The sequence below is a fragment of the Castanea sativa genome, chromosome 2, assembly GCF_040712315.1.
Source record: "Castanea sativa cultivar Marrone di Chiusa Pesio chromosome 2, ASM4071231v1".
Taxonomy (NCBI): Eukaryota; Viridiplantae; Streptophyta; class Magnoliopsida; order Fagales; family Fagaceae; genus Castanea; species Castanea sativa.
This window is the reverse complement of record NC_134014.1, coordinates 9632967-9684654: the sequence shown is the minus strand read 5'-3', so window position 1 is coordinate 9684654 and position 51688 is coordinate 9632967. Positions and strand designations below refer to the sequence as shown.

The following is a 51688-nucleotide window of genomic DNA, read 5'->3' as shown; positions in this document are numbered from 1 at the left end:
TAATGTCATGACAATGATCTTCTCTTTCTTATGTTAACCTTTTCTTAGATAAGTGGCTGAGAGAGAGAGAGAGAGAGAGAGAGAGAGACGAAAAGGGTTGCAAACCACATACATAAGACACTACAAAAATATCATTGTTATTAAGTTAGAGTTTGGCTTACCTCTAATACTTTTTTAATTGGAAGTCTCATTTTGTTTTAGATACATAATAACAAGTGGTAGTAAGTTTTAATTTTCATCTAATATTTAGTTAGTGGGTAATGTAGCAGTTTCTCATTAAAATAAAAAAAGATTCAAGTTAAAAAGTACTGGAGATAAGCTAAACCCATTAAATTATTATTTGAAAATGGTAAAGTTCTAACTTGTTAAAGAAAGATACCTTTAAATTATACCAAGATCAATTAATACCTCAATAAAACGAGTTTAAGCAACTTTTCACATTCGACTCTGATTTTATGTCACAAATGATTGGAAGACTACATTTTCATAAATTCTCCAAAGTTTTTTTTGTTAATCATGATACATTATAAAAGTGCACCTGCTGATTGGTTTGCAAGCCTCTCAGCAAAAAAAGAAAAGAAAAGAAGATTGGTTTGCTAGCTGAAATAATTTTTTATTAATTATTTTAATTCCCCCTAGCCAAACGGTTTGAATTTGATACCCGAAAAACCTTGTTTGCTTTGTTGTTCCGATGTCAACTTGATCATGTTGACAGAGGGCTTTTGCTACGATATTGATGAAAAGTTTCAGTTGGTACAGCGGTGAATCTAGACTCTTTATACGTCTCGATAGCACTTATGCGAAAGTTAATAAATTAATAATAGGGTCCCACACCGAAGAATGACAGCAGTGAGGAGTGAAGACTTAGATATAAGATAAGAACCGAACCACTGTACAAAGCATACCTTTCTCGGCCTTTCGGCTAAGATCAAGTGTAGTATCTGTTCTTAACAGTTTAATATCTGATACATGGCCCAATGGGTTGTGTATCATGCGACCCAACCCATTGGGTCACATGATATTAAATAAATTTTTTATGGGGGAAGGCCCGTAATTGTAGCTTGCCATTGGGGCCTTTAAGAGTCGCCCATGTATTGCACTGCTGCTTGGGCCTGGCGCACCCCACTCAAATCCACTACAAAACTTATGGTTCAATTAAAAAATGGCGAATCTGCTCACTTAGGATCTGTTTGCATGGGCCTGGCGCAACCCAACCAACGCAAGTTTTAAATTATTTGTATGGAACCAAAGGAATAAATGCGCAAATATATAAATTTTCAGTCGAAATCAATGGAAATATATAAAATTTTGAATTGATTTCGGTCTAAACCAAAGTCCTGAAAGTTTAAAAGCTCAAGCTTCTTCACTCAACTTGAACAACCAGATTGGGGGAGAGAGATTGAGAGATGATTGAAAAAAATACTAAAAAAAAAAAAGCTGGAAGCTTCTTCACCCAACTTGAACAACCAGATTGGCGGAGAGAGATTGAGAGATGATTGAGGAAAATACTAAAATAAAAGGTCAAAGCTTCTTCACCCAACTCAAACAACCAGACTGAATATTGAGCTATGGTTGAGGAAAATACTAAAAAATTGAATATTGAATATCGATTATTGATAATAGCTCTATTATTATCAGATCAAGAGGGATTGAATCTCAAATCTCTTATTCAATTATCAGATATTTTATTAGTGGAAAATTATTAGGTACTCCCGGAATACCATAAATGCGTACTCCCTCCTCTCACATGAATGGTGGACTCCACCATGAATTTAATTAGTGTGACCCACCATTTATGTGAGAGGAGGGAGTGCGCATTTATGGTACTCCGGGAGTACACAATAATTTTCTTTTATTAGTTGAGCTAACTGAAACCCACAATTAATAGAGATTTTAAATACTAAAAAAAAAAAAACATTTTTGTAGATTTTTTAGTAGGGCTATTCAAGGATGGCAATTTTTTCCCGCCCCGCTTGACCCGCCCCTCCCAGTGCGGGTTTTTCGCGCCCCACATAGGTGATGGGGTGGGGATGGGGCGAGATTTTAGACCCGCACCACAGGGCAGGGCGGGGCGGGGCGAGGTGGGGTGGGTTTACACTTTTTAGACCCACCCCGCCCCACCCCGCATTAATAAGGATTAAGTTGTAATTTTTTCATACTCTAAAATCCTACTATTTAAACAAAAATATCATCAGCTTATTTTATTCTACCTAACGTAGTTCTACCTCTCTTTTCTCTCAAGCAAAGTTGGAAATAAGGTACCAATTTTAACTCTTTTTTTTTGTCTTTTTATTCATGATTCATATGTCTTTCTCAACTTACTTTTCATCATTAACATAATATGAGATTTTTGTGTCATACTATGAGATTTTTGTTGTGACATTGTCTTATTAAATATTTAGATAATATTATTTAGTTTTTGCTAAAAATTAGTTTGATTTGATAGGATAAATTTATTTATATTTATAATTTTAAGTATATTTTTAACATTGAAACATGTCATTTTATTTGAAAAAATGATAATAATTATAGGGAAAATTAACAAGAAATAAAGTTTTACGATGTAGGGCGGGGCTTCGCAGGTCTTCGCGAGGCCTTAAGGGGCGGAGACGAGGTAAGAAATTTTCCCCGTCATGCGGGGCGTGGCGGGGATCGGGTAAGAAAAATCTATACGGGGCGGGGGCGAAGATCTCATCCTTTGGCCCCGCCCCGCCCCATTGCCATCCCTAGGGCTATTTACTATTTATTTGATTTTCATAAACAATTTTTTGATAAATATCACGAACAATTTTGTTAAATTTTGTTAAGTAGCCGAGTGTCTGAGATTATTTTTGTTTACAATAGGATTTTTGCACCAATTTCTATTCTTATTAAATGATTTATTCAAGATAATCCATTAAATGATTTCCCAAAATAATCAATTCTGTATATAGCTATGTTTGGTTTATGTTGAGGTTATTTCGTCAAATAATTAGCCACCTAATTTCAACCTGCTCTTATTTAAAATAAAAATTCAACGTGCTCCATCTTGTTAGTTGGGTTCATGAGCAAAGATCAAAATAAAGTCACCAACCTGCTCTTATCTAAAATAAAAATTCAACATGTTCCATCTTGTTTGTTGGGTTCACGAATAGAGATTATAATAAAGTCATTGTGACAGGTACTCATTTCATGCATTATATCTAATATCTATACGTATGTACTTCTCACTAATTGTGTGTGCGCTATACAATTGTGTGAAACTTACATGTTATGAGAAGGAGGATAGATATTCATAAGATACATCCTCTTTTGCCGCGCACTACTACTCCAAATATTTCGAACCCAAATTCCAGGACATGGAACCCAATGATCATGCTTAGTGAAGACTGAAGAGACTCTAGCTCTCCTTTTGACTGTGTTTATGTTTAATATATATGTACAATCAAGAAAAGGTCGGCATTTTTTTATTCACTAGAGAGGAACGTTGCAAATCCGGGTATGATTTTCAAAATCTCAGCCGTGAATCCGCTCGTTTTTACAGCGGGTAGTTCCAATGGTACGGATCCTTGCACGCCAAAGGAAAAGGAAGCCATTACCCGTGATGATCAGACACTAGAGGAAGGTGATGAAGTTATGTGCACCGAGGGGAGTGCTAAGGACTCGGTGGCCATAGCTTCCTTGAAGATCTCCAATGTTGTCCTCAAAAAAATTGATCCTAAGCTCAGAGCATCTAAGGCCATAGCTCAGGGTAAGTACGAAGCAAGCAGTGACCAAGTTGTGGCTTTAGTGAATCACAAGGCTGTCTCTGACGTCTCCCCAAACTCATGTCAGCATGAGGAATCTTTTGGTTTGCAGGTTGATGGCAGAGGTGAGTTCCCTACCTCTATCTGATTTCTTTCTATCCCCTCCCTCTATTTTAGTTATGAATATTGTTATATGGAATTGTCGGGGTGCTTTAAGCCCCTCGTTTCAAAGTTTTGTCCATAATTTAGTTCAGATGCACTCCCCTGCTATTATGATCATCACAGAAACCAAGATTAGTGGCCAGAGAGCTAAAGATATCACTGATCGGCTTCATTTTGATGGGGCTATTCATGCTAATAACATTGGATTCGCTAGTGGTTTGTGGGTTCAATGGGACTCAACTCAAGTGGAAATCTCTGAGCTATCTTCATCCGAGCAAGAGATTCATACTTTGGTGCGAGACATTTCTTCCAAATGCTCTTGGTTAATGTCTGCTATTTATGTTAGTCCCAGATACGTAGAAAGATGATTGTTGTAGGAAAATATGGCTCAAGTTGCTGAGCTCCATGCCTTGCCTTGGATTATTGCTGGGGACTTCAATGAGGTGCTTACCAGAGAGGATAAATTTGGGGGTCGGCCAATTAACATCTCCAGAGCAATCAAGTTTCAAGAATGCCTTAATAATTGCTAGATGCTTGATATGGGTTTCTCTGGTCCTCGTTTCACTTGGTCAAATCGGCAACCCTTAACTTATCTCATCCAATAAAGAATTGATAGGGTTTTTGTAAACATTGACTGGAATGTGCTTTATCCAGAAGCCAGTGTTCAACATTTGGAACGTTCTCACTCCGATCATTGCCCCATTGTCCTATCAGTACATCGCAATCAGTGAAATTCCTTCCCTAGGCCTTTCAGGTTCCAACTAATGTGGTTAGCGCGTCCCCCCTTCTCGGACCTGGTTAGGGAGACTTGGACAAGGCCCTCCAACCTTCCCGGTGCAGTCACTTCTTTTATTGCTCGTGCCAAAATTTGGAATAGGGATCACTTTGGTAACATCTTCCATAGGAAGCGTTGTATTTGTGCTAGACTTAAGGGAGTGCAATCGGCATTAGGAATTAATCCTAATAATTTTCTCATTGATCTAGAAAAGGCCCTGTTAGATGAATTATCTGCTGTTGCTTCTTTGGAAGCTGATTTTTGGAGTATGAAGTCACAAATCTCATGGGTAGTCGACGGAGATAGAAATACTGCCTTCTTTCACAATTCCACTCTGATCCGCCGCATGAGAAATCGTATTACTAGCTTGAAAGACCGCATGGGTAATTGGCTGAATGGGGATTATGAGATTGCAAACTTTATTAGGCAAGGTTTTCTTGAGCTATTTACTACCTCTCAATGTTTCACTTATCGACAGGTTTGGCAGCCACCCTTTTGGAGGTGTACTTTACAAGCTAATGACATTTTGAAATTGGAGCTTCCAGTCACAGATGCGGAAATTCTTGCTGCTCTTTAGTATTTTAAACCATACAAGGCTCCCGGTCCTGATGGGCTACATGCAGGTTTTTTCCAGCATTTTTGGATGGTAGTGGGTAATTCAGTTAAGGAGGAAATCCAGAATGTTTTCACCACGGGAAAAATTCCTGAGTACCTTAATAGAACTTTGATTACTCATATCCCCAAATGTAATTGCCCAGAATCTCTGAATAATTATCGTCCCATCGGGTTGTGTAATACGGTGTATAAGGTCATAACCAAGCTTATTGTGGGTCGCATCCGACTATTGTTGGACAATCTAGTCTCTTCGCTCCAAATGGCTTTTGTTCCAAAGAGGAAGGGGGTTGATAATGCTATTATAGTGCAGGAGTTGGTCCATACCATGTCTAAAAAGAAAGGTAGAGAAGGATTAATGGCAATAAAATTTGATCTGGAGAAAGCCTACGATCGCCTCGAATGGAGCTTTATTCGAGACACACTGGCTCTTTTCAAGTTTCCCAGTCATCTTATATCTATCATTATGAGCTGCGTCTCTTCCTCATCCATTTCAATCCTCTTCAATGGTGGGGCGTTAGACCCATTCCATCCTTCAAGGGGGATAAGACAAGGTGACCCTCTCTCTCCATACCTCTTCATATTGTGTATGGAGGTTTTAAGAGCCCTTATTTCAGAAAAATGCGAGGCTAAGCTTTGGGATCTAGTTCAGGCTTCTAGAGGTGGTTTGGCCTTTTCTTACTTATTTTTTGCAAACGACCTAGTTCTATTTGCTAAGGCTGATGTTAAAAACTGTCGAGCTGTGAGGGACGTTTTAGACACCTTTTGTGAGCTCTCTGGCCAAAAGGTAAATGCAGATAAATCCCGTGTGTATTTCTTCCCAAATATGTCTCAGTATCATAGGGAGGAGTTGTGTCACATTTTGGATTTTCGATCCACCCCATCCTTAGGGAAATACCTTGGCTTTCCCATAAAACACACGATGATTCCTCAAGATTTTGGTTTCGTAATTGAGCGTGTTCAAAGTCGCCTAGCAGGGTGGAAGACTTATCTTCTTTCCTTTGCCGGGAGACTTGTGTTAACCCAAGCTACATTATCCACCATCCCAAATTATGTCATGCAAATGTGCTGCCCTCCCTGCAAAAGTAACCCAGACAGTGGATAGACTATGTCGTAATTTTATTTGGGGCACTACGGAAACTAAGAAGAAACTCCACCTGATCAGCCGGAAAAAGATAACCAAACCCAAAGCCAATGATGGTCTCGGCCTTCAATCAGCCAAGGAAAGGAATTATACTCTTCTTGCCAAGCTAAATTGGCGTTTTCACCAAGAAAAGGACGCCCCTTGGGCTAGAGTGCTATCTCACAAATACATCACTCGTAGGAGGCGGCCTCCAAATAAGTTCAGATCTTGTTCTCCCACTTGGACAGTAATCAAGAGAGGTGAGCCTATTTTTAACAAGGGTATAAAATGGACAGCGGGGAAAGATAGCAGTTTATCCTTTTGGCATGATAAGTGGTTGAGTGATGGTACCGTTAGAAGCCTCATTGAAGGTCCTTTGCATAGAAATGGGGAGACCTTGCTTATTAGGGATGTTATGCGGCATAACTCTTGGAACTTGGGTAATATTTCTTTTTCCTTTCCATGTTCCCTAAGGTAGAGAATCAAAGCAACTCCTATCCCAATTGCAGCAGCAAGTGTTGATCATATTTTACAGTGTTCTTCGCCTGATGGGGAGTTTGATTTGAAGGAGGCTTATAAGCTAGCTTGTGTAGTTCAGGATTCCCAGTTGTATGAGTCTTTTATGGGTAATTGGGTGTGGAAAACTATTACTCTACCCAAGATCAAGTGCTTCCTTTGGCAGTGCATTCATAAAAGTATTCCTGCTAGAGAAGTGCTCGGCGTAAGGGGACTTGCTGTTCCCATCTCTTGTCCTCTATGCAACGCGAAGGTTGAATCAATTATTCACATTTTACGTGACTGCCTTCTTGCCAAATAATTTTTGGAATTACTTTCCTATACCGATCCACTCTAGCACATTCTATGGGACTAATCTATTGGATTGGCTTTGAATAAATTGTACCAATTATCAGGTGGCTTTATCTGGTATATCTTCCCTTTTGGTGTGTGGTGCCTCTGGCTTAGACGCAACAGAGTGATTTTTAGAGATGGAACACTCCAAAAATCTTTAAAGGAGGAAACTCTAGCCAAAGCTTTTGAATTTGCATTCCTCGGCTTGAATGAGAAGCTCCAACGCACGCTAGTGGTCATTCAGCTTTTGTAGTTTTTACTATAAAATGGACTATTTATATTATCAATAAATTAAATTAAAAAAAATTATCAATAAATTGTGAATAGAATTTGATACCTTATATTCTTATCTATCAACTTGCACAATTCAATATCAAGTCTATATGAACATATTTTTATACATGTATATATATAAATAAAACATATAATATTATATATATGCTAAAATTGAGTTTCATATTTATAACTTGTTTACAAACACATTATTATATTTGAGTTTGGTTCGTTTAATAGTCAAACTTAAACTTGAACTTAAACTTAATTTGTTTGCTAACTAACAAATATAAATAAACTTTTTATTGAGTTAAAGCTTACCCCGAACATTTTATAAACAACTCGATTAATTTAGAACTTTATAGCATTGATGTGACAAGTATAATACTAATTAACACGTCAATTTGAAAGATTTTTTTAATAATAAAATCGATAATAACTTGAATCCTTCGCATTGGAATAACTTAAACATTTTTCATATTATTTTTTTGAAGATAAAACAAAAACATGAAATATAATACGTGTAATCCTACAATATTGCCAAGCCATATGAATTTCCAACCAAGAAAGTTTCAGCCTTATCAGTTATCTGTCCCACGCAAGGCCATATAGTCCACTCCGGTCATGTGTGGCTAAACTCTCCACACCAAATCCAACCCCAACCGAACAGTCCAACTCAAGTTCTCAACCCCACTTCCAAGTTATAGTCTAGCACCCAAAAAAAAAAAAAAACCCTAAAAGACAAAAAAGTTATACACAACATTGTTTGAACTTCTATTGCTTTGGCTTCTGTGTGTGTGCGTGTTCCTTTTTGGGTTATGGAAAACAGAACCGCTGGGAACTGAAAAACTCAAAAGCTATGGACTCAAAGGTTTATGTCCCTCTCTCTACAAAACAAGCGGTCCCAGTACCACGTAATCGTGCCTTTTCCAGCTCGTCTTCACTTTCAACAGGTTCTCAATCTCTCCCTATCCGAGCACCCCCTACCCTTGATTCTGATTCTGATTCTGAATCCATTGGTCCCAACAAAACTTTAAGTCTCAGTAGTAGTACTAGTAGTGCTGGTTACAATGGGTATGAATCTGAGGAACAATTTTTAACTGGGGAGGAGTTTGAGTCTGCTTCAGAGAGGCCATCGGTGGCAGACCCAGATGAGGAAACTCTAGAAAAGAGTGAAAGTTTTGATTTTTCTGGACCTTTTGTGAGAGACTCAAATGGGAAAAGCTTAGAAAGTAGTATAGAATATGAGGGAGAGAGTGATGAAATTGTTGAGCCAGTTTTGGTTGATAACCGGGTTATGCCTAAAGCCAGGTTGTCTATGGATGATGATGATGATGATGATATTGATGTTGAGGAGGAGGAGGAGATGTTGAGCGCAGTCGATGAAGATGGTGGGGTTTCAGGTCCAGTGAGGGTTCCAAGTATTGAGGAATTAGAGAAGTTTGATAGTGCACTTAGAATTAAGGCTTTGGGTGTTGAAGAGGATGAGTTGGTGGAGTGGAGGGATTCTTTTACTTCTAAACAATCTGAGCCTTTAATAGAAATGAAGGTCGTGGAAGGTGCGGTTTTGGATGGATTTGTTGGGGTGCAAAATGGGGTTCTTGGTGTTGGAGAAGAGAAGGCATTGGTTGTGGAGGAGCCTGGTGAGGCTTCTGTATTGGCTGAAGTGATTGAAGATAAGGGTCCTAATGTCACTGAGGCGGCTTATGTTGAAACTTTGATGCCGAATGGGGAAGATGTAATGGAGAAAAATCTGAGGCTGGATGTGGATTTTAAGTTTTATGGTGAAAAAATGGCGAATGGGGAAGATGTTATGGAGAAAAATCTGAGGCTGGATGAGGATGTTAAGTTTTATGGTGAAGAAATGGAGAATGGGGAAGATGTTATGGTGAAAAATCTGAGGCTGGATGAGGATGTTAAATTTTATGGTGAAAAAATGGAGAATGGGGAAGATGTTATAGAGAAAAATCGGAGGTTGGATGAGGATGTTAAGTATTATGGTGAAGAAAAAGGAGTTGAAAATGAAGGTCTTGAATTAAATGGCGCAAATGAAGGGGAGCAAGAAATTGTGGGACTAAGTGAGAATGGTGCTGAAGAATCCAGTGGAATGGTGGAAGAAACTTCTATTACGGTTAATGAAACTGACATAGTAAGCTCAGATACTGAAGATTGTATTGATTCCACACAGTTAGAGAAACAGATAGCTGTAGCAAACGATTTTGCTGAGACCAAGGAATGTAATCTCCTAGAGTCAAATTTTTCTAAAAGGGAAGTTGATGCTAGTGGAAGTTTTACTTTGTATGAAGGAAGTGACAATGAGAATGGAATGGACTTGGATGAAGAAGTGGACTCAGATAGGGAGGGTGAAAGAAATCAACTGTTTAATTCTGCTGCATTGGAGGCTCTTCTGAAAGCAGTATCTGGTGCTGGCTCAGAGGAGAGTCCTGCTGGTTTAGGTTCCTCGTTCCATTCTCTACGACCTGCTCCAAATCCAAATCGCCTCGATGTTTTTTCTTCAGACCTTCGAGTTGAGGATGAATCTGAGGACAGCCTAAGTGAAGAGGAAAAGAGACAAATTGGGAAGATACAATTCGTAAGAGTGAAATTCTTGAGGCTTGTACGAAGGCTAGGCATTTCTCCTGAAGATACCGGAGTTTCAAAAGTTTTATATAGGTTGGCCCCTGTTGCAGGCAGGCACTTTAGTCAGACTTGCGGCCTTGAATTAGCAGCAAAGAGGTTGGCTATGCAACTTGAAGCCAAGGGGAAAGATGATCTAGACTTCTCATTAAATATTTTGGTTCTTGGCAAAACTGGTGTGGGGAAAAGTGCAACTATTAATTCCATTTTTGGTATGGAAAAGGCCATGATTGGTGCGTTTGAACCTGTCACAACAACTGTGAAAGAGATTGTTGGAACAATAGGTGGTGTCAAGATAAGATTCCTTGACACACCGGGGCTTAGGTCTTCTGTGATGGAACAATCTATCAACCGGAAAATATTAGCATCTGTAAAGAAGTTTTTGAAGAAGTTCCCTCCAGATATTGTCCTCTACGTTGATCGTTTAGACACTCGAACTGAAAATCTCAATGATTTGCCATTGTTAAGGTTGGTAACTAGTTCTCTCAGTGCGTCAATATGGGTAAATGCTGTTATCGCTTTGACCCATGCTGCTTCTGCTCCCCCAGATGGACCGTTGGGATCACCTCTAAGCTATGACAATTTTGTCTCTCGCCGATCCTATGTTATTCAGCAGTCTATCAGTGAAGCAGTTGGTGATATGCGCCTGATGCAACCAAGTCTCATGCATCCAGTGTCCCTAGTTGAGAACCATCCATTGTGTCAGACAAACAGCTATGGAGAAAGAGTGCTTCCCGGTGGACTTGTTTGGAGACCCCACTTATTACTTATGCTTTACTCAATAAAGATCTTATCTCAAGCAATTCCTTTATTAACACCTCAGAAATATGTTGATAACAGAAAGCTTTTTGGGTTTGGGGTACGGTCCCCACCTCTAACCTACTTCTTGGCTTCTCTCCTGCAGTCACACGCCCATCCAAAACTCTCTGGTGATCAAGGAGGTGATAGTGATACTGTTGCCTCAGATATTGGGATTTTATCAGATTCTGAGGAAGAAGAAGAGGATGAGTATGACCAACTTCCACCATTTAGACCTCTGAAGAAATCTCAGATTGCCAAACTCAGCAAGGAGCAAAGAAAAGCTTATTTTGAGGAGTATGATTATCGTGTGAAGCTCCTTCAAAAGAAACAGTTGAAAAGGATGAGAGAGATGAAGAAGAAAGGCAAAGATGGTGGCAATGATTATGCTCGAATGGAGAAAGAAGTGGACCAGGAGGATACGAGTCCAGCGGATGTGCCAGTTCCTTTACCTGACATGGCCCTCCCACATTCCTTTGACGGGGATAATCCTACATTCAGATATCGTCATTTGGAGCCCACATCTCAGTTTCTTGTGAGGGCAATTCCAGGCACGCATGGCTGGGACCATGATTTTGGGTATGATGCTTTAATGCTTGAAAGGAGTCTTGCTATTTCTGGTAGATTTCCTGCTGATTTTGAAGTTCAAATAATGAAGGATAAAAAACAGTTTAGCATGTACTTAAATTCCTTAGTTGCCATGAAGCATGGGGAGAATGGATCAACCATGGCAGGGTTCAATATTCAAACTGTTGGAGGGCAGCTTGCTTACATCCTAAGAGGAGAAACCAAAGTAAAAAATTCCAATATAAATAAAGCAACTGCTGGAGTAACTCTTACTTTCTTAGATGGAAATGTGGCCACTGGACTCAAGATTGAGGATCAGATTGCTATTGGAAAGCGCTTGGTTTTGGCAGGAAGTACTGGAGTTGTCAGATCTCAAGGTGAAACAGCTTATGGAGCAAACTTGGAAGTGCGCCTCAAGGAGGTGGATTTCCCTATAGGGCAGGACCAATCCACCTTAGGTCTTTCTCTAGTGAGACAGAGAGGCGACATGTCTCTCATGGCCAATCTACAGTCCCAGTTCTCCATTGGACGGGGTTCTCAAATGGCAATACTCGTTGGATTGAATGACAAGCAAAGTGGGCAGATCACTGTCAGGATAAGCAGCTCGGAGCAACTCCAAATTGCACTCTTTGGCATCCTTCCAATTGCAGTCTCCATCTTTAGGAGCATTTGTCCTGGGTTTGGTGCAAAAAACTCAACATAGTACTTGGTGCTGTTTTCCTTTTAATGGGATCTGTATTTGGAAAAAAAAGTTCTATGAATTGGGCAGCCACCTTGATTCTGTTCTTATCTTTACCATGCTACATACAACATATTAGCTTTGATGCTGTAATCTTGCAAATTTTGAGGTACCCTTTAATCTCACTAGTAAGGTTCCACTAGTGTCAATAATTGCTTTTCTCCCCAACTAATTCCTTAAGGTTGTTTTAAATGTTGTAACAAATTTCAAAGTAGATACAATTAAAGAAAAAGAAATTTAATAAATTTGTAAACAGGCTTCTACCTTGCCAGGTTGGTTCGGTTTGGTTGAAGATATAACTGAAAGTAGCTAGCCAAAGTCAATGATTTGATAACTGAAAAGCCATCCTTTAGCTTTTAGTGAGGTGATTTGAGTATAAATTGCAACATATCAAACACTGTTGGCCCGATTGAACTTTCTTGAGATTGACCAAGTAAAGAATAGTTGGATCGCTTGGAGCCGAAGAGTTCAAAAATGTGATTCTAGAGTCCTTTTGCGATCCTGTTAACACCTCATACACATTTGCCTGAGTTTTAATTCCTCCAATCTGGCTGTTAGAGTAGCCAAAAAATATAGTCATGTAACAGATCTAATCGTCTAATGCTATCTTTAAATAACATACAACCCACAGAAGAATGTCCTTTTACCATCATCATCAATATCCTTGTGATGCACCAGTTGCTTGATGAAATGCAACAGAGAGACTCTGGCAAAGCAAGGAGATGGCAAATCCTTTCACATGGTTGATCTGCCAATGACAACATTTGGATGAGAGGGAACTCATTGGTCAAGGAGCCTGAAATTCAGAAAATATGGGATGACAATGACAATGAGGTCTTTCAAGAGGTTGTTGAAAGAAATAATGGGTGAGGTTATATAATTCTGAGAATGTATTAGCTGACTATAGTTATTTTGTCTGGGAAATTTTATTCTTCATGATGGCTCACCAAATGCCAATGGGGCATGCTCTAATTAAGACTTTGAAGGATATAATCAATCGTTATAAGGTACTTTTTTCTCTATATTGAACATCCGATATGTTCCCTTATATTTATTTTATATTCACTTTGAAAACATTAATTCTAGACATGCACAAACACATTGAAAGCCTCTACTTATATATGATAATGCACTTGCATTATCACAACTCACAACAACAACAACAACAACAAAAGGAACTAAATCTTACAACAACTTGAACTGTACAGATTATGCAGGCCAAAATATGCTGGGGTTTGGGTTTTGACAAAGCTCCCTTGCTAAGAAAATTTGGGGGCTAGTTGCTTAGCCTAGTCGTCACATGAGTACAGTTCTTAAACAGAAGTATTTTAAACATTGCACTACTTTGAGTGTAGAGTACCGATAGGTCTTCTTAGGCTTGGGGGGTATCCTCTGGTGTATAGAGAATCAAGGTAACGGTTAACACAGGCTAAGTGGAGACTTGGGGATGGTACTAACATTCCAATTGACCACTTTGTTTGGCCTAGTTTCAGAGCTCAGAACAGGGGTATAGAGGCTAAGCAGCTCACCCTTGTGGCTGGTCTGATGGACAAAACCTCTGGTAGATGGAATCAGCGGCTAGTCTTATCCTTATATGACAACTCGTGGCAAACTCTATTCTGCCGCAGCCTTTCTCAATGTTTGGACAGTAGAATTGAATTATCTGGTCTTACACTTAAGTCAGGTTCTTATGAGGTTAGGACGGGCTTTAGGCAGCTTACTAACAATCAGCTCATGAGTTAGATTCCATTGTTTGGGATAGATTGTGGAAACTCAAAATCCGGTACAAGATTATAGTTTTGCTTTGGATAATCTTGGTCAATGCATTGCCTGTGAGAAATGAGCTCACCAGGAGGGGCACTACTCACTGCTGTCCTCAGTGCATGACTGGTGAGGATACTCTCTTATCATGTTTTCATCACATATCCTTTGGCTCAGGCTGTAGCTTGGTCCTGAATTAACAACCCAAATAAATAATTTCAATTTGGTTAATAACTCATTCTAGCAATCTGCTGAAAGGTAATGCGTTGATGATTTTGTTTTTAAATCTTTATAGCAACCATCTGGAAGCCATGGAAGGTGATATGGTTTTAGCAACTAATGTTCTAATGTAAAGTCATTATATGTCATCTTTTTGTAGGCAGGGGATTGTTGCAGCAACTGAGGCTCAAGCTCAAAATCCAAATAAGCTTGTTTACAATAGGTTCTCACTTTAAAGACTGTTGGGTGGCAGATGCTTATACAAGCGGATGCATGTAAAATTGTGGAGTGGTACTCAAAGATGGTGCAGGCAGAAATATCCTAGCTGGTTGCTGACTCTAAGATTGGCATTATTCTTGATTTTTAGGGAAGCATTAATTTAGGCTGGGAAGGCTCTGACTCTGTGCTCCTGTTGACTAATTGTACTAAGGGATGCAACTGCTATGTGGGATTAGAAGGTGTAGCTGGATGTTAGAACCTGTGTTGGCTGACATTAGTAGAGTCCTGCAAACGCAGTCCTGTTAACAATGCTGGTTTAGATCCATCAATAATACATTGAAAGCGAGGGGTACCCCCTAACAATGAACAGGAGACTGAGAGTTTTTGTTTCAAATATCCACATGATATTTCACCCTCTTCAAAGTTATATATTGTTGGTAATAGGAAGAGTAAAACGTTAAAATTGTTTGAAATATTCACTACATGTATTATGGCCATTAAATCCAACATCTTGCTTATGTATGGCAATATTTTTTTATTAATCTTTTTTCACATATTCAAAACAATCTAACGTTATTGAAGTGAGAAAATCTAGTACTACAACTTATCTCTTAACTTTTTTGCCACAATTGTTATGTAGTAGAGTGTGAGTGGTGAGAGGAAAAATGATGGGTCTATGTGTAAATAATAGACAACCACGCACAGTCTGACACATTAGAGTTGTGAAAAAAAATTGTGGAATAATGTGTGGTCTTATTGAAGTAGTCATGACAGAAATTATTATTTGATAATACTATGCTTCCTTGACAATGTTTGACCAAATAAATATTTGAAATAGCTGATAAAACAGATATGCATTTTAAGAATCACTTATCATTTATTTATTAATGATGATGAGCTTTTAGATAGGTAAACAAGATTTATCGGAATGAATTTATACTGTCCATGAGCAAAGTGGCATGCATTACCTTATATTTGCACAAATGGGTTTGGTTCAAAAACTCCATCTTGAGTTCTCTTGGTCCCTTTCCCCAAAGGAAAAAAAAAAAAAAAAATCTCTTGGTCCGTATTGGTTATTATTTTCCATCTCAATTGATGCACTTCAGCAGAACGTATATCTACAGACAATAATTCTATCCCTATATCTTTGCAATTTATGTTTATTGTTTTCAATTTCTTATATGCGCTTAATGTTATTTTAAAAACCTGATGAAGCCGGAATAAGATTATCAAAATACTCATAGTTAACCCTTCCCAATTTTCAAACCTCCCAAAGAGGCAAAAACCCAGGATATGATTTCATGTATAACAGGTGGTTATATTTAAGAGATTCTCCCAAATTTTTTTGATGAAAATTTAGAGGTCTCAATAAATATCAGACGTTCACCATGAAATTGAGCTTTCCACTTCAAATCAAGAGGTTTCTGTCTGAATCTTATACAAGTATGAGAAGAGCATTACATACGTATGATACTTGCCCTTCGATTCTATGATCAAAACAGTTCAGAAATCTTAATATTTCTTCTAATTTAGAATGATTATATGATCAAAAAGTTTTGATTCACAAAAACAAATTCCACAATGTGAACGTATTGTTTACTTTTTGGGGCTACTTAAAAAAGTTAAATGGAAAAGTATACATGGATTCAGTTGAAATGGTTTGAAGGTTTTTTCAATCTAACTTGACCTTGTTAGATCGAGAGATTCACACCAACCTTATACAATCCATTATATGTATAGAAATCAACTCAACCCAACCCAACTCACATGAGTTGGGTTTTATTGGATTGAATTGGCGAGTTAAACATTTGTGCTTCCATATTTTCTAAAAATATTGGATTTTCATAAACTATTTAATATATATATTATTTTCAATAAATTATTATAATTCAAATTTCCAAAATCATGAAAATTAACTCTCAAGCTACCAAAATAAAACTAATATAAATGATAAATTGGGTTGATTTAGATGAATTGCAAAACCTATCAATCTGATGCTTAAAATAAAATTACAACCTAACCCAACAATCCACAAAAACCAACCCAAGGTGTCGGGTTGGTTTTGGATTGATTGGGTTGGATGTTTATTAAATGCACGTGGTTCGGGCTAAGTAGCGGGTCGGGCTGAAAATTGCCGCCCTTTAAAATAGCGAAAACAAAAATAAAGGCCAAGTGTGACAGCGAGTATAATAAGTGCGTGGGAGTGAGGTTTTTGGTTCATAAAAATTCATTTTATCTATCTGTTAACACAAAATGGAGAAGCTGAAGCTGAAATGAAGTTGAACCAATGCAAGCCAAGGCAACAACAACAACAATAAAGATGTACTTGTAGTTGTTCAAAAATTCAAATCCTTCTCCACTCACTAACTCAATCACAGTGAAGAGAAGCCACAATGGCTTTCATCCAAACCTCTCCGTATAAGGTATCTCTATCTATATATATTCTCTCTCACACGCACACACACACACACACACACGCTTTGTCTGAGACTTGAAAGCAAATGAAAACTCAAAAAAGGTTAGGGTTGGAGTGTGTAAGAAATTAAGCTTGCGTGCTTTCCTTTCTGTTTTATTTTCCTACGGTTTCTCTGCAGGCAAACAGAGAGACGGGGAATTTTAAGTGTTTTTGTTAAGTGTCGCTATGATTGCGATTTTCATAGTTAGGTTTTTTTTTTTAATTGGTTTTATATGGTTGCTATGAGAGTGCATGTTGTGAAATGAAATCAAATGGTTGAGGGAATTTTGATGATGCGGTGAGTTTGGGCTACGTGTTTGTATTCCGAGATTGTTATAGGAATGAATGAATGTTAATTGCGTTTTAATGCTATTCTAATTGATTTTGTAAATTCAGTTCTAGATTTTCTAATGTGCTAAATAGTCTTTTGCTTGTGGTGCGCGCGAATTGTTTGATGAAATGTACCAGAGAGAATTGGATAGTATTTGCTTTGGTTAGAGTTTTAGTGTTTCATATATTTTTTTTAATTTTAATTTGGTTTGTGTATCGAATTCTTAAGATTTGAATATAATAAAGTATAATAACCGATTTTGACTGAAGCTCTTTTAACTTATTAACACTCACCATATGTGCTAAATATAATAATACTAGCAAAAATAATTTTTGCTATACCATGTGTCCAAAAATCAAACAAATAAAATAATGAGTGCAATTAAATTTACTAACTTACAGTTCACTAGGATGAAAATCCTAGTATATGGTTACCTTGAGTGCTTTGGTTTGCATGCATCTTCCAACTTGGTGTACGATCCATCTCTAGTTAATACATTGTTTTGGAATCTTACTTAGCCAAGGATTTGACTTTTTAGCCGACTTTCATGTTTGTTAACTTAGCTGACATACACACATGTTATTATTGCTTTGCTTTATAAAAGAGAGCTCTGCAGCTAGTTATTTCAGTTACTCTCTATTTGTGCCACAATAATTGGTATTTTCTTTGTTTGTGCCACAACCTTTGGATTTGTGTTGGTGCTGTAAAATTTTTTGGTAGTTCTCTCCTTAGTTTGTGCTCTGCAGCAATTTGTATCTCTGAACCTTTGGTTCATTGGATTGGTTAGAGATTGTATTTGGCATTAGTGAACCTGTAGAGAAATCTATTTGAGAGTTTTGTGCAAATTTCAGCACCTAATCTTTGTATTTGTGAGACTGCTTCTACACATATTTGTATTCTACAAAATTTGTTAGTGAAATTTCTTTGTCAGCCATGGAAGTAAGCTATTGCTGAACCACACAATTCTTGGTGTGTTTGTGTCTATTTTTATTTCTTTTGGGTTGATTTTATTTGTTCCTAATATTTATTTGGAGATCTTTTTAAAGTCCAAAATATTTTCACAATCAATCTTGGTAATTTGAGCTTCTGCTATTTTTCAACAGAATTTAGTTAAATCTTCACTGGCCTTTCAAAATGTTCATTCTCTGCTTTTGCGTGTCAACAATACCCATATTTAAATAAAGTAAGCTGGAATTAATAAAATAGCGGGAACAATTTTTTCAAACCCTCAGGGGTAGTATAATTGGTTGGGCCAAAACTCATCAAAGAAATAAAGGGAAATATTTTCAATTAATCTAAGTTTTTTTAATTGCTCAATGTTTACTCATTGGGTTTCTATTATGCTTAAATCAATCTACTATGAGGATAGTATTTTCTAAGTTGCAACTGATAAACTCCGTTGTATGTGTTCAGGTTTTATCGCAAAGAACTTGCTCATCTTTTAGGGAAAGCACTTCCATTAAGTTGTTTTATTTCAGAGGAAGCCCTTCGGCCAATGCGTTCTCTCTCTTAAACCTGACACACTATGCTACTGGTTCTGGTGAATTTTGTTCTTCCTCAAAGCGAAGATCTCGAGGACCTGTAATGGCAGCAAAGAAAGCTTCTGAAGGTGTATAATGCATTGATAATATTAGTGAAAATACATTATTGAAAGTTATGCTATATGTCATGCAACTTCTATAAGGAGTTTCTTAATATGCTATTTTTCATTTTCTTTTGAAGGCCAAACATGCAATGCCATTTTCTGATTGTTTTGTTTGGTAAGTATAGGGGCAAAGCAAGAAGATGGCAAATACAAGCACACAGTTGATTTGCCCAAGACAACGTTTGGCATGAGAGCAAACTCATTGGTCAGGGAGCCTGAAATTCAGAAAATATGGGATGAAAATCAGGTCTACAAGAGAGTTGTTGAAAGAAATAATAGGGTGAGTTTTGTAGGCCACCTTGGGTTTATATAGTTCTGAGGATGTATTAACTGACTTTTAGCTACTCTGTCAGGGAAATTTTATTCTTCATGATGGTCCTCCATATGCCAATGGCGATCTTCACATGGGGCATGCGTTAAATAAGATTTTGAAGGATATAATCAATCGTTATAAGGTACTTCTCTCTTTATATTAAACATCCAATATGTGACCCTTAAATTTAGTTGATATTCACTTTGATAATATTAATTCTAGACATGCACAAACACATAGAGAGAATCTATTCTTTTCTATGATAATGCACATGCATCATCTTTTTTATTTTTTATTTTTTTTTTATAAGAAAAAATTTATTAAAAGAAAGGACTACTTCATTCAAGAAGGAAGAAGTTGCCTAAAAGATATGTACAGAAAAGAAAGGACTGCTTGCATTATCACAAAAACAACGATATTAAAAGAAGAAAAGAGAAGAAACTCAATTTCACAACTTGAACTGTACAAATTGTATAACTATTTATCTCTTCTCAGTGCTAGTAAAAGCATCAAGGGGTGAGCAGAAGTGTGTGCTTGATTGAAGTAAAGTAAAACGCACATTTTTCAAAAATAATATACGTAGCATATAATAAAAAAATAAAACTCAAAATAGTAATGCATTTTTACTAATTAGCTAAAGTGGGTGGTGCAATTGCGCAATTACTAAGTTCAAATTTTATATAAGTTATTCCAATTTCTTAAAATTTTTATATAATAAAATTAAGAATAATTATTAATGGACAACAATATGATAATAATCTACCATAGAATGTTTAAACATACCGATCAAAAAAATAGTTAAACATAAAATTTTGTATAATTCTCTTGTTTTTTATTAAAAAAAAAAGGGTTTAGTTGTGATCAAATGAAGTATATGGTTCAATGAAAATAAATCCAAAAGGTAGAGATGAAAAACCACAAAAATAATAAATTATCCTTGTTCATGTCTTTTGATATGTAAACAAAAGATTGTTTCTGTACTACAATCTACAACAACTTAAGAACAATGTTTGTGTGATAAATCAATGTCCATGTCATCTTCTTGAAGACCGAGGAGTTAATTTTAATGATTCCTATATATCTTAGCAAAAACAAAAAAAAAACTGCACCTAAGCATGCTTTTTTTCTTCTTCAAAAAGTGCTAGAAAAGTGTGCCTGAGGTGTGCTTCACTAATTGAGCTTTGCTTTGACCAAGCGAAGTGCTTAGACCTTGGTGCTTTGAGCTTTGAGCGTTAAGTGTGCTTTTAACAACATTGTCTCTTCTCCTCCCCTCCTCTCCCCTTAAGTGCTTACTTGATAAGCTACTCTTAGCATGGCTTATCCAAAATAGGTTGGGACCACTTGGCGGATTGCTTTGATCAGAAAGCCACCATCAAGCTGTTAATGAGGATATGTGAATGTAAATTGCATTACATCAAAGAGATTTGCTTACATAATGAGAATGGTTGGATCACTTGAGCCAGAGTTCAAAAATCTGATTTTAGAGCACATTTGCAATCCTGTTAATAATTCTAATACGTTTTCCTGATTAGAGTCCTCTAATCTGGCTGTTTGAGTAACCAAAAAATACAGCCATGTAACAGATATAATGTCATCTTTAAATAATGTAAAATCTGCAGAAGAATGTCCTTTGTGATCAACATCCTTGTTTCAGCTTAATAAAATAGTAATTTATAAGCTTTCAAATTAGGCCTATATTATGCTCATTTGGTATTAAATACCAGAGCTTTGAAGATGTTTTAAAAATTTTTAAGGTCAAAATTTATTGTTTTTTCCAGCATCAGGGTGTGTGCTTATTGGTTTGTTCTTACCAGTATTACAAGCTCATAGCTAATTGAAGTAGAAAAAAACATTTTTTAATTGACAAATTGAGATCCTATTTTAGTTTATTTTTTATGAACCTCAAAGCTAGATGCACTAAGCAAAATAAAATTAAGTTCATTCTTCTCATTTTATTCTTTTGTTCTTGAGCAGCTTCTTCAAAACTACAAAGTTCATTACGTGCCAGGGTGGGATTGTCATGGGCTACCTATTGAATTGAAAGGCAAGTGTGTTATGATGGTTAATTCTGTTAGTTTTGGCCCGATGGAATTTTCTTGGGACTTGCTTTATTTAGTATGGTTGGTTTGTCAGTTTGAGAATTAGGCTTCAACATCTCAGAACCCCTCTCTTTGAATCTTGTTAATATATCTTTTTCTAGCCCTGTTAAATGTGCCCTTTCAGTTGATAATTATAATCTAATAATCACTTAAGTGGCATTACTTTTATTAAATTATATTCATTATGTGTATTTTTTAGTACCTTAATATGCAACTTGCTGGTTAAAATACAAAGGGTAATTATTTGTTCACACACCTTGTTGCACGCACTGTGTACACAATTTAATTTCTGAACTTAAATGTGTGTATGCTGTGTGTAATAGGCAGTGTGTAATAGACACTGCCCAAAGACAAAAAAAAAAAAAAAAATGGCCCGTATTTGAAGTTTGTAAAATTTGTATTAAGTTGTAAATTCTGGTCTTGGTTGCTGTGAAAGTGACCTTAGCTTGGGGATGTCTAGAAATGTAACATTAAGCAGGTACTTATCAAAGAAAAAAGATGTAACATCGAGTATGGGTGCCTTTTATTTTGGGTAAAAAAGACAACTTTTTTACTGGTGTTTGCGGAAACCTCATGGAGAGGGTCAAATCATGCTTGAGAATTTTACTGTCACTTTCTAGTATTTCAGTTCTGCAGTCACTGGATCAAGATGCCAGAAAGGATCTCACACCATTAAAATTGAGAGCAAAGGCGGCTAAATTTGCCAAACAAACTGTGCAAAATCAGATGGCATCATTTAAGGTCACCACCCCTTTATTGTCTCACACTTCATTGCTTGTATTTTGGTCCATATTGTCATATAACAGTGATTTTTTATTGGACATATCTACTCTTTAAGAATTTCCTTAATTACCAAAATACTTTATCCATCTCTTCAGAATGCTAATATTTAGTTTTAGTTGGACGAGGACCCTCAACTAGGGAAATTCTTTAACTTCAAATATGTTATTTGATGTTTGCAGCGGTTTGGAGTATGGGCAGACTGGAATAATCCCTATCTAACTCTCGATCCAGAATATGAAGCTGCCCAGGTAGCTGTTTTAGCTTTTCTCATGTTGATTTTATGTTGTGTTGAACTGAATGTAACTTTTTTTGATAAGTAAATAAGAACTTTATTGAAAAAGAAAGGTAACCTCCAGTACACAAGAAGCGAACTAGAAGTGCAGAGTTTACAACTTACTAAGTGAGTTGACCCCTTTAGATAAGCACATCTTCTTTTACCCTGCCAAGCTCTTTTCCATCTTCTCAAGAATAGGATTCCAAATATATGTGGATTTAAATTTTGCTCCCAACAGCTAACCCAAGTACTTCATGGGTAAATGGGTAACCTTACAGCTCAAAATACCAGCCAGCGCATTCACATCTGCAACCGCCCCCATAGGAATTATCTCTTAGTCAAATTTATTTTTAAGCCTGACACAACTTCAAAATAAAGTAGCACACTTAAGATGTAAATTTTCGACCAGCTCAGTGCCGCAAAATATTAGTGTTTCATCAGCGAAGAGTAGGTGGGAGACAGTCGTAGGATCAGAGGTAGTACCAGCCACTGTAAAACCTGTCAAATACTGAGCTCCAATGGCTTTATCTACATTTTACTAAGGGCCTCCATCACAAATAGAAATAGGATTAATTTGCACTGAATGTAACTTTTAGCACTCCATAAACTCTGTCTCTCATGTACAGATTCTAAATAAGGTGAAGCACTTAGGGTAAACTGTGGCTGCTTATACAGACTTAAATTCAGTAATAAGCATGAAGTTCACATTTAGTATGAATGGTGTGTATATATCTTAAAAAGGTAATCTTTCTATTTATACAGAATTTGAAGTTCTCCCAGTAGTTGGTCCAGTTTCGTGTTACTTTTGAGGCTGCTTGAACTTATTCTGTCCCTTCATACAGGTTGTAATTGATGTTAACATTAGATGATAATTTATAGCAAGGTGCAAACCCATGATTTCTGAAATTTGTATAAGTGTTAAGCTAACCACAAGTGTTGCATCCATGCATCAAGAAGATATTTATCAGATGACACTTGGGAAAAAAAAAAACCCTTACCATTTAATGTTACTCAAACATTTTTTTTAGGGGGAGTGTGTTTACCATATATGTTGTTGAGTCCCTAAGAATTTGTTTCATGTATGTTGTATCATCTGCTAGATTGAAGTGTTTGGCCAGATGGCCATTCAAGGTTATATCTACAGAGGCAGGAAACCTGTTCACTGGAGTCCCTCGTCACGAACTGCTCTTGCAGAAGCTGAATTGGAGGTATTTTGATACATTTTGTCTCTCTTGTATTAACCACATGATGAAGATGTCACCAATGTAAGGTTTCTGAAGTATGGAATTTTTGTAACTATAATGTCTTGTATCGAGGTGATCTTAAGAAGATTTGGTTAATCTTAGATTGTATTCAAATATAGGTTTTTTTTCCATTGGCCCACTCTGTTGATACCATTGTCATGTATGACTTGAAACCTATAATAACGAGCCTAAAACCTGTGTGGGCACCTTTATTTATTTATTTATTGATAAAAGTATGGTAAAATTCAATTAGTTTTTCATTATGATTAATAACTACAGGCAACTTAAATAGGAATTTATGGGTTAAATATGTAAAAATACCATAAAATTCTGTGCAGATTAGGGGTTCTAAAAATATGGAAAAAAGTCTATTAGGACTATGAGTAAAAAACCGTTGGTAAGGTTACTCCAATTAGAATGCTTGTACCAATAAAAGAGAAGAATATAATTTAATAATCAATTTCTACAAAGATGCTGAAAGGAAAATGGTATACTCTCATAGGATGATTATGCCTTCAAGGAAAAAGCCAACTTTCAGGTTGGGGTTTGTATTTGTTTGCGGTTTTCTGCATAATTCTTGTACAGGTGCTCTAGTTATTTTTTGGTCAAGTAAAAGCTCTTTTTCATACCATAAAATGTGGTTGATTTGCTGGTATTTGAATCTCTTGGACCTTATACTATCATTTTCAATTCTTTTCTTTGATTTATTCCCTGTGTGAGAGTTAGAACACAAGAGCGTCTTTGGCATATGAAGTTATTTAGCTGTAGGATTATAGATATTCACCTATTATAGGGAGAGATTAAATTCTGTAAGGATGTGGTGTAAAACCCATGTTTTACCCCTCCAATCTTAACATGTCACATCATTTTATCACATATTTAAGAATAAACACAACCATACCAAATCATTTATAATACCCATATATAAATCCAACTGAATTGGGAGTTTATTGAGATGTTATTAGGAGTGGCAGGATGTATTGAATTTTAAGTAAAATGATGATGTGGCAATTTCTTATTGGATGATGTAAAATATGGGTTTTACACTACATCCTTACCAAATTCGGACTCTTATATAGAAGTCTTTTAGTTGTTGGATTAAGATTTGACTAAGATTTATGCAAAGTTGGCTATGCCACTTGATAGATTTGGCACAGTTAACTATGCCACTTGGCATAACATGAGGCACCTAGGTATCATTCTCTCAGCTTTAATGAGGCACTATGATCAAACCTTGGTATCATGTTGCTTGCTTATGTTATCTTGCAAGATTGACATGGTTCCTATTTGGTAATTAACCAGAAATTTTTGTACAGTATCCTGAGGGGCATGTTTCAAGAAGCATATACGCCATTTTCAAAATAGTGGACACACCTCCTACTTCAAGTGGCTTTTTAAAGGAATTTTTCCCAGATTTGTGTTTGGCAATATGGACTACAACTCCCTGGACTATTCCGGCCAATGCTGGTGAGTTTTCCATTATGTTGACATTTTACTAATTCTGATGAGAATTAGTATATAGTTTATTTTTTATTTTTTGGTAAGCAACGAAATTGTATTAATAAAAAAAAGAGAAAATCCAGGTGCACCGGAGGTGTATTTGAGTAGCAGTACATCAACCACTCAAATTATGAAACTCAATTAAATCTAAAAGAGAAGAACAGGGGAGAGAATAGAAAGCAATACTCCAATCCAGCAAAGAATGAAGGAGGGATTTAATCTCATGTATAAACCATTCACTTCCCTCAAAACATTTTGCATTCTGTTCTCTCCAAATGCTCCATATAACACAGTGTGGCACAGCCCTCCAAAAGATGATATTTCTATGTTTACCAAAGTGGGCTTGCCAAGCTGAGAAAAGATCATAGACACTTTGTGGCAAAACCCATAGAAGTTCAAACAAATTCCACATCATGGTCTACAACTCAAAAGCTATGGGACAATGAAGAAGAAGATGATCCATTGACTCCCCATTCCTTTTGCACATGTAGCACCAATCCACAATAGCAACACCTTTATTCCATAATCAGTAGTCAGAATCTTTCCTGAGGCTGCGGTCCATGAAAAGAAAGCTACCTTAGGAGGAATCTTTGAACGCCACACAGAGTTCCAAGGAAAAAGATTGCCAAAATCTGAGGAAAGGGAAGAATAGTACTCACGCACCTTGAAACCTTTACTCTTGGCTGGCTTCCAAAAAAGTTTGTCTCGTCCTCACCCTTGAGTGGCAAAGAATAAAGAAAATCCATAAAGGCAGTCAGAGGTTCCAACTCCCAATCTTGGATTGGTCTAGAAAATTGGGTATCCTGATGTAGCAACAGGTTAGGGAAACTCTTGACCTTCGCTATAGAATACCCCTTATTACAACTAATGCTATAAAGTTCCAGGAAAGCCTCTTTGAGAGTACTATCACCACGCCACCTATTGTGCCAAAATTTTACTTTGTTACCAACACCCACATCAAAAAGGATGAATTTTGAGAAAGTTGGCCAACCTTGTCGTATGGATCTCCAAAGACTAACATCGTAAGGTTCCGACACCCCTTTTGTACACCACCACCCCATTCATGGCCATATTTCACCTCTATGACCCTCCTCCAAAGGTGATCTACCTCAGCCCTATATTGCCACAACCATTTTCCTAACAAAGCTTGACTGAATCTTTGCAAATTCCGAATACCCAATCCTCCAAACTTCAACAGTTTACAAATATCAGCCCACTTAACCAAATGGAATTTAGAGGCCTCACCAATCCCACCCCATAAGAAATCCCTTTGAAGCTTCTCGATACGGTTAGCTATTTCAGCTGGGATAGGGAAGAGTGAAACAAAATAAGTAGGCAAACTCGAAAAAGTTCTTTTAATTAAAGTGACCTGATCCCCCTTTGATAAATATAAATGCTTCCAACCTGCTACACGTCTATAATATATAGAAAATGGTATATAGTTTATTTGAAGCTACCAATGGTATGTAGGATTAAATAAACAGGTAAAAGACATTGCTGGCTTGCAATCTGAATAAAGCTTATATATTAATTTCAATTTCTGATTAAAACACAAGAATAAATTATCATGTTTTCATGGTTCCTTCTATTATGTAGTGTTGATACAAAAAAGAGTTTTGATAATCTAGGGCATGGTTGTAAGCAAGTTAATAGCATGAGATACACTCACGCCCTAGTATAAAAGTTTTCTTATCATATTACATCTCTTTGACTATATAAAGCTTCCGAATGTTTGTTTATTAATTGATCCTCTATCACATAAATAACAACATTATTGTAGGAGAACAACTTTTTATCTACCATTAAAATGCAGATGCTATGTGTATTCTATAATCCCATGTTTATCCGTCACATTTCTATGTTTAAATGCTAAACTGATCTGGTTAATTTATGCCACCTCTCCCTTGCTCTCACATGCATGTACACATCTCGTTGTATGAACTTCTGCAACAGGGTATGCGGTAATTTTTTTTTTTCCCTCTGTTATCCTATAATCAGCGGTTGCAGTGAATGCCAAGCTTCAATATGCCATAGTTGAAGTACAGTCACTCTCAGAAGATGTTTCTTTATCTGCTGGAAATAAAAAACAAAGGCTTGGAAATATTCTTAAGGAGTCAAAGAAGCCTTTTCTTATTGTAGCATCAGATCTTGTGCCGACATTAGAAGCAAAATGGGGAGTGAAGCTTATCATTAAGAAAATACTATCGGGTTCAGATCTTGAAAATTGCAGGTTTGAATGAATTTAGGAACTTAAAACTAAACAATGCCTGCATTATCTCATTATACATTAAAGTTATTTATAGAAATGAAATAGCTTATTGCGCACATTAACTTGGATATGTAACTACTTGTCTTAGTAAAATACATTTTCTATTTGGTTTATGTAATGAAAAATATATCCTTTAAGGTACGGTTTTTCAATTTTGGTGTCAGGTATATCCATCCAATAGATAACAGAGAATGTCCAGTTGTGATTGGAGGAGATTATATTACAACAGAGTCAGGAACTGGACTGGTCCATACTGCTCCTGGACATGGTCAGGAGGATTATGTGACTGGCCTGAAGTATGGACTGCCTATACTTTCTCCTGTTGGTGATGATGGAAAGTTTACTGAAGAAGCTGGACAGTTTAGTGGGCTTGATGTACTTGGGGATGGTAATATTGCTGTTGTGAATTGCTTGGATGAACATTTGTCAATTATCATGGAAGAATCATATGGTATGTTGTCTTTCCCCCCCCCCCCCCCCGCCCCCCCAAAATCAGCTACGGTGAAAGTTCTTACCATTTCTCCTGATCGTGTAACAAGTTTTGTTGTTAATAGAATACCACCATTGATTCTTGTATGCAGAACATAAGTATCCTTATGATTGGCGAACCAAAAAACCTACTATATTCAGGGCAACAGAGCAGTGGTTTGCATCAGTGGAAGGGTTTCGTGAGGCTACTATGAATGCAATTAGTGATGTAAAATGGATTCCTCCTCAGGTAATGGTGTTAGACTAAGAGGCATTCTAGCCTTGAACATCTCTCTTTTCTAGACTCTGTTTTTAGGGAATGTATGGGTTATGTTTCACAATGTTATATTTGACTCGTTCTTGTCTAATTCATGTTTTACCATCTGTTTCCTTACAGTTACAAGGCTATTTGATTCCAGCTCATATTGCTTTTCGCATTGCATGACAGCAAGTTTCTTTTAACTTCTAGTAATTGCTTGTCATAGGATGGTATTTGAAGTCTTGTTTTGCTGTAGTATTGATTGCAAGTTTCTTTTCTTGGCATTGACTACCTTGTGAAATCTATATGCACTTGGGCATTGTGCAGGGCAGTTCTATTCTCTATTCCATCTTGCTTAAAATGTTGGGGGTGCCATAGAGGGCATATAACAGACCTTTCGAATTCCTCTCATAAAACAACCATCTTCCCTGATGCATGGCATTGTCACTTTTTTCCTACTCATCTTTTACCCTGAAAGTTCAGGTAGGATTTCTGATGCAGCACATTGGGTTCTCAAGAGATTTGAGTGAAAACAAATAAAAATAGATAAAACCTTGAAGTCAGCACCAAGTGATGGGAAAAGATAGAAAATCTAGGTTTTAGTACCTGGAGTTGCTTAGAGTTAGCACCAAAACATTTATATTACTCAAGTCAAAATGTACCAATACTGAATTCTGGGACCTTTAAGTAGGGTTCTGAAATTACATTAAATAAGGAAAGGAAATAGCTCTTAATTAACATTAAAGACAAAATTAAATCCTAAAAACTCAAGTAAAATCCACCAGGTCCAACAGAATCTATAAGCATCAATCTGGTCTGGTCTCCACACCAATTTCTGCTAGAAATTTCTTAAGGTAGATCATATAGATGGAGAATACTATTGTCTTGTAATAAACATAAGATCAGTTTGTCCCATGACATTTTGGAGCATATGTTGTCCTCGTGTGTTGCATGTTTGTTATTTATGAGTGTTTTTCAGAATTATGTGGAACAACAACTTGTGAAGCTTTAGCAATTTTATCTCCATTCTTGACTTTAGCAGTGCTACTATTGATGCATACCGTTAATTGATACAAAAGCTGATATAAAGCTTTTAATCAGGGCTCTTAACTTGTGCTTGTGTATATGAATAAACTTGCAATGTTCATCCTTTGTATTAGCAAATGGTATGATGTCCCTCACTAGTGGTGTCTTGTGCATATGCATGACCATTGTTCAGTCAGAAAACAGAATTTCTGCAATGACTTCTAGCCGCTCGGATTGGTGTATTTCGCGACAAAGGACATGGGGCTTGCCTATTCCAGCCTTTTATCATGTGCAGTCAAAGGAACCTCTTATGAATGAAGAGACTATCAATCATATCAAGAGTAACAGCTATTTAGAACTTTGATTGTTTTCTCCTTTCATTATTAAATTAAATCCATGCTCTGTGTATTTTAAACATGTAAAAAAAGGAATAGTATTTCTGAATGTTGACCCCAATGTGTTGGAACTATTAAAAGTTTATGTCCCGCTAATGAATCTTGTTGCTGTTTCTATCATTTGTTTGAGCAGCTATAATAGCTCAAAAGGGTAGTGACGCATGGTGGTACATGACAGTAGAGGATCTTCTCCCAGAAAAGTATCGTGAAAAAGCATCTGATTATGAAAAGGGGACTGACACTATGGATGTATGGTTCGATTCAGGTATTATAACACAAAAATGTTAAAATTATTTCGACCTTTTTATTTGACAATATTAACAGTTGTATGGTATTCAAGTCAGACTTTACTTTAGTTTCACTGATAACTAGTAAGCTCTAAGCACCTTTGTCTTAACAGATCAATTAGAGTTAATTGCCGTTGTAATTGGAAATCGATCTAGAATTTTATTTGCAGAAAATATGGTTATAAACAAACACATTTGTTTTGACAGGGTTGCTTCAGATTTAAACATAGTATTTTGAAGATCTACTGTTGATTGAAATCCTGCTTTATATTAACTTATCAAAAAAATAATAATCCTGCTGTATATTAATTCTCCAGCCACCAATTGTACCTTAAATTGGAATTTTATAGTACCTTTATAATATATATTGGAAATAATGTTGGGTTGGAGTGGGGCAAGCTTGGAGGACTGCGGATAAAGTGAGTTTTATAAACTGAAATTCTTTCTAGTTTACTGCAAGTCTCTTGGTAGCCTTTGGCATGAGTTGCAATTAGTATAGCTAGAAGTTAAATCTGCTGCATGCTATATATATTGGATATTAACTGCCTGTCTTTGTCAGATTGTGCCTGGTTTTCCATTAGCCACATCTTACACTTATTAAATATTTTTGAGTTTTTCGGCATGCATGAGCATACCTACATTTACCTTCTCAATAAATGCCGTTTGAAAATGGTATTTTATAGCTCATGTTGTTTGAAAAGGACTCTGGTTTCCCTTAGCTGCTTAGTTTATTTTTCAGGTTCTTCTTGGGCTGCAGTCTTGGGTAAAAGAAATGGCCTTAGTTTTCCTGCAGACTTGTACCTTGAAGGTACTGACCAGCATCGTGGGTGGTTCCAAAGTTCTCTATTAACAAGTATTGCTACAAAAGGTAATGTACATCTGAACATTTTTAGTAATTTTATGTGATTTTTTTCTCTTGAAGTGGAACATTATTTCATCCAGCTTGCATTAAGAACTAATTATTCTTAGCGTCAAAAGTTAAAATTGTGTGTGCATTAGTGTCTTGACCTTGGTTATTGATTCCTTGGAATTTCTGTCCTATTGGAAAAACTTTTCCTGATGAGTTTAATTTATTTATTTCTGATGATAGTGGTATATGCTTCTCTAAAAGAAGAAAATTGTGAGAATCTTAACTTTGCCATCTCTATAAATTTGGTTCTGATGCCCAAAGCACTACTGAAATTCAGCATACTGTGAAGTGCTTGAATGAGCCAAAAAGCACATGGTTAATAAATGTGATTTTTGTTGGTTGACGACAAATATTGCATAACTCTTGATCTGGGCATGACCTTTTCATGAAAATTAAATTACTGTAACCTAAATATTTGGATAGGCCATTTAAGTTCCTGGAACTTAAATGACCCATCCAAATATAATAAATCCTAAATGTGGTTTTGAATTTCTGTAACAAAATATGTTGATCTGCCTTGTAGTTTAGAATGGGAGAGTTGCAATGCATTGGGCTTATAAGTTTAGTTTCTAGAACACTATTTTCTCTGTTTGTTTGCTAGTGTAATCCTCTTTTCATATACAAAGTCATCGATGATTTTATAATAGCTTGTTGAAGTTGGCTAGATACTGATTTTGACACTTGTCTTTTGGTACAGGGAGAGCTCCATATTCCAGTGTTGTAACACATGGATTTGTATTGGATGAGAAGGGTTTGAAGATGAGCAAATCTTTGGGTAATGTTGTAGATCCACGCACTGTGATCGAAGGAGGAAAAAATACAAAGGTCAGTTACCTGTATATTGAAATAAAAGACCTACTCCATCTCTAACCCATCCTGCACCACTTGAGCCAAGGTGTGACGCTGTGACAGCATTCAGATGTTTAATGGTTTTGTTTCTGTTTGCAGGAAGCACCTGGCTATGGAGCTGATGTCTTGCGACTTTGGGTTTCTAGTGTAGATTACACAGGTGATGTATTGATTGGCCCTCAAGTCCTCCGCCAAATGTCTGACATTTATAGAAAGCTGCGTGGAACATTGAGATACCTTTTGGCAAATCTGCATGACTGGAAAGTATGTCAACTTAAACAATCAGAGCTTTTGAGTTCAGACTTTCACTATAATTTTATAAGATGTGAAACACAAATCTTTGTTTGCAACAAGGCTTACACAGGCAGCGGGGTGGCCTTTCCATAAGTCCAAATTCATATTTGATTCAAATACAATGTCTTTATTTTTGCAGTTTCATCTCTATATTGATTTTTTTCACTTAATCTTGGGTTATGTCTATTGCCAGGCTGACTATGCTGTTTCATACCGCACCCTTCCCATGATTGATCAGCATGCACTGTTTCAGCTCGAAAATGTTATAATTAACATTAGAGAGAACTATGAAAAATATCAATTCTTTAAAATATTTCAGGTAAATATTCTCTGATGTTGATTATATTTGTTTAAGTTACTACTTGGATTTTGCCAGTGAACTCCAGCTCAAATGGCACCTTACCCCTCATAAGAACAAGGTAAATGGTGAGGTTGTGGTTGAAGATCCATGAAGTGTGTGTGTGTAAATTACCAATAAAAAAAATGGTAACTGCTTTGATTTTGGAGCTCATGCTTTATGAGGTTGTTAGCTTTCTAAAGTAGAGTTATTTATGGCAATTATCAGTCACAGTTGAGCAGTATCAGATTTTGATTTCTACATATGGTTTTATAATGGTAGACAATCATAATTATTATTTTTTTTTAAAAAGGGAAAAAAGATAATCATTGTTCCACTCAAAAGGAGGGAATGCAAGTTTTTTACAGTACAGATGGTTTTAGTGGGTGAAAGAGAGGAAAAAAGAGTGAGTAGAAACAGTCAATAAATTGAAAGAGTATGAAAGTTTGATGGTATAATTATTGAGCATTACAGAATATGTTGAAGACAAGTGCGGACAGGGGTCATATCCTTGTAAAAGAACCAGTAAAATAAAGGACGAAAAGCAGACTACAAAGTTTATCATTCTTGGTTCCGCAGGAATCATACTAGGCAGGATCAAGTAGTAGAGGCATCAGGTCAATGAGATTGGCTCAAAGTGCACTTCCTCTCACAAGTGTGAGTGGGGGTGGGTGAGTTTGTGGGTTTAAAACCCATTGTTTATGTGGTGTAATTGACCAATAAAAAAAGGTGGAGACATTGGACAGTCCACTAGAATGCATGAAATTGTTAGTTTCTCATTGATGGTTGATACTTGAGTTTAATTTTTTCATGTCTGCTTGCCTTATTTTAGCAGAAAACACTTCTCAATCTACCGTTTGATTTGCTTTTTCTGTGGAATTTTAAATGGTATATATGTTTTGTTTTTATTTTCAGATCATACAACGGTTTGTCATCGTTGACCTATCAAATTTCTATTTTGATGTTGCAAAAGATCGACTTTATGTTGGGTAATTCTTCCCCTACTCTTTATAACCTATAACTTTCCAACCAGGTGCCAAATCATATTTTTGTTTTTGCTGCTCCATCACACTGCAATACATGCTTTTGCAATACACTTGCGCATCTCCGCAAATTTGCATGTTTTCTGCAAATGGTTCTTCTATAGCCAACTTGAGTGAAATTGTAAACTAATTTGATGCTATTTTTGCTTAATTTCCTGGATATGGGGACTATTGTGGAGCAAAGATTTTCAGTAGCTCTCTGTCTTGCAGCCATTGCTCTAAGTTTAACCTGATTTGTTATTCCCCGAAAATGGTTTCAGATAGTAATTCTGGAAGAATAATATATAGGCCTCTGTACAGGGCCAGCTCTTTAAGAGGCCTTATTCGTGAAAGAGGGAGATAATAATACTCGGTTTTTCCATAGATTAGCAAACTCCCATAGAAATGCTAATCAAATTAAAAGGATGGAGGTGAACGGTATCCTTTATGAGGAAGAGAATGATGTTCGCTCTCAAATAGTCCTCTTTTACCAAGAGTTGTATAAGGAAACTGAGGTGGGGCGTCCTTCTATGGATGGGTTAGAATTTGCCCGTATTGAAGAGGGGGATCGGGAGTCTTTAGAGAAGGAGTTTACAAAGGAGGAAGTATTCCAGGTTCTAAAGGAGATGGAGGGGGATAAAGCCCCGGGTCCTGACGGCTTTACCATGGCCTTTTTTCAGAATTGTTGGAGTGTCGTGGAAAGGGATGTAATGGATTTTTTTGAAGATTTTCATCGGCATGCTTCGTTTGAAAGGTCTTTAAATGCTTCGTTCCTCACTTTAATTCCTAAGAAGTGCAGTGCCGTTAACATTAAAGACTATCGCCCCATTAGTTTGGTGGGTAGTGTTTATAAGCCTTTGTCTAAGGTGCTTGCCAATAGGATGAGAAGGGTTTTGGATAATCTCATTTCGAGACTCGAATTCGTTTGTTGGCGGAAGGCGGTCGGATTCGTGCTTATTGCTAATGAATGTTTGGATAGCGGGTTGAAGAGCAAAATTCCGGGGGTGGTTTGCAAGTTGGATATTGAGAAAGCTTATGATCACGTTAACCGGGAGGCCTTGTTTTATTTGCTTGGGCCGGATGGGTTTTGGGGAGAAATGGAGGAGGTGGATTAAAGCTTGCGTTACGTCTGTTCGATTCTCAGTCCTTGTAAATGGTTCCCCTGAGGGATTTTTTGGTAGCTCTCGTGGGTTGAGACAAGGGGATCCGCTATCTCCGTTGTTATTTCTTTTGATAATGGAGGTTTTAAGTAGGCCTTTGAAGACAGAGGAGTGTAATCTTATTCGGGGTTTCCAGGTGGGAGCCTGAATTGGTCTGGGTGAGTATTTCCCATCTTTTATTTGCGGATGACACCATCATTTTTTGTGAGGCCTCTAGGGAGCAGCTTCTGTCAATTAGGCTGGTGTTGTCTTGTTTTCAGGCGTTCACGGGTTTGAAGGTCAATGTGGGGAAAAGCGAGATTGTCCCCGTGGGGGAGGTGACTAATCTTGATGCTTTGGCTAATGTGCTACAATGTAGAGTAGGCAAATTGCCTATGAAGTATTTGGGGATGCCATTGGGTTCTTCTTTTAAGTCCCCCTTGATCTGGAATCCTATTTTGGAAAAAATGGAGAAGAGGCTCTCTGGGTGGAAGTGTCTCTATTTATCTAAGGGTGGGAGGCTCATGTTAATTAAGAGCACTCTCTCATGTCTCCCGACTTACTTTCTATCACTCTTTACTATTCCTAAAGCTGTGGCGGCTAGATTGGAATATATTCAGAGGAAGTTCCTTTGGGGGTCTTCGGAGGGGGGATTCAAATATCCTTTGGTGGCCTGGGAGAAGGTGTGTATTCCCGTCGAGAAGGGTGGATTGGGGTTAAGAAAGGTGGTGTCGTTTAATCAGGCTTTATTAGGGAAGTGGTTGTGGAGATATGGCCACGAAGATACTCACCTGTGGCGTCGTGTTATTTCTTCTAAATATGGAGAGGGGCTAGGGGGGTGGAGGACTAAGGCTTGCAGGAGGTCCCATGGGTGCGGCCTTTGGAGAAGCATTAATGAAGGTTGGGAGAATTTTTCTAAGCATCTTTCATTTGTAGTGGGGGAAGGCACTCGTATCCGCTTTTGGCATGACAGGTGGGTTGGTGATGCTACTCTAAAAGTTCTCTATCCTGAGCTTTACGAGTGTTCATCGGTCAAGGATGCCTGTATTTCAGAAGTTTTGTGGATTCCAGAAGTGGTACTGCGTTAGAGTGTGGAATATAACGTTTTATAGAGCTTTTGAGGATTGGGAGTTGGCAGCTTCGTATTCTCTTCTCCGGCTTATCCAAGCTCGTATCCCTCAGGGTAGTAGGAGAGACAACCTTTATTGGAGGCTCAAAGGGGATGGTATGTTTGATGCTCGGTCTTATTACCTAGCGATCTGGGGTGCTTCGGATTCTTGGCTTCCTTGGAAGGGGGTTTGGAAACCTAAGATCCCTAAGCGGGTGGCGTTCTTTCGTGTCGTCCTTCATAGCCCGGATTCTCACCCTGGATAACCTCATGCTTAAGGGTAGGCCTTTGGTTAATAGGTGTTGTTTGTGTTGCATGGATGGGGAGTCGGTTAACCACCTTCTCCTGCACTGTCCTGTTACCCACTCTCTATGGTATTCGATGCTTCAGGCCTTTGGGATTCCTTGGGTTATGCCAGGATCGGTGGCGGAATTGATCTCTTGCTGGCATCAGTGGCATGGAAAGGATAAGTCGGACATATGGAATTTGATTCCAGGGTGCTTAATGTGGACTGTGTGGTTGGAGCGGAATCGCCGTTCCTTTGAGGACAAAGAGAAGACCTTGTTTGAGCTAAAGCTTTTATGCCAGCGTAATCTATTAGAGTGGTCTCGGTGTTGGGGGTTTACTAATTGTTCTTCTCTCTTAGTGTTTATGTCCTCTCTTAGCTTTGTTCCCTAGTAGTTTTTCTCATTCTCTTGTTGTTCATCATCATGAACTTCTTGTATGTCTTTCTTTTTCTTTTCTATATAAGCTTTCTGATTACTTATCAAAAAAAAAAATTTTGCTAACATCTCATTTTTAATTGATAATATGGCTAATCCTCTTAATCTTTCTTGTGAAGTTGATTTTAGGCAAGAGAATAAGTTTAGGGGTAAGACAGAAAGAGTCTTTGATAGCGATTGATTATCAAGAAATGCTTTTAGAGAGAGGGAAAGTATATGTGGTTTGATGATGACTAGTTGCAAGAATTATTTTTTGAAAGAGAGAGAGAGGAGACATTTGGTGGAAAGACTTAAAAAAAAAAAGGTGATGAAAGATTTTTTTATATGGTGCCATGCACCCTATACAAACAAATGCCTTGACACATTTATTGTAAAAGTTTAGGTTCAAAGCCCCTTTTGAGGTTTCTTTGCGCTAGTTGAGATTCTGTCGATTTATAAAACCCCATCCTGTTGAAATATACATACAGTTGGCCTAAATTTCAAAATATAAGTTTTTGGTGTTTATGCTAGTCCCATAAAAAGGTGTAGTGAAAATATTTCTCATCCTAAGTTGGTAAATTTTAGGGGCACAACAAGTTTTACAAGGAGAAGTTGTCAAACAGTTCTTGCAGCACATCTGCTTTCCATTGCGAGAGCAATTGCTCCAATATTACCCCATTTGGCTGAGGATGTATGGCAAAACCTCCCCTTTCAGTATACCATGGAAGATGGTTCGATTGCTGAATTTGTTTTCGAATCAAGATGGCCAACCCTCAATGAAACTTGGCTTGCTTTTCCTACCAAAGAAATTGATTTCTGGGAAAAAATTCTTGAGGTGAGTATTATTTTCATTTGATGATAACAAACTGAAATAACTGAGGGTTTTATATTTCAATTTCATGTTACTTACCAAAAAGAAAAAAGCATTCCAAATGTATGATCTCATATCATTAAAAGATCGTTTTGCAAATAAATCTTCTAAGAGATTTTAAACTTATCGTTGTTGCTGTCAAACTTTTGTTCTCATGAGCCTCTGAAATACTTTTTCTTTCCCTCCTAAAATTCTATAGTGAAAAAAGAAATCAATTTTAGCACATCTTTGAAAAACCTTTTGGAAGTTTTGTAACTCATAAAGAATCAGCTGATAATGTTTTTTGTGATATTTTCTTTAAAAAAAAGGAATTATTAGGTACTCTCCAAGAGTACAAGTGATGTACTCCAAACCTAAAAGCAAGCCACCTAATACAAAAATGAAAATTTTCACACTACTTTTTTAGATTTTTGTATTAGGTGGTTATTAGATTTTTGAGGTTTCTGTCCATTTCCTTCATAAAAAGTAATGTTAAATGTAATTCTGTAAAATTTGTAAAAGTGCTAGTGAGATCTTTCTGCAATCTACTAGATTCTAATATGAAGCATTTTGACAGCTAAGAACTGAGGTGAATAGAGTCCTGGAGATTGCACGTGCTGAGAAACTGATTGGTTCCAGTTTAGATGCAAAGGTTTACCTCCAGACTTCTGATGCCAGCCTGGCATCTAGATTGTGTGAGATGTGTGCAGCAAACAATGATGTAGACACATTGCATCGCATATTCATTACATCTCAGGTATGATGTGTTCTGTGTTGTTTACATCTACAGCTTGTACCAAAGCAACCCTATTTAGCGAAATACAAGTAATATTCATTGCATTATCCCTTTTTAGTTGGGAAGCACACTGATGTGGTGCTATTAGCATCTCGTTTATCCTAGAAACTGAGGCTATTCAGATGGATATATTTTATAGCAGTTATTATTATTATCTACATAGTAGTACAACAATAGGGTTGTGTAAATCTGTCTTGGCTATATATGAGGGAGTTCCTTAGGAATATGATTTACCATTATGTTATTTAGTTGCTTGAACCACTTAAGAACTTATTGTTCTTACCTGGCAATATGCAGGCAGAGGTTTTTCCCTCTTTAGAGGATGAGCTGATTTCCCACATACCATTCAGTGGAGAGTGTCTCATTCAAGGAAAGAGCAAGGTTTGGATTGGTGTGTCTCGTGCCGAGGGTTTAAAGTGTGAAAGATGCTGGAATTTTTCACCCCAAGTTGGTTCTTTTTCGGAGCATCCCACCCTCTGCAACCGCTGCTATAATGTGGTTGATGCTCAACCACTTCCAGCTGTAGCAATGACAAACTGAGATTCTGGGAACTGCAATTTTTTACCAATTTAGCCCGACACTAGATTTGATTTGGTTGATTCAAAGATCAGAGCTGCAAATATTTCAATTTAGCCGACAATTTGATTTGGTCCGTACACAGCCTTTCTAGGCTAGTTCAGTTCAGCAGCATAATGTTTTGACTTCCAATTCTGTAAGTGAAACCCAATTTTGGCACAACTGAATTCAAAAAATTTGTTCTGTATGGTGTTCCAGAAACACCACTCCTATACAAATAAAACCATTTTTAGATATTTATACAAAAATTTATACCTACGATTTTAACCTTTTTGTTTCCTGGAAGGCATATACCTAGCTTTCCATTAATGCAAATTTCCCAAGATGCCTAATATTATCACTTTTTGGCTTCCCTACGTGTTTCATGGAATTTCTAATGTCCACATTTGTTTTTTTGATAAATCATTTGTTGGGAAAAGTGGAATTTGAACCTAGATGTTTCTATTGGATCACTAAGGTGTCAATTGAGCTACAAGCTCTTGGCCTAGCACAACTGTGCACGTGCATGGACAATTGCACCCATGACCCTATATTGCTATAACCAACTTAAAAATTCCAAGGCCAACAACTTTTCCAGAGATAACGGCGTGATACGTAAAACCTTAAGCACATGAGGGGCATAAGATTTATCAGCCACATACACCCAGACAAATTCATCCCCTTTTGAAAGGGCTTTACGACACATAGCCACATAATATGGCCGTGCAATGGGCCTATATGTGCCATTGGCCCATGGCCGGTCTCTACGTATTGGCAATGTATATTAATATCACCCAGGCAACAAGACACTTAGCTTGGCCCAAACCTGTTATTTTCAACTGGCCCAAGTGCCTCTGCCACTAATATTTCCAGATATTTTGAACTTTTTTGCATTAAGGCCCTTCCCACGTAGCAGCAGATGTGGAATACCTTAAATTAGCCACATCAATAAATCATGGTAAAAGCCAAAGATTTTGATTCTGCACCAACCGGTATTTTTATTACCTAAATGGTTAAATTATGATGTATTGTACACGATCTGCTGCACCACACAAATAATAAATAGTAAAACCATGTACCCATAATCTACAGGGATCAGACCTAAAAGCAGGGCGGAAAAAAGAGGGGGGGGGGGGTGTTACAATAGAGTTGGAGGACTGATGCCTATTTCTTGCACTGTCAAGGGAAAAGCAGGTTTTATGATACAAACTGATGCCCGTGTTAAAAATGTTCCTCGGGCACTTTCTAAATTTAATTATTTTCCGCCATGGAATTCATTTGAGCACCTGAATTTGGTGATGGGTGCTGCATTAACTCAGCTTCTTCAAAATCTTGAGATTGAATTTGTATATCCTGTCAATAATAAACCAAAGTCACTCCTTTTCTGACACTGACGAGGACAAAATCAACAGCTATCACATATACAAATGCAAGAAAAACGTCCAACTGAAAGCCACATGCATAATTGGAGGTTTAAGGTTTTGCCCTATGTGCTCCAGGTTTTAAGCTAAAAAACTGATGAAATTTGCTAAAATTGAAACGCTTATATGATTAAACTCAAGCATATTACACAAACATTTCAGGCCAGAACTAGTTAGCGGAAATTATTGCATTCCATTCTCCTCAATGCAAAAAACACTATTCGTAAGAATTAAGTGCATGCAGGGAAAACCCGTATGTTTGGGGGGGGGGGGGGTGTGTTGGGAGAGAGACTACAAGGGCCTGGGTTCAGAACTTCAGAGGGAATAATTGCCAACTGTGCCAATGAACTAAACTGATATAGTACCTATTCTTCCTATAAGAATAGGATGAAGGTTGGGTTCAAGTTGTGGGTACAAGAGTATGAAGCTTAGCTCAAATGTGATGACAAGTAATACCTGTGTGTTAATTAGTGGATGTGATTGCTGATCTTGGGTTAATGGATATGCTTGTGGTTGAGACATTCTGTAGTAGGGCTCCTTAAGATCAAGTTTGCATGATGATGCTTGAATTATTCCTCCTTGTTCAGCACCAGGGCCCCACATTTTAGCTGTTGAACTATAACTTGTTAGATAACCAGAGAAACATATCAGCAATACAAAAACAAGAGAGAAGACAGAAACAAACCCATCAATGTAAGATATAATGTATAACTCTGAGCATTATGGGCAACCATGCGGAGTTGGCCAGTAATTTCTTGTCCTGCCATGACATAAATTGGCTGAGCGAGGACACAACGTAATTGGTACCAGTGCGTTGTTGGTGCACCAGGGGCAGTGGTAAGCCATCTTTGTACAGTACTGCCAATCAATCAAAGCAGTTCCAAATAACAGATTAAACAGGATGGAACCCACATCCATGCATAGTGAAGAAAATTTGGAAGGATGCTGGCCTGTGCAAATGTACAAGTTGAGATTATTGAGCAAGTTCAACAGATTACCTCCCATTAAACAATACGTCAAACCAGCAAGCCAACCCATGCACTCTAGCACCCACAGAAGCAGTGAATCTCAACGGAATCTCAATTTCATATAAATCCTCTTCCTGTAGGATGAAACAAAGAAAAAGTTCAGATGACTTGCATTCTGATTTAACAATAAGCATCAAAAGAAATACACTATTTTGATGAATTGAGAACTCTGATTAAACAAGGAAGAAGATACAGCTACTATGAGAAGAAACTTAGTACAACATAAGATCATCTTTCTATGTTATGCTCTGCATTGTCAAAAACTTGGAAACATTTCTAAATGCTTTGAAAGCAAAATGCAGAACTCACTAGGGCATGCTAAATTACACTAATTTAGCTGAAAATAAGTTTCATGACGAACAAAAATATTCTACTTCTGATGGATCCTTTTTTGAAGAAAAACTAGTATCTCAATGAGTCTGAAGGGTATTATTCTACGTGGTAAATGTGACATGTCACAGGTATAGTTAAGTCGTACCTTAGATTTTGTGAAGTCTAGCACATGATACGTTGGAGAAGCGACCAATAATCTTGGATCAAAAGCATCTACCACAGGCTGTGTGAAGAGTAAAACAGGACCCATCAAATACTAAAGCATCACCAGATTGTAGTAAATAGTTATTACAACAGAAGAATATTACCTTCAGAACAAACAATGAAATACTACATGCAGGCATGCAAACACGCAAAACACACCCCTAGCATTCAGGCATGTTAATTATCACTCACAAAGCATTCAAGAAGGTCATACAGTCCTCCACTCTATTTTAATCCCACTGGACTGATCAAGTTTTCTAGAGCCAATACTGAAACTGAAACTGGAGCACCAAACAAAGGTGTTACTGATCTTTCTACGAAGATATCTCATATAGTCCCCTAGAAAAACCATGCTTAACCTCCAAAAAATGAATAAGACTAGATATAAGAGACCTTTAGGTGCCCAAGTTTACTTTAACACAACCTCCCACGGTCCCACCCACACACATACAGAGCAATAGCGCATAAGATCATTCAGAATGCACTTTCATATGTTTAAAGATAGACAAAGTTTGTTGAAGGCAACCAAAACAGGGAACAATACTTTGATGTATTTCAGAAATATACAAGAATTATGTACCTGAGAAAAGTACCCCTGGAATGCAGATCCATACAAGGGTGTCAAATCAACACCATAATAATTCTGTTGCTGCCAAAAGAGGGCCTGCACCCAGAAAAAAATAATAATACATTAGATTTTCTCATATGAAAAATGATAGCAAGGCTTGGAAAAGATAAATAACAATATAATATGCCTAAGGCATGTATGTGGCTAGCTGAGCATTTAAGAAGTGAACCTCCATGCCACTGGAACAGTATTCCCTTTCTTTTTGGTGATAGGTAACAAAGGATTAGAAAAACCACAAAAAGGGTGGCAGTTATATTCCTCAAAGAGCCCCTCTTAGAAAAAGATAAGTCTCTTCCAATATTACTGATACCAATTCTGAGTATTTAGCCCTAATTATTTTTGCATCATTAAAGTACAAAGAACATAGTGATGATAATTATAGCAAAATCACTTCAAATACGCACCTTATTTGCAATTTCAATAAACAAATATTCATCACTGAAAGGTGCCATATGTATCCTACATGAGTAATCAACATAAAAATATTAGAACCCAAAAGTAACAGATGTAAGATATTATAAATCAAATTCATTCCACAACACACTAAGAGGAGATAAAAAAGTGCACACCTAATGATCCTCATTTGACATAAACTAACAACATAATAATGAAATATTTGAAGTATTCATGGTCGTGAACATTTTTCACTACCTCCAAATTTTCAGTTAGTTTTATGGGACTCATTAGCAAACACAAAAAGATAAGGACAAGGATTAAATACCAGACTATGAGAGTTACATTAGATGTTGCTGTTATGACTACAGAAAAGGACAAATAGAAGTGACTGTACATTTATCAGTATCAAGAATTAAATTGAAAAATCTTCTAAGAGGACACAGAATGTCAGTATGATGGTCAACCAAATCTGCAAGTGCTAATTCCATAATTGCATAAAAATACAACAATGAATCACAAACAACCACAGTAATTGCAAGTAAATAAAATTCCCATGCACAAACTACACATTCAGTAGTCCATCCCCAAATGGATAGGAGTTTGCAAATGGCACACATTTTAATGAAACAAACTAATTATAACAATCTTCCTAAAATGCCCTTAGTTGGGCAAAGAATGGTGTTTTCGAAGGGTAACATGGGAAGTTAAATGGATAATCTTTCATTGTTTTTGGAAACTCATACATATTGAAACAATCCAAAGAGAAAAGCACCCTCATCTATTTTGGGAAGGAGGGAGCATATTATTTTTGAATAAGAAATCATTTTTCTAATTTCAAGAGAATAGTATAAATTTAAGGCAGACATGATAAAACTAGCAACAATTAAGTAAAAAGAAGCCCAGACAAACAGAAAATAAGAGGCCATTTAAAGGGTTTGATTTACCTTCCAAGTGAAGGAAACATTTTCCCATTAGGAACAAGAAACCGATCTCTTGCAATCACATAGGACTCTAGCATTCTTTCATTGACCAACAATGTTCCTATAAGCATATAAATGAAATTCTATATCAGAAAAACACTGTAACCACTAAATTTTGAGAACACTTTAAGCTGATTCTGCTGTTAATTATAAGCTTACCCATTGGCTCTGAGATCAGCATATCTGCCTTCTCTGGCAATTCAACTTCCTCAACTTTACCTTTAATTACCTATATTTAGGTGACATAGTGCCATGTACTGAATGAGATAACCGACAAATATTCACATTGGAAGAAAGATAAAAGTGACGTGATAACATCTTACAGTAATCCGTTGACCCAATGATGGATTCCCAGCAATAAGCTTTCGTGCGTATTCTGCCATTTCAGATGCTTCCACAGCATAAACATGTTTTGCACCAGCCTAGTTGGGGCAGAAAAGAGAAATAAGATCAACCAAAATGGGGAAAATAAATCACCAAAGATATATATCCACATACAAGACACAAAGATGCAAGCATCACTATACATGGTAGAATAAACTTAGTTGGCTAAATACTATAAAGCACGGACACGGACACGAACACGGACACAGATGGTAGATTACCAATTCATCCCAAAAGCAGAATTTGTGGATTTAATCATTTAATCATAATGCTAACGATGGAAAATTTTTGAAAAATTAGGGCACGACAAGTTGGGATACCACAATTGATTAATTAATTAATATATATTTTTAGGTATATTTTATTGATTTATAGGCATATTTAATGTTTATTTATAAGTTTTCAAAATAAATGACTATCAAAATCTTTAAAACCGCATCACTATACATGGTAGAATAAACTTAGTTGGCTAAATACTATAAAGCACGGACACGGACACGGACACGGATGGTAAATTACCAATTCATCCCAAAAGCAGAATTTGTGGATTTAATCATTTAATCATAATGCTAACGATGGAAAATTTTTGAAAAATTAGGGCACGACAAGTTGGGATACCACAATTGATTAATTAATTAATATATATTTTATTGATTTATAGGCATATTTAATGTTTATTTATAAGTTTTCAAAATAAATGACTATCAAAATCTTTAAAAGCGCATCTAAAATTAAAGGAATTATTTTTCAATTAAAAAAATATTTTTTTCCCAAACGTAACGATGACACACATGTAGAGGTGTCCCCGGCATGTTCGACACAGACACGTTGGGGGTTTTGAAGTGTCCATGCTTCTTAGGCTAAATAGCTAGGTTTACCTGAGCAGCAAATAATGACAAAATACCACTGCCAGCACCAACATCTACCACTACACGACCAAAAAAATCTGCACGGTTCTCAATAACGGCAGCATAATAGGTTCCTGAGACAAAGATTATTAATATTCAATAACATATCCACTATGCCATTTTTTCCTGGCATATTCATGTACAAGCTGATAATGCACACGTAGAATATGAATTTGCAGCATAAAGGATTATCTCAAGTAGAAATTTAAAAGTGAGCGTAATGTAAGATAATTCAGTGAACAGATCATAGTCTGGTGAAATTACCTGTTCTTACATAATCCTGTAACATATTTTGCTGATGCAACAACTGTCCATAATAATGGAAATACATTTTAGCAGAAGATGCCTCTATTTTGTCATCAAACTTGCTTTTAGTAGCTGAAATTGTTCCATTTGGTAATGGTTTGCCTGAAACAGGGGAGAAAGACAAACAATTAAAAGATAGGCATAGAGCATAATGTGCAAGTACATTAAAAACACAACTTCACAGAACAAGCAGAACTCTGAAAAAAGTATAGATAGCATAAGAATAGGCAATAGGCATTGATTTTTTTTATTCCTTTTTTTTTATGCCATTATATATGAACTGGGTGCTGCAGATACCCAAAAACATATTTCTGTCTCTCACACAACCAACAGGGTCACAGCTTAGATTTAAGAGGCATCAGATGCACAATCAGAATTTACCCTAAATGACATCAGTGTATTGAATCTGACCGCATAAAATTTCTCTTACAAATTAGCAAATTACTATGATACTCAGATTCTTTTTTTCCAAACTAGCTCCTCCACAGATTAATGACCATTGTAAGTTTTATAATGTAATTAAATGGTAAGTTCTCCCCATTTTCATTAAAGAGAATATCCACCAGATGGGGAAAAAAAAGTATTGTAATGCATAAAGATATCGGAAAAAGATATAACATTGAGGCATTTCATTTTTCCCATATCTCATAAATCTAAATAATAAGCATTCTGCCTGCAAACTTCAACCAACTTACGAGGAAATAACTGGAGTTATAAAACAAACTAAGTTTTCGCAACTCCTTTCTTTATTGTTATCTATTCATTTTATCTGATCATCTATTTCAAACCAGTGGAAAGGGGGCAGGGGAGAGCAAATTTTCAAAGCAGCACCTTCAAGAACTTCCTCTTTCCATTGCTTAAATGCACAATGGAAGGCTCTGCTCTCCTCTTCGTTTCTAAATTGGACAGTGACTCCCCTTGAATATGATGTCTTCTGCTTCAAAAGTAATACTGTTAAGAGACGTGAGCATTTCACAATGCTTCAACAATCTTACATTACAAGTATATATCAAACATGACCTTAATCATCATCAATTTGCATATTTTAAAAAGTAAAATGCACTGGTTAGATCACAGTTTTCCAAGCAAAGACCCAAATAAAGTTAAGATACTTATCTTCACGCACACGCAAGGATATTTCTAGTGCACCACATTCTCACTCAGCAATATAAAGTACAAATCTATCTATCTATCTATATAAACTATAACATTTATAAATTCAAATTGTATTCCGTACCTCCTCAGTGGAATCAGACCCTTCAGTAAGGCAAACTGATTGAACAGAGCTTACTTTGAATATCTGAAAACACAAAAATAAATAAATAAATAAAAACACTCCTCTTATACACAACGTCACTGATTAAAAATAAATAAATAAAAAACAAAAATGCATACATATAGCCAAAATAATAAAATAAGGAATTCTTGACTTTATTTGGCTCAATAAACTTATTTTATTCACCAAATAACAAAAAATAACAATAACGCTCAAAATAATTAATCTATTTTCTCTTCCATTTCTATCTTTTCCTCTACTTTCTCAGCAACCAAACGAACAATCAAACCAAAACAAAGTTGAAACCAATAGAAGAGAGTAAAGAGTATTCACTCTTAGAAACACACACACACACACAAACACCACATTGATTAACACAACACTTGAATTTATTTGACTCAGTCAAGTATAAAATAAAAATATCGATAATGCTCTAAATTTTAATCTATTTCCTTTTCCATTTCTTTCTTTTCCTCCACTTTCTCAGCAACCAAACGAACAATAAATTAAAAAACCGAAACAGATAACAAAATCGTGAAGAGCAAAGCCAAACCTGAGCAGTTCGAAGATCAACATTGATAGCAGCGGCCGATTCAGATTCCTTGTGAAATCGAAGCTCGGCGAGTCCAGAATCGTCGGAGAACCGAGCCACCACTGGCTTAGAATGAGATTCCGAAGAAGACGAAGCGAGGTCCGAGACTGAAACCAAAGCGAACTCTTGCAGTTTCTCCTTTTGCCCTACCGGACCCTCCATTATCGTTCTCTTCAAGCTTCAGGTCCAAAAAATTTCCAATTTTCAATGCAAACAAAAACCAAATCTCTCAAATATAAACAAATATATATGAAATTATAGCTTTATATTTGTCTCAATAAGTCTCTTTGTGTGAAAAAAAATTATCTTCTGCGAGAGAAAATTAGGGTTTCAGTGAGAGAGCAAAGCAAAAGCTTCGAAAATTTTTTGAGAGCCGCCAAAGCCCAAAGAGAGAGACAGAAAGCTGAGAAACGCTAAAGCCTTTGGGTTTTATACTGTGTGTGTGTATTTCTATTTTCAATTGTGCCATTGGGTTTTTAAACGCGCTCTTCATTTGTGTTGTCGTTGATTTTTGGGTGTATCTTGCTCACACGTGGGTTTTGGTATATTCGATGACGTTTCGAGTTTTGATTGGGTGGAGACTGGAGATGGATTGAGTTGTGAATAAAAGTATCTGATGCGTTTGATTTTGAAGATTGATTTAATTGTGGGGCCCCATAGCGTGATGGGATTGGTTGCTTGAAGTGGGCGTTGTGTACATCACTGTTGGCTGACACGTGAGTCTGAAGTGGGAAGGGTTTTGTGACTTCGGTGTACCACTCTGTACATGGAATTTGAAATAGTACTCTTTTTTTTTTGGCTCTTTTTGTTCGTAATGATTTTGTTTATGAAAATAGATAGTTTGAATTTGGCTTTTGATAATTGAAAAGGCTGCAATCTAATTTTTATTAATTTTAAAAATTAAAATTAAACTATTTCATTGCCTCAATCAATAGAAAAATTATGATGAGTAAGTGCAATTTTAGGTGATTTTTTTTAATAATTTGATTGAGGTCAGATTGTCTATTAATTACCTCTTTTAAATTATGTAAAAATGAGATTTTATGAAATTTGTATTGTTTTTTTAAATTATTATTTAATTGTTAAGGGAGAAGATTTAAAATTTTGAGTCATGAATATATGTGTTAGAATTAGCAGAAAATTTCAATTACATCACAAGATTTTTGACGTTTTACTTACCTTTTTGAGGAGTATAATAAGTAATGGCATCTCATTTTGTCAATACGATTCTACGATAGACTACTATAATAATAAACTATAAACAAGTTGTTATGAAATTCTTTTTATTTTAAGGGCAATAAACTACCTCCTCTATTGATTCTAAAAATTTTTTTTTAAAAAAAGACTACCATCTTTATACATTTCAAAAGTGCCAAATGTAGTTTTAACTGAAAACAGGAAACTAGCCGTAATGACAGGTGAAACCTTATTTTGCTGTGGGATGTAACCTTATCTGGTATCCAATAAAATAATGAGTCTACAATATTTTCACAACAATCATAGGTGGTTAGTTATTATTGGTTCAAATTTGAATCAAATACTAAGATTACTTTTTTGCCCCAATAATAACAACAAGTAACAACCTGCCATTTAAGATTTGTTGTAAAAATGTTGTGAAAATGTTGTAAACATATCATTTCTCTAAAACAATACATCCCATCAAAAATAAAATAAAACAATACTTATTTCAAGATGGGAGTAAAACATTATCTTGATACATTTTAAAAGTGCTAAATGTAGTTTTAACTGAAAAACAGGAAACTAGCCAAGATGGTAGTGAAATAATTTCCTAATTTTGCAATGTTGTAACTTTTGAAGATTTATTTGCCCAAAAAATTAATTAATTAATATAAAGTAATAAAAATAAATAAACGTAAAATATATAGGGTGTTACTAATGTATACCTTTAAGGCATATATTAGTAAACTATTTCAGAAAACTTCTTATGGATTAATGAAAAAATTATCAATTTTTTAAATAATTTTTTCAATTTTTCATAAAATTTTTTAAAAAATAGATAATTAATGTCTGTCCTAAGGACATATATTAGTAAATCATTTAATTTTTTTTTAATGAAAAAATGACATATATATATATATATATATATATATATGTCATATGCCCTAAGGAGCAAAGACATATATATATATATATGTGTGTGTGTGGGGCACACACGTGTGAGTGAGAGAGAGAGAGACATGTGTTGGGACAATTTGTACATCCTTTTTACGTCGAGACAAAAACACGTACAAAACTGCCTTCTGTTAGCCGTATGGCCCGTATTTTAACATCAGCTCAACTGTACTAGTAGCATATAATAAGAAAAGAAACGTGATACATCATCAGATTTTAGTTGATCGGATTGACAGCATGTGTTATCTATGACTTCTTTTTTATTTACTGAGAATTCTTACCTTTTCAGTTTCCAAAATCATATGAGAAAAATACATTTTTCAAAAATCAAAATAATTGTTTGCCCATTTTTTTTTTAGGATATTTGTTCGCCTACTTGTTTGTGTAGTACTAATACCATCCTTTTCATACATATATATATATATATATATATATATATATATATATATTTTTTTTTTTTTGTTTGCTGAAAAACAAAAGCTTTTACAAAAATTTGCCCAGCCAGCTTCAAAAGCTTTTATGGGGGAAAAAATGATCAGAACTTCAAAACACACTCATTTTTAAAGCCCCCTTGCCAAGCCAATGGGTAGCTCCATTAGCAAATCTACTTGCCAAACAAAAATTAAATTCAATTGAAAGAAACTTAATGTTATGGGTTCCAGTTAGCTCAACTGGTAAAATCTGATAGTTGAATAAGAGATTTGGGGTTCAATCCCGCTTACACCAAAAACTAATTAGTATCTTGGTCTGATAATAAAGAGCGGATGCCATAGGTTGAAATTCTCTAAAAAAGAAAAGAAAAAAAAAAAGAAAGAAACTTAATGTTCTCCATATCCATAATGCTCTATTGTTTTATTTGTTTATAAGGCTGCATCAGTACTGGCTTAAAACAAAATGCAATTGATGTAATCGCCTAAGACCCTAAATATAAAAAATGCTACAAATTTTAATTTAATTAATCCCAAATATTAGCCAATAAATAAAATAATAATTTTATCAAATGAAAAAAAATAAAAAATAGATAAAATGCTACTTTTACAAAAAATTTCACAACACTTTTACTACAAATCTTAAGTAGCAGGTTATTACGGGCTGTTATTGATGGCAAAAAAAAATTTAAGTGATGGGTTCTATTGTGAATGTAGCAATTCTCAACAAAAAAAAAAAAACAATACACAAAAAAGAAACACAACATTTTTCACAATAATTGAGTTATCAAATTTTTACTAGTTTTCACCTAAATCCACCACTAACATCACTTTTTTACTTACCACTATCATTCTATCACATCAATAAGTATGAAAAGTTTTGTCAAATTTTTTTGTGTCTATAGACTTTCTATAAAAAAAAATTCTACATAGTTCATATCAATTAGTAATAACTTTGCATTTAAAATAAGATAATAAAATTTCAATAAAATTTAATTGTTTTAAGTCATATTTAAATATATAAAATGTCTCAATTTCATTTTTCGCCTTAGCCCCCAAATGGCCAAATGTATTAAGCTGCCGCTGGACTGCATCACAATTTAACTGATAAATTCCCATAGGTGGCATCAGCCATTTTGTATTAGGTTTCACTGACTTTGTCTAAGTATTAATCTTTGATACCTTTACGTATTCTTACTAAGCCTTACTAAATTTGGCTCAAATCTCCGAAGGGTTTAAGCATTTGATGTTTCTTGCTTTTTGTACAATGACCTCCCATAATTCACTAAGCTTTGGCAAGATATCCATAGCAATTATACATAACAAAACTTTGAAGTTTTCGTGGATTATTACTTGCCACAGCTTCCTCCATAAGTGTAGCCCATCACTCATGCCCATCTTGGTTAAATCGATGCCCTTGATTCATTCACTCCATGACATGCTGGTTTTGAAGTCAGGGTGAAGTAAGTCTAAGCATGGGCTGAACAGATTCCTCATTGAACACCTCTTTGAGCTTCACTTTATTCCATAATTTTGATGTTGGATTAATCAGGATTTGCCACAAATTAATAATGAATTTCTTTCTACCAATCCCCGCTTCAGTTTTGGTTTAAAATCCTAAGCCAAGGTGCCCAAGGCTCCTCTCAAGCATTAATGCTTAATCCATCTCCAACTAGAAAACAAGTTCCCTACTTTAACTGAATTTTTAGCTTTCTCTATTCAGAGGCATTTTTGGACTTATCCCCTCAAGCAAGTTGTCCCTGATTTGATATTTGGTTCTTCATAACTAAAATATATATATTAAAAGTTAGAACTGCTTCTTAATAACCTAACTCATAGGCCATTGTGATTTGTGGCAACTTTCCAAACTACCTTTGTAAATATTGCCAAAAAAAAGTCTTTGCATCTACAAAGGACGAGTCTTCCATGTTTTATTAGTAGACAAAGCATGTCCCAATGTTTAAAAGCAAAATGCTTACCTTCTTGGACTTGCCTTCCACCAAAATTTTCTATTTGTTGCATCAATGCTATTAAACACCATTCACCATTGGATTGCTTTACGGCTGAAAGGTTTATAAGAGAGGAATAAGGGTAAAAATATATTGAAATTTGCTATTGTTTTCTCTTTTGTACAAGTTTTAATTAAAATAACACCCCCCCCCCCCCGGCACAAATTAAGAAAAAATGGAATGGTATTTATTTATAATTTAAAGAGTTTTATGTTTTTTTTTTTTGAGATAAAAGAGTTTTATGTTTGAAACTTGAAAGATTTTTTTTTTTTTTTGGGTGAAAAAAACTTGAAA

The 51688-nt window shown here is 36.2% G+C and overlaps 3 protein-coding genes and 1 pseudogene across 3 annotated transcripts; 3 read left to right on the top strand and 1 right to left on the bottom strand.

The window, feature by feature from the left end:
- Window positions 1-901: 901 nt before the first annotated feature.
- On the top strand, window positions 902-1126 carry LOC142626576 (U2 spliceosomal RNA; annotated as a pseudogene).
- Window positions 1127-8173: 7047 nt separating this feature from the next.
- On the top strand, window positions 8174-12409 carry LOC142624630 (translocase of chloroplast 159, chloroplastic-like). The gene has a single exon (XM_075798283.1). It carries the CDS (start codon window positions 8379-8381, stop codon window positions 12222-12224), a length of 3846 nt encoding a protein of 1281 aa, XP_075654398.1. The 5' UTR covers window positions 8174-8378; the 3' UTR covers window positions 12225-12409.
- Window positions 12410-16631: 4222 nt separating this feature from the next.
- On the top strand, window positions 16632-38658 carry LOC142625554 (isoleucine--tRNA ligase, chloroplastic/mitochondrial). The gene is made up of 22 exons (XM_075799186.1): window positions 16632-16882; window positions 18659-18854; window positions 19016-19170; window positions 19244-19345; window positions 21178-21247; window positions 21931-22043; window positions 22265-22333; window positions 23460-23567; window positions 24920-25070; window positions 27102-27333; window positions 27537-27823; window positions 27954-28090; window positions 29319-29466; window positions 29654-29785; window positions 30547-30675; window positions 31415-31542; window positions 31666-31830; window positions 32054-32179; window positions 33113-33186; window positions 36753-37002; window positions 37595-37774; window positions 38111-38658. The coding sequence occupies exons 1-22, from the start codon at window positions 16853-16855 to the stop codon at window positions 38351-38353; spliced, it is 3225 nt and encodes a 1074-aa protein (XP_075655301.1). The 5' UTR covers window positions 16632-16852; the 3' UTR covers window positions 38354-38658.
- A 682-nt stretch (window positions 38659-39340) lies between these two features.
- On the bottom strand, window positions 39341-47264 carry LOC142625663 (putative histone-arginine methyltransferase 1.3). The gene is made up of 15 exons (XM_075799337.1): window positions 46786-47264; window positions 46194-46256; window positions 45788-45890; window positions 44915-45058; window positions 44621-44724; window positions 43682-43780; window positions 43518-43587; window positions 43323-43419; window positions 42387-42441; window positions 41935-42018; window positions 41296-41373; window positions 40788-40891; window positions 40475-40647; window positions 40246-40397; window positions 39341-39721 (listed from the first exon to the last, which is right to left on the bottom strand). Exons 1-15 carry the CDS (start codon window positions 46984-46986, stop codon window positions 39620-39622), a joined length of 1629 nt encoding a protein of 542 aa, XP_075655452.1. The 5' UTR covers window positions 46987-47264; the 3' UTR covers window positions 39341-39619.
- Between the last annotated feature and the right edge of the window lie 4424 nt (window positions 47265-51688).

What these genes read in the sequence shown, in the direction of transcription:
- LOC142624630 (XM_075798283.1), top strand. Translation starts at nt 8,379, where the DNA reads ATGGACTCAAAGGTTTATGTCCCTCTCTCTACAAAACAAGCGGTCCCA.
- LOC142625554 (XM_075799186.1), top strand. Translation starts at nt 16,853, where the DNA reads ATGGCTTTCATCCAAACCTCTCCGTATAAG. An exon ending in TAAAATGGATTCCTCCTCAG is followed by an intron (nt 28,091 to 29,318) that starts GTAATGGTGTTA and finishes ACCATTGTTCAG; the next exon opens with TCAGAAAACAGAATTTCTGC. An exon ending in GGATGTATGGTTCGATTCAG is followed by an intron (nt 29,786 to 30,546) that starts GTATTATAACAC and finishes TTTATTTTTCAG; the next exon opens with GTTCTTCTTGGGCTGCAGTC.
- LOC142625663 (XM_075799337.1), bottom strand. Translation starts at nt 46,986, where the DNA reads ATGGAGGGTCCGGTAGGGCAAAAGGAGAAACTGCAAGAGTTCGCTTTG. An exon ending in ATGTTTCCTTCACTTGGAAG is followed by an intron (nt 42,442 to 43,322) that starts GTAAATCAAACC and finishes TTACTCATGTAG; the next exon opens with GATACATATGGCACCTTTCA. An exon ending in TTATTGAAATTGCAAATAAG is followed by an intron (nt 42,019 to 42,386) that starts GTGCGTATTTGA and finishes TTCTGGGTGCAG; the next exon opens with GCCCTCTTTTGGCAGCAACA.